General features: G+C 46.4%; 1 protein-coding gene across 1 annotated transcript; it reads right to left on the reverse strand.

Annotated features, from left to right (window-relative positions):
- Positions 1-6,109: 6,109 nt before the first annotated feature.
- On the reverse strand, positions 6,110-45,519 carry GMPR (guanosine monophosphate reductase). The gene is made up of 9 exons (XM_084280602.1): positions 45,341-45,519; positions 41,520-41,639; positions 40,816-40,899; positions 39,032-39,205; positions 28,670-28,751; positions 26,475-26,581; positions 20,904-20,946; positions 14,554-14,713; positions 6,110-6,477 (listed from the first exon to the last, which is right to left on the reverse strand). The coding sequence occupies exons 1-9, from the start codon at positions 45,425-45,427 to the stop codon at positions 6,297-6,299; spliced, it is 1,038 nt and encodes a 345-aa protein (XP_084136728.1). The 5' UTR covers positions 45,428-45,519; the 3' UTR covers positions 6,110-6,296.
- Between the last annotated feature and the right edge of the window lie 18,021 nt (positions 45,520-63,540).

Genomic DNA, 63,540 nt, shown 5'->3' on the forward strand with positions numbered 1-63,540 from the left:
TTTTTTGTTAGTTTCTATTTTGAGTAGTCAAAGCTCCTGTGCCCTTTCCCTCGGCCACGCAGTAGGTATGCATTGAAGTGTTTGCTGCGAGCGTTAGTCACTCGTTGAAGCTGTCGTGGCTGTACTACGGGATTGCTGATGAGCAGAAACCTCAGGGCCCAGATCCTTGGCTGGCACAGAGCTGGTGTGGGACCGCCGGTTCCCCCCCTGGCTCCCTGGGCTCTGCCCCTTCACACCAGCCAGCGAGAGGATCCTGCCCTGGCATTTGCTTTAAAAATGCAGGACCCACACACTCTCCCTTTGAAGACGCTCTGCAGAACTCCTGTCCAAGGCAGTCGGGTTTGGATCTGCGTAGCCGAGGGCAAAAACGGGCCAGGGGCAGCTGCGGCTGCCTCAGTCTGTGTCTTCTGCCCGGCCGCGGGGCTGGCCTCTTAGCGCAGTTACTAACCTGTTCAGGCATAGATACGACTCTTCATGACAGTCAGCTAATGTTGAAACTCACTAATGTATGTATTTGCTCTTTTTTTTTTTGTTTGTTGTTGGAATAATATATTAACTTGTTGGACACTGTTCTTTTCGCAGTGTTACAAGGGGGGAGGGGGGGGGGGCAGGGAGGGAGGGGAGGGGGATTTCCCAACCTTTTTCAGTTCGGGTGAGCTACTGAAAATCATTTTGTACTAGCTATGTCACCGCTCCCGGCAGCCGGCGGCAGCGTTTGGCGCGGGGCCGTGCTCGGGGAAGGTTTAGCCATTCTAAGGTCTTTTCTTTTTATTTTTTTGGTGTTTTTTTTTTTCTTTCTTTCTTTTGAGGTTTTTTTTTTTTTGTTTGTTTGTTCGGTTGTTTTTTTTTCTGTTTAAATCGTCTGGTTTTACTAATGAGGGTTGTTGCGAATCACACTTCCGGTGTAGTTCCTAGCGTAGGCCCAGTAAAAGGGATATCGCAGCTTTGTGTTGGGGAGAAATCGAGCTGACATGGCCAGTACAAAGGAGAAATAGGGAGGGAATAACGTTTTGCACCTTATTGAAAAGAGGAGAAGATTTTAAGTGCATACAGACATAGTTAAGAGCTTTTATTGTGACAGGAGAACTTTTTTCCATATGCGTGCATACTCTCTGTAATTCCAGTGTAAAATATTGTACTTGCACTAGCTTTTTTAAAACAAATATTAAAAAAAAATGGAAGAATTCATATTCTATTTTCTAATGGTGGTGTGTCTATTTGTAGGATACACTCGCGTCTGTTTATTGAATTTTATGGTCCCTTTCTTTGATGGTGCTTGCAGGTTTTCTAGGTAGAAATTATTTCATTATTATAATAAAACAATGTTTGATTCAAAATTTGAACAAAATTGTTTTAAAGAAATTGTCTGTATACCAGTACAAGTTTATTGTTTCAGTATACTCGTACTAATAAAATAACAGTGCCAATTGCAAACGCGTGTTTGGTCTTTGAGTGGGAGCAGGGCTTTCCCAGGGGAGTCACCACCCAACGGAACCCCTGCTCCTCCCAGCAGAGCTGCGGAGAAAGGCGCCTGTACCCGTCTGTGGCCATGAACCCGAGCCGGGCCACGGGGCTGAAGCTCTTCATCCCATAACCCAACCTCTCCCTTTACACCTTCTGAACACTGGAAAAGCAGGTGCCCCGTGCGCCGGAGGCGTCGCGCACACGCGATGGCTGCGGGTGAGGGGACACGGTGCACCCCATCCCCATCCCCATCGGGCTGAGCAGGGCTGGGAAGCAGCAAACGCTCATCAGCTCTTCTTGGCCAGCTCTGCAGAGGCATCTCACAGGTAGCTCAGGCGACACCCAGGAGTTTCAGACTCTGGTTTATTTATTTATTTACACATGAAAACTTCAAGCAGTAAACACTGTGTCAGGTGAATTCTGGGGGGGTGGGGTGCTCCCCGAAACAGCTGAACGACCACGAGCAAAGCGAAGGCTGCAGGGAGGCGGTGGGGGGGGAGGGGGTGGTCCGTGCTGTGCTGAGGGGCGTGGAGCTGTGCCAGCAGCTAACCCAGGCATGCTCCAACCCCTCTGCCCCGGGGTAGCTCCGAGCCCACAGGGAAGGGCCCTGCCCTCGCCCACTGGTCAAGCTGCTGCCCAAGGCAAACCTTGGGCCTTGGCTGGTTCTTCCTTTTTCTCGTCTGCACAAGTAAGGCCAGAGCTGGCTCCGGCTGCAGAAGCCCCCTGGCTCCAACAAAGGGCTTTTGGTACAAAACCAGTAACTAAAAAAAAACCAGCCCCATGAAGTTTGCTGGGTGGGAGTGAATGGGCAGACTATGTACACTGGCAGAATGCAGTAGCAGCAAGTCTGCTGACGATGCTGGAGCTGTGGATATAAGCTGAGGGCTGCTTGGTTCAGAAAAGGCTTTACAGTCTCATGGTGTGTGTGTGACCGGCAAACACCAGCCTCTGTCCCACCACGGTGGGGTTTGGCTGATGGCTGCGGTGGTTCTTGCTCACCCTATCCTTTCGCCTCCCACTATGCCCAGCTGAAGGGAAGATATAGGCACATTTCTGAGGGAAAGGCCCCTACAAACAGCAGCAGAGGCTCCTGCCCCTGCTGGCAGCTGCCCCTGCTGGCAGCTCTTCGTATTTACTGGGTGGCCCCGTCTACCTTCCCCCCCCTCCCCCATGCTCCTAGGTTAGAAGCGAGCTGCACAGAAGGGCACAGCCCAAGCCCCTGCCCCACAGGGAAAGGCTGACCCGTCTGTGCCAATGGGGGGGGGGTGGGGGGGGGCGCAGGCAGGGGAAGGCACGCTCCCCCGGGCACCTGCACTTGTTTCTGTGAAGAAAGGAGTCTTGCCAGGCTTGTTTGGCATCTGGCAGGATGCTGGCTCATGGCCCATCCTACCAGGCTGGCCTCATGCCTCTGAGGTCATCTACACGTGCCCTCCCTGCAGCCACCACACAGTCATTTGGGCATGAGCAAGACTGCTGCTGCACCAAGACCTTCCTCCCCACGGCAGAGCTCAGGTAAGCCGGGCTGGGTGGGCATGTGGGGGCTGGGCAGCACAGTGCAGCAGGGCGCCTCCACAATACGCTTTGGAGTGGTGGGGCCAGTTAGGTGTCCTCGTGTTTTGAGAAGCCCGAGATGGAGGCGCTCAGCAGGGGCTGCTTTAATGATGTAACACCGCCCTTTTCAGCATCCCTGTCTTTGTTATGTCACACTAAATCACTGCGGAGCGAGCGGGCCAGGCCTCAGCATTGCTCTGGGTGCTCCACAGCTACCTGGCTGGAGGAAACTGGCGTGAACGTGACCTACAGGTTACCAGGCTCACAGTGTTCCGCCAGACAGGATGGGATTGGGCTGGTGGGGCTAAGGAGGACCCCGTTGTGCAGAATCAGTTAACACTGAGCACTGACAAACTTCATTGCTCACAGAAGGACACCAAGTAACAGAGAACCCGGTTAAATGTGCAGGTGAGGTAGATGCACCAGCTCCCCCGGCGCCTCCATGTGAGTGGCCCTGGACATGAGCAGGGCACAGGACCCAGGGCCAGGTGAAGATGAGGGCAGCCACGGCAGCACAAGCCGGGCTGTTAAAGGAGGGCTCCAGCTCATCTCTTCTTTCAATTTTCCAGCCCGTAACGAGAGCTGAGCATGCACAGTGTCGCTGGTGAGCGCTGGCACTGTTGAGGGTTATCCCTGAACAAAACCTGTATCTAACTTAGGGTGAGAAGCAGACATGCCACCAGTTCAGCCTTTCTGCAGCCAATGTCTCTCTCCTGCTCACTTTGGAGAGAGGAGGAGAAAACGAAATAGAAAGGAAACCCACTGCTTATCGAAATGATGGTCAGAGCTGCTGTTTAGAAAACCAAATACCCCAAGTGAAAGCTTTATCGGTAACTGTTCTTAGTGTCAATGTCATTCCCAGCCTGGAGAATTCAGGGGACAACTTCAGATTAGCTGATCCCCATCACTTCGTATTAGTCACAGGTCAGTCAGAGGCATGTTGAGAAGGGAAGGAAAGTGGGTGTAAGCGTGACCCAGGCCAGCTGTGAGTGCACAACCTGCCTGGGCATGAGGCTCCACGCTTTCTGCACCTGTGGGGGGGGCAGGCAGCCCTCCCTTGCCCTCAGCTCCTGCCCTTTGGAAGAGAAACTGTTCTGTAGACACATTCCAAAGCTGCTCTGTTCCATGTGCATATGAGCTTTTAAAAAATGTTTACAAATATATATATATTTATATGCATATGTATTTCTGAAATTCCACTTAGAAATGTAGCTAAAAGAAGTAGAAAAGCGCTAGTGAGCGTAGGCGTGAGACCAGCGGCCTGCTGCGCTGCCCACGTATGAAGGCACGAGTGTGGGGACACCTGCGGTCAGGCCTGGCCATGAGGGCCCGACCCCACTCCGGTCCATCTGCCTCTGTGCACCTCACACCGCGCCAGCCAACGTGGGGCCGGTGCCCCCCTGCAGCCGTACCCATGCAGAGCAGCAGCGCTGCCCACGCTCACTGCAGGCAAGAGCAGACCGTGGCCCGTGGCTGGCTGAGTGTAAAGAAGCCTGGCATCTTCTGAGTGTCACACCTCAGGCTGGAGGGCACAGCCCCATATCCCCAGGGCCTGCTCCTCTTCTATGGTGTGTGCACAAGGCAGATGCTCCTTAAAGCCAGCACAAGCGTCACCTGTGCTCACATTAAGGCCCTTGGTCACCTCCGGCACAGGGGAAGGGGCCACACCTTTTGTACCACAGTTAAGTCCTGCATGCTAAATGGAAGACATTTAAAATGCCAGGCTTTTTGGATGACATTCCATGCACCTCACAATCACCAGGGATGAGCTCGTGACTTAAGACTCGCTCCTCAGTGTGGTCAGTTGTAGCAGTCCTTGTGCAGCCTTTTGCGCAGCCCAGCGAACGGGCGCGACCCTTGAGTTTCTCTTTCCTATTCCTCTTCCGACAGATCATGCTCCTGCTTTTCCCAGGAAGCCTGCCTGTTGCCACAGGCACCCACAGGAGGGGAAAGAAAGGCTCTGAAGTCCTGCATTACCGTCTCAGCAGCACTTTAAAGTAAGTGGCCAGGCATTATTAATTCATTGGTGCTCACTTTTACATCGTTTATCATAACGAGCTGCTGTGGGATTCATGGGGATGCAATGTGTATTTCCAAAGAAATTTCATTGTGATTTACCAATTAATTAGCGGGCCATTACACTGTATTAAAGTGTTACCCAGAGCCTTAAACATTCATTATTGCCTTGTGAGCAAAGGCTTTAACTGCACCCCTGCCTGCCCGTGTCTGCAGCACAGTTGTCCTGCCCAAAGCTCCCGTGTGCTCTTCGTGGTGTCAGGGACTGCGAAGGACTGGTGCCAAGTAACCAAAACTGAGCTCCCTCCCTCCGGCCTCATCCACCTGGCCACAGCCAATGCACAGCACGGCACGTGTGCGTCTTTGCTAAAGGATAGGAACAGGCCAGGGCACAGGGAGGGCTGCAGAGAACCCCCCACCACCACCCTTGGTGGGGTTTCTGTTGCCGAGTTTCAAGGCCTTAAAGATCTGTTCAGAGCGAGGAGGTAAAAGCAGGAACTTGGGAATTCAGTAACTGCATGCACGGAAGAGCAGGCAAGCTCTGAGGGTCTTCTGATAGACCTCCACAGACGGGGCGGGCGGGGGGCTACATTCAGTGCCCGCTCCCCTGAGGGGGCAAGTCCATTGAACAGGGGGAGGTGTAAGTAGGGAGAGCACCAGCCCTGTGAACTGAGAGTGAGAGATCCGGCACTTTCCCGTCACAGTGAGGAATGAGCCAGACCCCATCCACCACCCGCCTCTGGCGTTCTGCTGGCTGGCGGCCGTGCCACGAGCACCCCATCTTTTCCCAGAACAAAGGTCAGGAGAATTTGATTTTTGTTTTCTCTGCCAAATTCCTTGGATCTTTTTCTCTCCCAGCCTGCAACTTCTGGAGGAAGCAATGCCAGAGGTGGTGGCAGCTGACAGGTCAGTCTCAGAAAAGGGAATGTGTGCATGTGTGCAGGCGCTAGGAGCCATGTCTGTACAAGCCAGTTCCCTGTCAATCAAGGTTTCAGCAGCTATTTATCAGAGCAGGGGGAAACAGGTGAAGAAATGTTGATTAAAAAATGAAATAGGCACAACAATAAAAGATGAGGCCATTGCATTTTGAACCAAGGGCACTGTGTCAATAGCATGACACAGCCATAGCCCCACCGATGGCTACGACACCGCCGTGCTCAGAGAGAGTTTGCCACAAACACAACATGGAGGAGAAAGCAAAACTAAACTGCAGCCCTTCCTGCTCCTCTCCCCCACCCCTCTCTCTCCAGCCCCCCAGTGCCGGGCTAAGAGAAGACCTGGCTGTGCTGCTGGGTGACCCGGATAAACGTCGCTCTCCTGCTCAGTTCCTTGAGTTTGGCAGCTCCCACGTAGGTGCAGGTGGAGCGCAGCCCCCCGAGGATGTCCAGGATGGTGAGTTCCACGTCCCCTCTGTATGGTACCTCCACAGTTCTGCCCTCCGAAGCCCTGGAGAAGAAATTGGTCACTGTGTTTATGTCTACAGGCAAAACACCACAGTGTGTGTCCTAGAGCAATGTGGAGCTTAATCCTCGGCATGCCCCAATTCAGAAAGGTTTCCCCAGCTTTACTGCTTGCTTCCCTGATGCTGATTAGTGCTCTCAAGCACCGAAATGCCTCAACTCCAGCCACCAGCCATACTGGGAACTAGAAGCAAATGAATTTTGTAGATGCCGCAATATCCCATGAGTGTATTGCCTGATCTGCCCCTTCCTCCCCTCCACCATCTGCCTACAGGCAGGTAAAGCTTCCAGCCTCACTGAAAGGTAAATCTGACCGCCTGAGCTGCTAGCTTTGAAGTATAAAGAACAGCCAGGCCCAGGCAACTTACAGAAAGGCTGGTGCTGGTTGTTAGCAGGCAGCACCCAGCACAGCTCTACAGAGGCCTCACAGCCCCTGGCTCTGTCCCCTATCCCTGACCAACGCAGCTCCAGCTTCCTCCTACCAGCCTAATCTTCCAGAGCCCGCAGAGATGGAGTGGGAAACGTGCTACAGAAACCCACTGCAGAGCTGTCCCCTGAAGCCGAAAGGCGAGCTAGCACAGGCCTGAGCCGGGCAGAAAGGCCACGAAAAGCTAGAGGTGCTGTGAATACTGCCAGGCACGGGCACAGGCTAGCACAGGCTGCACGGCTCTCACAAGCACATCTGAAGAACTACAGGATGGAAGAATCCTGGCGAGTATTTTTCACTCCTTCCCCTCCAGCTTTCTCCAGCCTCACGCTCAGCAATTCCCCCGCAGTGGAGCTCCCAGATCACCAGGTGATCTCACTGCAGGACACGCTAGCTCCCTTGGAGAGGCAGACCTGGGTGGTCTAAGAGAAATGTGGAGGGGGAGATGGGGTTTCTCTCCCCATCCCCTACAAAATGGAAGCAAAAATCACTGTGGGGATCTGTCATTGCTGTAAAAGTGGCTTTATTTATTTCTCCCTTAATCAAGCTGTCTAGGGGATAATGCAAGAAAGAAAGGCCGTGCCTGTTTGGAGGCTCCATTTGCAAATCATTAACTGCAACAGCAGCTACAAGGAGGTACTTCAGTCTGAGCCTGGCTATATTTCATTCTGTTAGTTTAAATGTGAGGTCAAAGCCTTAGGGAGACAATAAAAGAGAAGTGTTAATATGCCATGTGAATAAGGAACCATGATTAATCTCCCTACATCTGATGAGTAATTGACTCTTTCTTGAAACTCTTCAACAAACTCTGTGATGAGCAGTGATGGAAAATGCATGTGGTGCTGCCACCCAGCACACCACGTGGGGCTCAGCCGTGTGTTGCAGGGCCGGCCCTGGGGGGACTTCACTGGCTGTTCCTTTCAGCTCGGGTGCCGGCAGGGTGAGGCAGCGCAGGCCACGACACGAGACAGAAGTCCCGCTGCCAGTGTGTAGTTTGGGTGTCAGCCATGCCCACCTCCTCCAGTCAAAGCCCCTCGTGAGATCGTGAGCGACAGCGTGTGTCTGGCTCGGGGGAACCAGGGCACAGTTTACCTACCAGACCCTGCGGTGTGAGGCGCTCCGGGAGCTGCACTGCGCGAGGCACGCGGGGTTCGCTGCCTCCGCGCACGCCTCTCGGCTCACACGTGGGGAGCCCCACTAAGCTACGCACGAATGCCCCTCCGGGCCAAAGCTGAGCGCCCTGTTCACTCATGCTGAGGCTGATCCCATGGGGCACGCACTGCAGGGTTTGGATAGCAGGCAGCCCACGGCCAACAGAGGCAGCCCCGCTCAGAGCAGTTCAACAGACCTGCAGAGGTGGGAACACCGCTCCAAGAGCGTGACCACTTGGTGGTGGTTTTATTCCAGAGCAAAATGACAGAAATGGGGGACATGTACAGCCACTGCCCCAGGAGATGCCTCTGCAGTGGCTGTGGTGGGGTTAGGAAGCTCATGGGATGACACTTCTGGCCTACAAAACCCTACAAAAACAGTGAACACCTAACGCCACCGCCCCAAAGCTCTGACAGTTGGCAGTTGTCACTGCTTCTCTACTATCAGCTGGTGGGATGCCAAGCAGTAACCTACAGATACCGTACTGGGGGAAGCATGCTGGAAGATTAGCTCCACAGAAAATGTCTGAAGTCTAGTTTTATGTTCATCTTTGGACAGAAGTGTCAAAAAAGGGCCAACAATTCTCCATGCTTCTCATCCCTGCATGCTGGGACTAAGGGATGTTCCACAGAGAAAAGGAGGAATACAGGATGGAAGCAGGACAGAACTCTAGAGCTGTGAGAGAAGCAACTGCAGCACAGCGAAAAGGTCAGAGCTCAGTTAATGTCATCACAGCTGTGAAGCAAGCCCCAAGAGAGCGAAGCTGTTTGGTGCTGTCATCTTACTCCCCAAATGGGGAAATACCTGCACTGCTGCATGTGAACACTGTCCCCCCCAAAACCCCCTTTCTGGATGTAAATGAAGACCTACAGCTACTGAACTCATGACCCTACGGGGGTCATTAACAGCAGCGTTCATTTTCTCTTGTACGATCTTCATCATGTGCTTTCCTGCTAAAGCACAGCGAGCAACCTGAGCTGCTGTTACGTTCCTGGTGGGTTGTTTTGAAGTGACAAGTCCTAAAAATCTGTAGCAACTATTCAGATGACAATGATGTCAATGCTGATAGGGATCCACAGGGGTGAGGGCTGGAGTTTGCAATGGGGAGGGGGTGCGTGTCACATATATATTTAAACTGCTGGGGCTTTCTTGGCTATGTGTTTTGCAGAAACAAGGTGTGAAGCTTGCAATAAGCATGTACTCAGCTTGTTGCAGTATTAACCTCTGCATTCTTGTCCACGGGGGATGAGTGGGTGAAGCCTGTGGTGAGCATAAATTCAGGCTGTGTTAATGTTAACCCCAGTCCCCAGGGGAGAGGGGCAAAGTTTGTACCAGATAATGTTGCCCAGACTCTGCTAATGAATCCTGTCATCTGGTTCCCAGGGTGGGGAGAGGGTGGAATTTTAGCAAGCATATGCATGACTACAGTTAACCACTGTAGTCTTGTCCAGGGGTGGGCCCTGTGATGGGTATATAATCCCACTCTAAAGCAGTGCTCAGGATGGAGGAGGGACAGTTCAGTAAGTGTACTGCTCCAGTATCAATCCCTGCTGTCTGGTCCAGAGGGAGGAAGAGTGGAGTTTGTAGCTGATGTACATTTTGACGATGCTGAACGAGTTCATAATGGATTAACATTCCAAGGGTTCTTTGATACGTGCCTTGCGGAGGTGAGGAGTGCCATGTAGGCTACAAACTGCTGGGCTTGCCATGTTCTTGTGTGACTGTCAAACTAGCTCATGCATGAGCACTGAGTAAAATTAATGCATGAGTGCCCCATTAATTTATGCATGAATGCCCAATTTATTTTTGCATAAGGATCCAATTAGTTTGTGCATGTGTGCCCAAATAATTTATGCCCACGCACTGGTAGTGTGAGCATGAGCACCCAGTTCATTCACACAAGCACCCAGCTGCTGCATACCCATGCATGGGTGATGTGTTGGGCACACAGGGTACACTCTGGGTAGCAAGGGCTGCTGGTGTGACCTGTGTGGGAGAAAGCCATGATCTGCTTCATGCCAGGCACAGAAACAGTACCACCTGGCTCTGAAAATGGTGTGACCCACCGAAACTTCAGCCAGTCACAGGAGCACATGACAGTTCTGCCCACGTGAATTTAAGAGACAGCAGCAACCACTGGGAAAGGAGACACACCTGGACACGCCTGAGGAGATGTGCAGCTGGAGATGTGCCCTCAAAAGGTGGTAGTCTGTGCCAAACGTGCACTCCCAAAGGGACTGCAGTCCCTGGGTGACCCATGCCACAGCAAGGACAGACACAAACGGACTGCGTGGGCAACCCACGACGGAGCAGGCACAGTAAGACAGTGACAGACAGAAACCATTACCACACCGTCCTATGCCACACCTTTCCCTGCCGAAGGAGTTGGGGCAGAGTGTGACCTGTGGCAAAATTAAGGGGAGCTGAGACCTGGTGGGGTGAAGAGAGGTGTCTGAAAAAGGGGGAGAGGAAAGGTGTTTACTTACATATTTGCTTAATTAGCCAACAGTGATTTGAAGTTTGTGCTGGCAATAAATGAAACCAAGTAAAAAGTCCCCAGGCTGAGGCTGTGGCCAGCGGTGAATGCCGGCGCACAGGCTGTGCTCAGATCACAAGGGGCATCATAAAGGCTGGCACAAGTGGCACCACTGGCAGAGGGGCACAAGCAAGTCTGCAACAACTGCTGAGGGGTCTGCTGCTCTCACATCTCTCCTGGAGTTATGACCCAACCTGAACCCTTCCTCAGGAACGAAAGGTGCAGACAGAGCAGTTGGGACTCCCGGCAGCTGGGAGAGGGGTGCTCAGCTGCCCTCAGCAGACACTCCAAGCCTCTCGCTGGCCACCGCGCCTGAACAGAAAGGGACAACTACTTGCTTTAGTCTTCTGGCTACAGTAAGTAGCAGCCAGCTGCTGGTGCTGTTCTGTCTCTGTGGCCCCAATTCCACCCTACAGGTAGCATGAAGAGTCAAAACCCAGCTTAGTAGCAGCTGTGAATTGCTGAGTGACCACAGCAGAACTGCAGTGTTCACACAAACCCAGTGCAATCCCAGAAGGGTTAATGAAAGCAATTGGCTCTAACTGAACAGTACTGTGTGCAGTCTCTGTTCCTGCTTGCCTTATTCCTTTTCTCCTGTAAAAGGAACTTAATAATTGCCTTTCAGAAATTCCCAGCTCTGATCCATGTTCCTTGTGGAAGGAGATAAAAATGTAAAAGTAAACCAATATATAAATGACATAAAAGTTATGAAAGCAGGTACACAGATTTCATACAAAATTAAATGGGATCAACTTGACATACTCATTACAAAACCAATTACTCTCACAACTCTCTTCCTTGCTACAGCCGTCTCACCATACCTGTCAATTTTAATTTAACTGTTTGCTGGAGGCTCAGGTTCTCCAGCTAAAATGTGTAACTTCGAGAAGATGAAGTGACAAGTAGTCTGGTTCTGCGGGTGGCTGAGCACACTCTGCTCTCCCCACTGCTTGAATAAAACACTGTGAGTGCTCAGGCTCTTTTAGAGGCACAATGGCTTATTGGGGGTCACTGATAGAGGCTTACAGCTGGGCTTTTAAAATGCATATAAAGAAGCCCCACTGACTTGACCTGTTTGGGGTATCCAGCATCTAAAATGCTGGCTTAGAACCCTTTTGGTTCATACACTAAACTAGTAAGTGACTGAATGAGCTACCTGTAATGTTTACAGTGCCGGGTAACCAGGAGCTGCTGGTTCTAAACCCCGGTGACCCTCATGCTGTGACGGGCCAAGCAAGACCCAGACTGAGGCAGGTATGGGTGCTCTGCTCTGCCTCATGTCAACTGGATGAGAATCATCTCCCTCACAGTTAGCAGCCACGGCTGACAGACTGTATCTCTGCAGCTGTGGTAGCCAGCAGTAGACTGGGGAACTCCTCCCATCGTACCTACCAGTGGCACAAAAAGGCAGTATCTCAACAGAGACCACAAATTTCAGATCATGCTGCCACTCCCTTCTTGCTGAGGTTTCAGAACTTGATCCCCAGGGACTCTAAAATCAGGATGTAAATCAAAATACAGCTAAGGATCCAGCAGAATTTGTCTAGTGGTGGCCAGACCCTGAATGACTACACTGCACAGAAGTCCACGCTGCACGCTGGGGCTGCTCTGTGACCTCTAAGGGCGCTGCCATTAACTACACGCCTGACCAGCATCAGGCCTTTCCCACACTCCAGCTGACACAAGCACAGGGTAGCAAAGGATGGTAAGTACAGATAAATGGTTGCCAGCACCTCTGTGTAACTGGCAGATGTCACTTTTAAATTATGAGGTGATTACCAGTGCTGTCCACTCAGCTCACTTGTTGAGAGGCTTTGAGGACCAACGGATTGGCTGGGAGACAAAAAAAAAGCTCCAAAACTGTACATTGCTTCTGGGAACTGGCAATGAAGTCTTGAGTGAATCAAAGCTCAGGGGTATGCAGCACATCTTTCTGGTACATCATTTCAGCTTGTCTCAGATGCAGATGGACTCTTGTGCTGCTATTTCTTCTACAAATTCACAGTTACACATGAAAGCAAAATCTCTCTGAACCTGCAGTGCCAAAACAGCCCTGCAGGTCAGCCAGGTGGAGAGCACGGATCCCCCAAGCAATCCACTGGTTGTCCTCAGTGGAGCCTGGTGTCCTGCAGAGAGTCACGCTTTTAACTGGTACACATGCAGCCCCATATGAGATTTTAAAAAACACACAAAATAAACTAAAACTAGCCCACCCCTGCACGCTCTTCACTAGCTTCTGACCTGAGCCCCAGAAAGAGGTACACAGGCTCAGGTAAAGTAGGAAGGGTACACTCCCCTCACATCCTCCTGAGGCAGAAGGCAAACATCTCCTCCTATTAAGTGCAGAAAAATCCTGGCTTTAAGAAGCTGCCAGGATATACATGGTCTCCTCAAACTACAGTATTCACTGTATTGTTTTTGCTTGTTTTAAGAAATGTCTTTTTTTTTCCTACAAAAACTTGCCAAAACTCCTCACAAGCTTTTCTGGCCTTGAAAAACTCTTTACATCTCTCATAGAATCACAGAATCATAGAATGGCATGGGTTGGAAGGGACCCCAAGGATCATAGAGCTCCAACCCCCCTGCCACAAGCAGGGCCACCAACCTCCAGGCCTGGATCTGCACAAGGTTGCCCAGGGCCCCATCCAACCTGGCCTTGAACACTTCCAGGGACGGGGCATCCACTACTTCTCTGGGCAGCCTGTTCCAGCACCTCACTACTCTTTCTGTAAAAAACTTCCCCCTAATATCTAATCTAAACCTTCCTTCTTTTAGCTTTAATCCATTCTCCCTTGTCCTGCCATTGTCTATCCTTCTAAAAAGTTGAATCCCTTCCTGTTTATATGCTCCCTTCGGTACTGGAAGGCTGCAATGAGGTCCCCCCGCAGCCTTCTCTTCTCCAGGCTGAACAAGCCCAGCTCCCTCAGCCTCTCTTCGTAGGGCAGGTGCTCCAGCCCTTCAATCATCTTCTTGGCCCTCCTCTGAACCCTCTCTCCAACAGTTCCACATCTTTCTTGTCCCCATGTCCAACTGATTTCCTTCTCAGAAGTCTTCCTCTGAAAGTAGAAGCAAGCCAGACTGTGTCCAGTAGGCACAGGTAAGTGCAGTGTCCACAAGCTCTGTTTCCTCTCTGCTTCCCCATTTTCACATAGGCTTCACTTTTAATGAGCCTGGGTATTCTGCCAGACCAGGACAGCTGTGATGACTTCATTTGCCTCCAGGTTTCTCATGCACAGTGTTTACCTCTAGCCTTCCCTTGTCTCCATTAGTCTAGGAGCTCAAAATAGTTCACTATCTCCACCAGTGAGACAGCAGATCTGAGTGCACCCTCAGCAAGGTGCACTCAACACCAAGCCACGCGGTGCGGCTGACACACCCAAGGGAAGGGATGCCATCCAGAGGGCCGTGAGAAGCCACGTGATCATCATGAGGTTCAACAAAGCCAAGTGCAAGGTCCTGCACGTGAGTCAGAGCAACCACCAGTATCAATACAGGCTGGGGGATACAGGGATGGAGGGCAGCCCTAAGGAGAAGGACGTGGGGGTGCTGGTGAACAAGAAGGAAACCCAACCTGGACAAGAAGAGGGCCACAAACTGCAGCCTGGTATGCCATGTTACAGCATTTAATTCATACACATCCCAAGAGACTTGTAAGCCACAGCTAATGACTCCTCAGGCCATGCAACTAGTGCTGCAGTGACAGAACACTGCACAGGCTGCAACTGAGTGAGCGTGGCTGCCCTCAGCTAGGCACCCCCAGCTCCTTCTCCCTCTCTCCCCCCTGATGTCACCCCTCCCTCAGATCTGCTGCCCTAAGTGTTGGTAACAGCTTCTTAATCAGGAATAGAGGCACAGGCCTGTTTCCAGCAGATGCCTTTTGTGCCATTTCTCTCCAGAAGTGACTGGATGGATGACTGACTGCAATTGCTCCTGTGTGGAATTCATACCTGTATTCAGCAACCCCTCCTGCGTGCTTCTTCATGGCCGTATCAGAGCTCATTCCATAGAAGAGCTTCACCTTCTTGCCATTCTTCTCCATGATCTCTCCAGCGCACTGGTCGTGGCCTGCAAACATCCCTCCAAGCATGACAAAATCAGCACCGGCTCCTGTGATCAGCAAAGTGACGTGTGAGAAAGCAGGGAGAGGAGAAGAGGGTGAAAAACAGAGCAGGAACACAGTGCCCTCCAAAAACAATAGCCAGACCTAAATAGTTTGGTACAGAGCCCCCTCCATAATAGATGCAGCAGACATGGAAGAAATGCTTTACTGAAGAGCTGACACATGCTGAATTGTCCTTCTCTGGTATTTAAAATGGTAAGAATGCTTTTCTGTTGTGATGACAAAGATATAGATTATTCTACTCCACCCACACTCTTTATTTTCAAATTCAGTTTTAACCCTTAATAATCTGAGCACAGTTCCTTATTAATTAATAACGTGAATGCAGTACTTGGAAACTGTAATCACAGGGCTGGGACCAGTTGAGCTTAGTGCTGTACAGAAGACAGTACAGCTCCTCTTTCAAGACCTTTCAAGGCTACAAGCTGTGAGTGGAAATGTACCCTGAAAGAAGGCACACTCATGAATGTAATATATTCCTCTCAACACTGACATAAACCAAGCAGATTTTCTAATGAAATGATGGATTTTTCAAGTCCATCAGCCACTTGTGTTCAGTGTAGGCCTGGGAAATCCCTTGTCAAAGATGGGTCTGCATGTTGTTCCTGTTATTTAATGACTCTGGCCCAAGGACTCCTGGGTTCTGTGGTTCTCAGCATGTACCACAAAGGAGGTCTAAGAAATAACTACTACTCCTAAATATGTTACAGATACCGAATAACAACACTGAACACTCAGTCGTGCCTGTTCAGTCTGTCCATCTCCCCTGGCTTTGCAAATAAGAAATCAATTGTGCTGTGAGTAAGATCAGGAAGGTTTTTGAAATCACTCTTGATCTCACACTGTGATTTCCAGTATTTCCAGCTGGGCTGGAACTATTCCAGTAGCAGCTCCTCCTGTGATATTTTGGCATATCTGTTCTTGCTTGCAGAAATTTGGCTTTTACTCATTCATGAGCCTATGGTGACCCATCCCCAAAACAAAGCCTTTTCCTGTTCAGACTCTCTGCTTCTTCAACATACGTGTGTCACAACAGGCCTCTCCTCTGCCCAGCTTCTTCCCAGGACTGGCACAAGAACAGGGCTCTAAGCTGCACTTTGTAGAAAGCAGATGAGCCTGAACTTAGCCCATGCCCATAGGAACAACTCAGAACTCTGGGAAGAGCCCAGGCTAAGTAAGTCTGGCACTAGGATTTGTTCTGATCTCTGTCACTATTCAAACAAAAGCACTGGACTGAAATCTGAAGAGCAAGTGAAATCATTAGCAGATCCACTCATCTGCTGCCATCTCTTTGAAAGTTCTGTAGACAAACCTGTATATTGGAGTATTTTCATCTTAGAATACAAGACAACTGTGGAGCGTGCAGAGAGTTATAAAAGCCAGTTCCCTCCCTCCACCCCTCTGCCAAAGAGCAGAGGCAGTAGCAGCGCCTGGGAGCAGAGCACCCAGCTGCTCCCCTGACCTCACCTCCCTCTGCCTGGTTGTTGTTTGAAAGGAACAGTACGTCCGTGGTAAAGGGATGTTAAAAATGAGGCTTGTGCAAAACTGCTGAGCACATCACAAGCAATATTTATAGCTGGGCACCCATTCAGGTGTCCTATCATGCCAGCTACCTGGCAGATTTTTCCTGAGCTCTCTCGTTTCAGGTGGCTGAGTTTTAAAGCCTCAGTTTGACTCATGTCTGATGCTACTATTAACCTGCCAAAAACGTAGGGAATGCTCATCCTTTAAGACATTCTCAATTACTGGTGGGGAGCTCCTGTTGTTACCTGGCACAACCTTGCTCCTCCTTTGCAAAAAAAGTCTAGTTGATGTCATCTTTGTGGGTAGAAGAAAAAATGAGGAAGGAGGGACCGATGGAGGGTCAAGGTTTCAAAGAGGGCATTTGAACAAGTCAAAGGTCTGCCGAAGGACACTCTGGACTCTTTGCCTTGTCAATACCATCTCCTGATCTCCAGTTCTAGTCCTGTCTCTGTTTGTGGGTCTCACAACCTCCAAATTATTAATGCAAAACAGTCACGTGAAATCTGTCCTTCAGAATCACAGAATTTTGGTTCCTGTGAACTTAAGTATCTATTTATTTTCTTTTGACTGCATATTTTGGGAGGAAAGCAAATAACTTTGAATTACAGGGTTGAAACTCATCCAACTTGAGTAACTTTCGCAAACCAACATCATTCATCAAGCTCTTCCAGAGGAGGAGCTACATCACAGCAGACACAGAACATCTAAACACTGGAATAACACAATGCTTACTGCCCCACAGCTCCAGGAATGACTAGCCTGTATTAAACATACTTTTGCAGTGCTCTCCAGAACTTTCCACCCTGTTTCAGTGTTGCAAAGATGTCTGAAAGTTTCAAGTCTGTTCCACTACTTTTCCACCAGCTAACCTCCAACCAGGACGCCCTAGTTTTTGGCACGGTCTTTCTTTACTTATGCATGTTTCTTTGCATGACCAGAAGTATTGGTGATGCCTGCAACACCCAGCTGCAGTCTCTCATTTTCAAGTACAGACAGACAGCACACCATTATTTTAGGTTGTGGGGGACTGGGAACACCTGGCAACAACCCTCTAGATAATAATACACGATGTGATGAGGTATGTTGCATACAAGCATCCCAGTAGCTCGCACAGAGTTTGACAGACTCACCCTGTTTCTACACAAGGCCACTCTGATGTGCTGACTTCCCCTTGAGGTCTGCACTGTGTCTGGGCTGATGTTGCTCATTCACCTTTCACAGTGCCTTCTGTTTCAAGCCACTGCAGAAGGTGTGCACTGACACCAACCCAACCTTGCACTTACACAGTTCTGCTGGATCTGGATGGAGTCCCTCAGAGGTCTTTTGTATGCCTGATAATACAAGTTACTGATAACCAGATTGGCTCTGCACAAATTCAGCTGGAGTCAGCCTGGATTTGTAGCCTGGGCAGACCTCCAGGCAGATGCAGAGTAAGTCTGCCTGGACCACGGCTGGCTCTGGAATCTACATTCACCTGATCTCCAGCTGAGCCAGCAAGCCTTTGCAACAGTAGTACACACACAGCTATTGAAAACAGGAAAAAATAACCTAGTACGATCTGTCAGGTGTATTTTAGAACCCGTATATGTCCTCAGTTGACTTTTCCACATAGTTTTTCCTTCCTTTTCCTTCCCTGCTCCTATATCTCTTCTCACCACTGCTGTAAGGAACAGCAGTATTGTGTTAAAGATGCTGGCGTAGGATTCAAAAGGCACATTCTGTTCCTGGCTGTGTCACAAAAATATATGTGACCTCAGGCAATGGAACTTAGTATTTCTGTGCTTTGACTTCTCATCTTTAAAAAGGAGATAGTAGTGCTTCCCTGGGGCATTCTGAGAAATGTGTTCATGTTATCAGCCTTTCCAAGGGTGTAGTTATGTGAACCATCTGAGAGCCCAATGCAAAGTGCTTTCATGCTCTCATTCCTGCATCAAAAGTCCTCTTTTCTTCCTGATCAACCTGCATCTTTTCTATTATCATCTCTAATACCTACATGGCAGCAATAGCTTACTAGGTTCCCATCCAGCAGTTCCAGAATTCCATCAGTCTCTTCCAAAGTTTCTCTTGCTCTCAGCATTTTTGCCCCCCACCTTTAGTGCTTCTCTGCTCCTTGCCTTTTTGGCTTCTACTTTGTTTCCCTTCTGCCAAAAATGCCCAGTCTGCCTCTGACTCCTGACACTAGTCAATGCTGTCACTTTCCACTTGTAAAGCTTCTCGACATCTTCATTACAGTTCTTCCCAGTTCTTCACATGCCCTCAATCAACTCTACTCTTCTGTTTCCATGAGCTTGCCTCCTCCACTCCCATCTTTAGCCATTTGTCAATGCTAGTCTTCATGTCTAGGACTCAATGACACATTTTATGAGTCAAATGGCTTTTGATTCATCACTATTTTATAATTAACACCTCAGCATCCCTTTCATGAGAACTTTACGTTGATCCACCACACAGAGATGGTATAACCACTTTAACCAAAAGTTCTCATGTCTACGCTTTGTCCGGGCCTCCATCCCCAGACATTGTGCACCTGAGTCCTCCACTGCCTGGTCTCAGGTGTTTATGTAACTCCTGCACACCCAGAGGCTCACAGCAAGCAGGGAGGTCTGTGCTAGACAAGCCACTGCCGGTATCAAAGCTTTGCCTTGTAAATTAGAAAACAGCCTCCATGCCCAGCAACCACCTCAACAGTGTTCAATAAACACTGATAGCAATAACGCTATCTAGAAGCTTATATTGCCATCCACCTTTGACAAATGCACACCTGTCTCCTGCTAGTCAGGTGTCCACAGTGTGTCTACCTCAATGATACATAACCAGATATGGTAAGTTTATTGTCTCAGGGTAATCTCTTATCAGTTCCAGCCCTGTACCTGTGACACATGGGTCAGACTGATCTGTCTGGCCTGCCGTCACAGTAGAACTACTACTTGTGTGATCTCAGTTTCCTGCTGCTCCTCCACCCCAAGACAAGCTGTGGTAGCCTGCAAACACATACCACTGTGAGTCCTTGCACCTCCTGACAATCAGCAAGGCCATAATCTGTCCTTTCACAGGTTTCAAGCAAGTTCTGTTCAGTTAGCGCAAAGGGACTACAAGGACCTTTCAGACTTACTACAAACAACAAAGGAAAACATTTTAAACACTTTGAAGTCGTTTCCTGTTGTTCTAACTTCTGGAAATGCTCTTGTTGAAGAAAGACCTTTTCCACGAGCCAGGTTTCTGCTCAGGCAGCTGGGAATGCAGTGAGGTTGCAATCTCAGTTCACAAGCTCCCAAGGACAACAACGCCAGCAAGAACCAGGCAAGCTGTGGAGCCAGATAAAGTCAGGCAGAACACAGGCCTCACTGCACGCAGTGTGATGTCAGGGTGGGTTGGGCTGAGGAGAGGTTGGGTGTTTTTTTAATACAATCTTGTTGTCAAAGAGGGTGGATGCTGCTGTTCAGCTATGTCAGAATCAACCAACTGGAAGTATCTATTCCCCATGTCACATCACCCACTGGGTAACACAAGGGAGATGTGAAATCCTGTGACTGAGCAGATTCCTTGCTGGTAGCAATCACTCCACGGCTGTGCTTAAAATGCTCTAATTAAGCCTTCCTTGTCATCTGACCTGTCTAAAAACAGGAGCTGTCTGCAAACTTAGAAGACAGATTTTGATTTCAACCTTTCCTGGAGGCCCAGAGTTTTTCTTGGCAGGTCTGTAATCTGAGTTTAGGCCTGCCCATGCTTTCCATACTTGCAAAGCTTCCTGCCAAGCAGACATGCTGTATCATAATGTGCTATCTCTTGTATCCTACTACACTGAGATCCCAGTGAGACACTGTGTTATCCCACTGTATTCCATGTACTACCCCACTGTGACTTCTCTGAAGGGTCTGGCATTTGGGGGTGGAAGGGGTGGGAGCAAGGGTACTGTCTATAAATATCCTCTCAGCCTAGGACGCATTTAGCACCTGGTTCACATACACTGCTGTAACAAGATTATGGCTAAGTGACAATCCTGACCTTGACACACACACCCCAAATGTAACTTTCATGCCCAACAGAACTCTCAGATTAAATTATCTTTTCTATCAGCAAGAGTTGGTGCAATTCACTGAAGCTATTGGCATGAAAGCAAAATCTGTTAATTATTAACTTAGATGTTTTAGACATCTGCTTGGCTCTAGGGGATACAGTATAAATAAAATCTCATCTCTTCAAGTGGACAGCTGATCCCAAGAACATCTTCAGGGATCTGGCCTGCCTTTTTGCTTTGTTCTTTTGTCCAACACGCATTCCACTATCTTTTCATCCATTCAAGGCCCAGGTCAGCTGGCTCTGGCAATGTTACAGGCATCTTTGAACCCTACTCAGAAGAAACCCTTATCAGTTTTCTTTGTATTACTGTCCCAGTGGCTGTATCCCATGCACACCTGGCAGATAGTTTCTAAATAGGACTTTGACTACTGAACGTTTTGCGCTGCAGAATTTGAACTGTCTGGTCCAAAGAGCAAATTCATGTCTGGTGTATTAATTTCACAGGAGTCACCCGCAGGGACAAATGCAACCTATTGCTGATTACACATTCCGGGTCAAATTGACTTCTACATCAGTGCTGACGGTGCTGGAGATACGCGGGGTGTAACGGGCGGCACGAGACGCTGTCCTTACCAAACGCTTTGGCGACATCTCCTGGGCAGCTGCAGCCTCCGTCCTGCGCAAAGAAAAGTCAACAGTGAGTGCCAGGGAGCTCAGGCAGGGACCCTTCCGAGTCTTCTGCTGCGACCTGCAGCAGAATGGCCCCTGCTCGGGAGCAGCGTGTCAAAAGAGCTGACTATGCATCACCGGTGTGCATCATCTGAGCTGAGTTCTTAGGGAATGCATATTATCCTTGCTATTGCTTTCCTTCTTTAGGCTCATTTACTCTACCACATAATCTACCAGTGATACCACTGGTAACAGCAGCAATGCAAATTCCTGACAGCAATTTCTTATATCCCAGAAGCTGGAAAACAAAACCTCCTCTTGATGTTCTCAATTATTCTCTGCCATTTTAAACTTAAGGCTGTGCAATGCAGAGGTACCACAAAACCCTACCTTAAACCACCAAAGACATTTAAACTAACTTTCTCAGCAGTTTACAATGCATTAAAAGGTCACTGTGGGAGGGGTGAGGAAATGTTGGATTTTGATCTGATAATCTCTAAGCAAATGGGGTAATCTAATCTTCGGTAAGTGAAAATGAATCTCTCATACTCCTCACTGTTTGCTATGGGTTTGGTGAAGAAACAACAGCACTTTGAGATCTTTAGCATTTTAGACCCATGCATTTCAGTTTCAGTGCAGAGCGAGTAAGTGGCTGATGATGGGGTTTTGGTTGAGGGGAGGGAAGTTGCCTATGTGTGACTGGGCTGTAAAAAAGGAATGGCACATAGCAGAGCTCATCTTGTGCTGTGAATCTTTAGGTTTTGCAAAGGTCTGAGCATCAGATGAAAGATCCTCCTACGCAGCGTGCAAAGAGGGCTCCCCATTCCTTTGATGATCAGGGTCCCTTGCAGACGGCCAACAGCTTTCCCCTTTTGAAACTGCTCCCCAGACTGTCTGGTTACTTCGTTGTGTTTCACCTCCCTTCTGGCAGAAGCACATGTCTGTGTGCGACCTGCGGCAGAGCACAGCCGGACACCCCCCACCATCAGCCATTTTAGGGCCAGCTTTGGCGAGCAGCTGGCCGTGGGGCTGGGTGTTAGAACCTCTCCATGTGCAGAGAAGGATTTAGACACAAACTGAGCAGGTGGATCTGAAAGTCAGTGACTTTTCAAACAGCAAACAGCACCTGGTAGAACTTTAAAGGCTTTTATTCCATTTGCTGATAACCTCTAGCACATTATGCCTTTTGTTGAGCTAGACTCTCTTGCTGTCAGCTCCAGAAAGGAGTGCTGGGCTGACAGCTGAATCTCTCTCTCCTCTTAAGGGCTCTGCTTGTGCAATTTTTTCCCTCTGACAAGTCTGTCAGAACCTGGAGGAGGGTGTGAGCGTGTGTGCATGTGTCAGGCGAGGGAAAGAAGAGGTAGAAAGAGTGGTCTAATGATCTTCAAAGAGTAGTGTCAGGAATTTGCCTGATTCTTACTGTCTGTGACAGGCTGGTTATGAATGCTCTTGGGTAGATGGGTTTCAGTCTGTTCTTGTTGGGTGGCTCAGCATCTGACCTTTATAATTGACCCAGTAGTGGCAGTGATGGAGGCTTTATGCTTTCAGAAGTACTATGGGGACGGGGGCCTTAGTGTGTAATCATTAATCATCGGCTTCAAAAAGCATCACTTTGAATGTCACCAAATTACAAAACACTGAGCAGATAAGAGACTTTCCCAAAAGCTCATGAGTTACGATTTAAGATAAAAGAACCCGATGATGATGATTCACAGCACTTCTTTATCTGTAGATGTCTCCACATAAGCAGGTAAATGTAATGATTCACAGAAAGGGAAACAAAAAGGGGACATACTAACCAGTTATGCCAGAAGATGCTCTATAATAAAGCTATACACATTGAACCACTTAATTCCACATGAAAAATCAAGTGCTCTGTTTAGAACATAAAGATTATGCTTCTGCAGCATTGTCTGTGAAGCTCCCCCCCTTGCAGTTCAGCTGTCCCAACAGGAGCCTCACTCTGCACTCAAAATAACTTGTAGAACTCCTGTGCTTCAGTTGCAGAAGACCTTGCAGGCTCAGGATCTACCTCAGAGCCCTGGGGAAATGTATCTGCACAAATCCCAGTGTGAACTCAGGAGAACCGGCTTTCTTCTGGCGTAAGCCTATGGGAAAAGGTGGCCATGGGGCCCGTAGAGGGCTTGATTCTGAGACAACTGGGTGCTAAGCCAAAGGAGAAGGGAAAACAGCTTTCCAGTCAATAGAATTATTTTAACATGGTTAAAAATAACCATTACTCTCCCCAGTCTTGTTCTCAGAAGAGAGAAACCATTTTACAATAACAAAATGTAGACTGAGGAAAAGAAATTCAATATGGAAAACCAGTATTAATTGGTTGACTATTAAATATTACATGCAACTTATAATAACAAATTTATAACTAATATTTGTATGTTTCAAGCAACCTTTCTGTACAACCAGCCCTTCCTACAGTATCAGCAAACACACAGCTATTTATTATGCATAAGACATATAAAGTATGTGGCATATACAGCACTAGAAACAATACATATGGCGATTTATTCTGAACTACATATGCTGGGCACATTTCTGTGTGGAACGTGTTCTGTACAGAGGAAGAGGTGGTATGGTAGTAGCTGGATGAAGAACCCTTAGTCACCCTTTCCACTGAATGCTGGTGGCCCATCACCCGGACAGAGTGAAGGAGACACAGGGATCTCTCTCAAATGATAGCCAAATGTGAGAGGGCACACTCCAGGCTGCTTTCCATTCCCTGCATTGCTGGCTTACTAGAATATGCGACTGCCTCTCTATCCAGCAGAGTAGTTCTCTGACCTACAAGAAACAGAAACTTTATCTCAAGCAGGCCGCTTCTGAAGGCGCTCTCCTGCTCAATGCCCCCTCTGCTGTAACTCACCACTGCACTTTCTCAAGGCCAATGGATTAGCAAGGACGAAAATTGAGACTACTGGCGGCCAGACAAATAGCACGGGACAGAAACGGTGCCTCTGTCTTAGACAGGGTTTCCTCTCTTCTTTCAGTGAGTCATGAAAGATTCATTTCTGAGGTGAGCTTTGAGTCTTAAAGATAATTTAGCATGAGGAAAGTAACTGGTGCAATTTCACCTCCCCTTTTTCTGTATAAGTGACTCTAGAGAGACACCAGGCGTTCACTTGGACTACCATGTTTGCCTAAAAATTGTCACCTTCTTTGTCACTGTATCAGCTCCAAACATCACACAGGATTGCTCCAGTAATACAAAAATTTAAAATCTCAGTCTGTGCTGCCCTCCTAGCAGAGCTACTGAAGAATGGGCTTCAAGTATGCTGCGTTCCTTGCAGTGCCTGCACTGTCAGCACCCTCACTTTCTTGTTCTGTAAGTGGGACTTCTTTCCCTTCACACACTGGCTGAGCCAATGTAACCAGAAAGGAGCAGTTCCCTGAAGGTACTGCACTACATCCGCAAGACGGAAGTGAATGCAAGAAAGCATCCCAAAGGACTGACCCATACCACACCATAGCTATTATACACATGAAGATAGCTGATAGGCTTCGAATGTTTTCACATCCTTCCTGACACTTCAATGTAACAAAAAATCTGCTGGACATATTTTCTCCTGCCAAACTGATGTAGATAGCTGTGGTAATACTCTGCTTGTAGAGGACTCCTTTGGCTCAGGTAGGCTATGCCCCTTCCTGAATCTACAGTTACAGTAATGAGACATTGCAGGGGATGCCATGTATGCTTGCTGCCACTAGACCCAATTATATACTTAGGCTTGCTCCCATAAGGTGTTTTTTCCTCAGAAGGATACCCCTCTTTTGTGATACTCCTGCCAGAGCTCTGGAAATGACCATGCAGTCCAGCCTTCTCTCTCCCCAATAAACACACCAGTACCTAACTGAATGCTGCAGAATTCAAACATAATATCCTCTCCCTTGCTTTAGTCTCTTTAGCTTGAGTGACAAGAGTTGCAGTGGTTATAGCTTCAGCTATATATCTTGGCCCAGCTGTTGTAGCAGACGTATTAAATTGCCCTCTTATACTCCCCCTGTAATGGCAAGGGGTTGATAGGTGTGGGCACATGAACGCCAACCTGACTTAAGCAGGTCAGGAATTGATTCATCCCCAAAGCAGGAAAGGAGAGGAGCAATACTGTAAAACAATCTCATGTTTCAACACTCTAAATACATGCTCCCTGTGTTATTGTAAAATCAGGGTAATAATGTTCTTCTGAGGGCTGCTAGCAGAAAATGATTACTGCAAAACTAGGATGGGTCTCTGAGCACCACTGCTAGGATGACACCTATAGTTATCCAGCCTTCATAGTAAGGAGTCAGTCTTTCATGCTCTATTACACACATGTTCTGCTGTCTACTAGTATAGAGATAAACATTTGTAATACTGCCCAAGTCATAAAAATCACACTCTGCTTTGCTATTTTTTTTTCTGTAAAATCCATATATATATAGGAGCCATGGAGGGGAGGGATGCATATGCATTAACAATAAATAGCAAGAGAGATCTGACTCTAACACATAGTTGTTTTCCTGCTCCATTATACACACAGTTCCAAGAAATACAGTTAAACCCTTTGCTCCTCCACAGTCAGTCCATTCTCCTCTTCCCTCCTTAACACCACAACATACCCACTTCCTCACATGGATTCTAGTCACAACTGGGTCAAACAAATCAGGGACTTCCAGTGATTTCACTTGTCTGTAAATCTAAAATTCTGCATGTGGCCTCTGCCTGTGAGGGCAGCGGGCTGGCTTGTCCCTATACCTTCCTGATCACCAGCAACCTCACAGGCAGCCTGCAGAGGCTCTACAAGCCCGACAGCCAGGGGCACACTAACTGCCATGCAGAAGCACACAGGACTTTTGGGTGCTGTAGGCTGCAGTGTAACTCAGGCTGTGCTTACTCTTTTCTATGTGAGGAGCATCTGGTCTTGCTGGTAGGCCGGAAGCAACCATTAGCAGGCAATACAGATACATGCTCTTTTTTCCTCACTGGAGCATTATTTCCCCAGAGCATTGTAAGAATGTAAGTGGCTCATGTGCTGCCCATGCTCAGAGACAGCTCAGGAACACTCCTGCCCCTGCACAGAGAAACTCTGAGAATGCTGTCTGAATCAATCCAGCTACCAGGGCACCAATGGGCTCACGTTGCTTTACTCTGTACTCCCCTCTACCGCCTGCATGGCCCAGTCCCACTCTCTGGGAAAAGCCATGTTCATGTTTACTCTTTTTTCAGAAATATTTTATAGGAATTACTGTTTACTTCAATGTGAAAACAGTATCAAGCTTCCTATTCTGTTCACAGAGGTGCTTACTGCATTCAGGGAGCAAGAAGCAGCTTTCCAAAGGTGCAAACAAGAGTGATATGCCCAGCTCTTTTTCAACATTACAGGGAGTTTATTTCTTTATATTTAAATCTCCACCTAGTATAGGGGTCACCTGGAGATGACAGAAGATAGCCTTTAACATGCAGGGTACTGGACTGTTTGATTCTCCTATTCCACCACCTTTTGCACAGTGGGAGTCTTAGAGTAGATGACATTTACTTACAGAGATGATATGTCCTTTCAAGCCATGTGCGGAGTCTGCACACTCAATAACAGCACTTAGCTGTGGATAGCCCACACCAGTCTTGATCCGAGTGGTACACACAGAACCTAGACAAGAGAATGAGAGGAAAAATCATAGACCATTTGGCTGACAGAAAACATACAGCTTGGTTTCTTTTTCTTGTGGAAAAATGTGTTTCTATCTGTATTACTTTTTGCCTTAGGAAGTCTCTATTGCCAATATTGTCTTCTCAGGGATAAAAGGAACACACTGGCACTTCAGTTTTGAAATGCTATCACACCACTTCATGGGAGGTGCAACTGAGGTGACTGATATTCCCCCTTTCTCCTCCAGGGTAAAAATTTCCAGTTTGAGCCTTTGTTGGTAATGCTTCCCGGTGAGGGAATTACTGCATCACGAGAAAGCAAATCTGCACTGAGGTGCCTGAAGGTAAAGGGGGGACAAAAGGACCAGAGTCACAACCCCTGAGACTCAGCTGAGCATTTAGTAACTTGAGTATTTCTTCCAGTAAACATGCGTATCTCTTTTCTACATATGTTTTTTAAAATAATCCTTAGAGGAAATCTGTGGTTTGTTTTCCCTTTTTGTGGTGATTTTCCACAAGGGAGAAAACCCCATCTTTTGCCTAATTCTTAAAGCAGAAATACTTGGTTGATAGCAACAGTTAGGAATATAAGAAAAGCAGCACACAGCATTTAGAAATCAGTAATCATCATAAAGCTGTACAGTGTAATATTACAGGAATTAAGCCATTTTAAACACATACGTAGTGCATGTATATATGTATATCTAAAAATAAAGGTATATGCATACATATAAAAACCCCTCTTCAATTAGAGTTCAACACAGTAACATGAATATAGAACTTCTGGAATGCCTTCTCTATTTTTCTCCTCAAGTTAAGAGTCAAAATGAGGACTGCTTTCTGCCAGTCCAGGTCTTACCACATAGAATACAGACCATAAAGGTCTGCATGGTAACAAGAATTTCAAATAGATTCTAAACCAAAGGCAGTGAAATCTGTATCCCTTCACCCAGGTGATATTCAGGTATACTTGAGCTACCAGTAAAGGAAAAATTTCCAGACTTTTCAAGGAACAAGGTGAAAAGGTACTTCTGCAAAATAGGAAGAAAAGTAGTTTTAAAATAATCCCTACCAGATTTACATATATATAATAAATATAAATTGCATGTAAAATACAATAAATCACTACAATTTTCCACAGGATGGACTGTTGGCTGGAAAAGAGCCTCCAAGTTCTCATCTTCTGTGAGGAACATTGGCTACTTGTGGTTTTGGGTGGTCAACTTGCACAGATTTGTTAGGAAGATCTATAGGACTCATTATACAATAAATAATCTGCCTGCACTGCACTGGCTGATGATCATGGCTATGCCATCAGTTTAAAATCTAACCCACATATGGTGACCCCAGCTGCAGCTTAAGAAGAAAATCAGGAGAGGAAGGAACACATGAAGAAACACACATGGGAGAGAGAGAAAAAAGGGAAGACATTACGGCAGGATATGCCAGACAACACTATTAGGGAAGGGAAGGCAAGAAAAACACTGCAAGAAGTTCAGGGTCCTCCCATTTATCCATGGGAATGTTACAGGGCAGGTAATATCTAAGTGCATTAATGTAAGTTTTACCTTACAGGCAACAGTAACAGGCAATGGTGTCCATACTTCACACTTAATGACATTTCATCTTTGAAGACACTGACAAGATGGGCAACCTCAGCTTAACAGAACACAAATCATGAAACTATTTAGAAACCCATCTTTCCTCGATAGAAGTGGGTACCAGAACACAGTATTGTCTGAGCTTGAGCTGGGATGACTCAGCCTCTTTTCAACAGGCTAGAAAAAGTGTTCCTGAACGCAACACCTTATCAGTGATAATGACAGCAACTCTGGCAATTCAGTGCTTCCAGTAACAGGCATCTTCACTGCCAGAAGATGCAATATGTAACACTCTGCAGTGTGAAACACTAGCTCCTGCCCATGTGTTTCTTAAATATGCTATGTGCAAGGGCACTGTAACTTTATTGACCCGAGCCAGTCTAGGCATCCTAACAGGCAGGCAAACAGCACTGTACACTGGTTCCAGCTGGACAGCTCCCCCACCACAGTTACCCTAAGTCACCCTCATTTGACTGGATTTGACTTACCTGGTCCAATACCCACTTTAATAATATCTGCTCCGGAAAGAATCAGTTCCTCTACCATCTCTCCTGTCACCACGTTGCCTGCCTAGACAGAAGGAACAGTATCACATATGTGAGAGATTTCAAGACTACTGCAGTAAAGACTAGTGATGATAATGCAGAGCTTTATCCAGAGCTTCTACAACTATACAGAGTCAGGAAGAGTATCATGCCCCATATTTTTCATTGTGCATGTCACAGAGATTAAACAAATCATACAAGTACCTTCTCAGGTCAAACGACTTCCATGACTGGTCCAGTAAACCTGATCTAGAAGATCCTAACAGGGTATCTGCTTTGTCTTCCATGCCCCTAATCCTCATCCAGAGGGTTTCAAACACATCATTCCTAACCATAAGGGCTATAGAGACAAACTTCTCCCTTACACGCACTGCAACTTATCCACCTCTCCTGCCCTAGCTATCCCTCCTGAAGAGCTTATAGTCCTCCATGCTATTTGCCTACCTCACTTTATGGAAAGATATCAGATCTTATTTATAAACCTAGAAAATCTCTTTTTCCTTTAGGATTTAATATTTTGAGCACTGAAAATGTAAGGAAGGTACTATTCTTGTCATGAAATCCAGAATATGATGTGGGCAGGGAAACGTACGTTTCTAGAGTGATGGTTTTCTACAATCTAAATTCAAAAGACCTGACCAATGAACATCACTGTTTCATACATTTGATGACATCAAAGCATGAACCTGAGAGATGTGTTAACGAGGCTTTCAACCACCAATAGCCTGCTGGAGTCCAGCTCTACAAAGTCATGACCAGCAGATCAAACCCTCCACCAGCGAGGTGAGCAATGGACAGGGAGCGTAGGTGGACTCTGAGCATGAAGCAGGTGATGTCAGTCCAGTCCCTTTCAAAATGTATGTCTCCTCCTAGGAAAGGAAATAACCAAAGCTGGCATTAACTGAGCTTCCATTTTGAAAGTTTCCTTGGAGAAAGTACCAAAATCAGCCCAGACACTGAAAAAGCTACAAGAGGTGAAACACTGGTGGGCCAGTCCCATGCAGTTTGTGGCACTGCTGCCTGCGGGGATAAGCTTTATTCTCCAGGCATGTGAATACAGGTCACTGAGGTTTTTAATTAATTCTGCAGGCATTTAGTGAAGAGGAAGGTTGCTGCTGATAATGCTGACATGGATAAGGAGTTGGTTGGCCAGGTGTCATTCTGACACTACAAAGCAATGGCCTCTCTTTAAGAGTCCCTAAGCATCTGTACGAGAGCTGCAAAGGAGGACTGAAGATTTTGCTTTCTATACACCCACCTGAAACCACCTGAGAATGTCACTGTGAAAAAATTACTGATGACGTTATTCAGATACAAAGGAACTTCTTTTTACTTTAATTAATAAAAGAAACTACTGAAAACCAATCTTCTAGCACATGCATAGTAATTAGTTTGCAAAACTGGTGCAATGAGTGCAGAAAACTGCCAGAATGTTAAAGAATCTCAACGTTTTGTTGCAAGCTCAGTGTGAAGAGACAACAGGCATGCATCCAAATACTGATCTGATGGATCAGCAGGCAGAGTGAGGCTAGAGATGAATTCCCTTGCAGGGACTGTCCCCTGTCCAGAGGGCTTTTAGGAAAAAGAAGGTCTTTAAAGAGCAAGGATTCCAAATGACATGGGATTTATGAGGCAAAACGTATATTTTGAGCTACGCTTGAAAACAGTAGCCAGTACATGTTAAGCCCATGCTTTCCTCTCTGCAAGGGGCTAGGTGAGGCAAATGAATGCTGACAGAGCACATCCTGAACAATCCACTGCCGCTGTACTACTGGCATTCCTGCCCTGTGGGGGAACACAGTAGGGGAAAGCCAACCCAGAAATTGTGCCCCTCCATTTACGGAGGATGAGAAGGTCCTTGAATACATCCAGAGGAGGAAGCTAGTGACAGGGCTTAAAGGCACAGCCTCTGAGGAGCAGCTGAGGACACTGGGTTCATCCAGCTTGGAGAAAAGGAGGCTGAGGAGTGACCTCACTGCTTTTAACAGCTTCTTGAGAATGGGAAGTGCAGAGGGAGATGCTGGTCTCTTCTCCCTGGGATCCAGTAACAGCAACACTCGATGAAGCCCGCGGTCAGAGGCAGAACTAAATGGTTGCAAAACTTTTTCAGGTGACTGATACCTCTTCATTTCCATGTGGATTTTTTTTTTTTTTTTAATCCTTGGACTCCTTTTAAGAAATGCCTGAGCTGTTGCCTTGGGAAAACATGCTAAAACAAAGGAGCCAGAGAACTACACTACCCCACCAGAGCAAAGGTCCATCTGGCTCAGTGCTCTGTCTACCAAGTGGACAGTCATCAATGTCTATGGAAGACCATACGAGCAGTGCAGGTCTGGTGACTGGCAACTCCCTCAGCATGTGAGCAAGACCAGCCTCCTCGTCTCACATCTCCCAGGAGATGCCCATGCCCTGTTTTCCATCAAGCTGGAGCCATCTCAGGGGTCTTTCCAGAACAGCCATATGCTCCCAGCCTGGTCAACCTTGGGGGCAAGAATCCTTCCTGTGCCTGCCAGGACACCCCTGCTTACTCCAAAACACTAGCACCCCTGACAACATCTCTGCATCCCACTTCTCACAGCTGCTGCCTCTGGATCCCCACACGGGATGAGGATGGTGGGCTCTGCAGTGCTCCTCAAGAAGGGATTCCCTTGTTCTGGCCACTGCTGTCCAGCTGAAAAGTCCTGATAGCCTCAGGCACCTCCAGGTTTGCTGGCTCTTCTCATCTCCAGTAGCCTGGTCCAGCTTCAGTCCATCCAACGAATTCCAACGGCTCCTCAAAGACTTCCTCTCACATGTCTGCGAGCTGCCCCCAGGCCTGCTGTGTCCCTGCACCACTGCTCGGAGGATGCCCCCTTTATCCTCACCGGGACACTGTGCCTGCTGTATTGCCAGGTGGTGGCACTGTGACAGGGGGGTGCCGGGCCTCACACACCACCCCTCCCGGAGGGAGGGCAGGGAGGGAGGAAAGGAGGGAGGAAGAAATGAGGCCACAGCTGCTGGGTGTCCCTGATACTTCTCTGTCAGTCAGCTTCCAAAGATAAACCTAGTGCTATTACTCTTCTCTCAGGCCATGACAGAAACCAACTCTGTAGCTCAGAGACTACCTTTATTAGCCATTGCTTCTGCACCAGAATTAAAGGCCATGAGGCCACACAGCAAGAAGGACCAGGAACTTGATATGGATGGATACAAACCCTTTTCTGGGTGGATGGGTAGGTATGATTTCAGTAGACACAGCATGGAGAAAAGCCAAAGTGTAACCAGAGCCATAGGCTGAGATGGATGGTGCTAACAGATTGCCATGGAAATAACACAGGCTTTGAAAAACAAGTGAACAGAGGGTACACTGGTGTGGTGAAAAGGTTGGTCATTTCCAGACCTATAGCATTTGGATCCATACCCAAAACACAGCAAGGGAAATGACTAACTCAAGCTGTAAAATGGCCCATTGCTGCTGTCATCATCACATCCCCTTTTGCCACTGAAACCAAGTTGCACAGCTCCTCCATTAAACAAGTGGCTGTGTTCATATGGCGTATAAACTGCATCTCACCCACAGGGTAAAACTTCGCAGCTCGTTTGTGACTTCAACCTTTTTGTGAGGGGAGGAAAAGGGAGGAGACCCCAGACCCCTTCTACAGGGCTGCTCTCCAGCTACTCCTCTCCCACTTTACGCTTGTGTCTGGAATGACTCTGCCCCAGGTACAGACTCTGGCATTTATTCTAGTTCAGCATCATGCCACTGATGGTTGCCCAGTGCTCCAATATATTAAGATCCCTCTGTCAGGCTTCTTGTCCCCCAAGAGAGTCAACAGCAGCTCCCGATTTGGTATCATCAGCAAACTTGCTAATGGTGCCTTCAAGTCCTGCCTCCAGATCACTGATAAAAACTCAACAGGACTAGCCCTAAAACTGAGCCCTGAGGAACACAGCTGGTGACTGGTTGCCATCCAGACGTAGCCCTGTTCCCTAGAACCCACTGAGCTCTGCCCTTTGGCCAGTTCTTCACACAGCCCACTGTCTACCTGCTCATCCCATAGTTGGACAACTTCTCCACAAGGATGATGTGAAGAACAGTATCAAAAGCCTTACTAAAATTCAGACAAACTACACGCCCCACCTTCCTCTCACCTCATTGGAGAGGGGGTCCAGGACTTCGCCCTTATGAACCTATGTTGAACAGTACCCAGTATGATTTTCCAGCTACTGAGGCTAGACTAACAGTTCTGTAGTTTCCTCGGTCTTCCCTCAGACTCTTGTACATTGGAATAACATTGGAATAACATTGGCTAGCATTTTGTCAGCAAGGACCTCCCCTGACTCCCAAGACCTTTGGTAGATGATGGAGAGGGGTCCTGCTGTAACATCTGCTACTTCCTTCAGTACTCTGGGATAAATCCCATCAGGCCCATCATCGCATCAGATATTTGAAAACGAAGTACAGTTGGGATTTCAGTTCTGTGGCTTGTGTCATGTCTACAGCATGTTCCCAACTAGAAAAACTGCAGGAAATAAACCTGCATGAAACACAAGTCCAGTTGCCCACATAACCCATTCTGTGCTTGTCCTGAGATGGGCTATTAATTTGTGGAGATCTGTATTTAGGACCTAGAACCGTTCAGCAAACTTCTTGCACAATGTCATTCCTGGATTTAGCGAGCGTTTGCAGCAGTACTTACACAGGCAGAGCAGGAGGCAAACCCTAAAATCCTCACCTAATATTTTCTTAGTTTTTATTGAAACAAAACTCCTGCTGAAGTCCATAGGAAATCCCTAGGGAATGTTGGACAAGGCCTATTCTTCACTTACTGATTTTGAGCTCCTATTTACTATTTATTTATTTTTAATGAACTTTACTTCCCCCTTTATTAGGCTGAAACAGCTGACAAGCCACAACCTGAGGCACTTACAGAAACAGTGATACTGTAAGGCAGCAATTTGTGGTCTATGACACAGGACCACTTAACTTCGCTCAAAACTGCGTGGTATTGATTAAAAATAAAATAAAATAGAACAGTGGGGAAATAAAGAGCATATAAAAGGCAGAGTGTTTCCAGCTAAGTGCTGCTTCCTTTCTGCTCAGCGGTGATTTGTTATCCTAAGTGTTGTACACTCCAAGGTGGGGAGATGGAGACCACGCTGCTTCCAACAATAAGGAAGCAGTTTATATCTGGAAAGCCATGTGACCACCTGGACAGTATGACATGCAGCACATTACCATTTGGTGAAATACTGGAGTACATGCAACAGATTCACGAATAGGTCAGTGGTTCCATGAGATTTGGGATCAAATATGTATTTAATTTAAACAGCAGTGTCTTCTTATTAGCAGACCATAGCGGGTTGTCAAGCTGTCTCTTCAGAAATGCTAACCAGACGTTTAATGTTAAGTTACTGCTAGAGAATGTTGGAACTGCATATGTTGATTCAAAATGCTCATCCTAGCAAGGAAAAGCACTTATGTCCCCAGCATACATTTGTTCCTGGAATGCATGTACACACATCAGTGGTTTCTGCCTTTCTGAATCTGCAGATCCTGAACAAATTTTCAGAGAAGACATGGAACTCTACATAGCAGACTTCAACCTGCCAGTGACAGGCTTGCTTCTTTTGCAGACCTCAGAGAGCACAAAAAAGATGCTAGGATAGAGGCACTGCTATCTGTAGGGAGAGGCACAGCTATCTGTATGTGAAGAGACCCTAGTATCACAGCTAAAGAGCAAGCAAAGCTGTTTTCTCACATCCAGTTGAACTCTACTTCCACTGAAAGCAATGCTTGCTTTACCACTGACATCAGTGTAACAGCTGAGTAGCAGCAAAAGGGCTTGTGAAAGCCCCACCTGTAAGGTAGAGCCAGAATACTTCAACTAAAAAAATCTGAAATGGTGAATACAGAAAAATCAGCTACGATTAAGCTTGTAAAGTAATGAGACTTGTACAAAGAAGCCACTACAGACAATGCATTTTGTAGTGTATTTGGGCAAGTAGTCAGGAAAAATACTAATTGGTGGAAGTAGGGTATTACTGAAAACCATGCTCTTAACAATAAGCCCACGTACCAACGCATTTCTAATCTGCTGCAGAACTGGCTTTCTCAAGAGATACTGCCCAGTGATTAGCTTACTGCTAATCTAACTTTGTTACTCCTGGCAGTCAAGTAACAGCATCAGTAACAACTTAAAGTCAGATAACCTACCATGCTTTCAGTGCTGTCTCTTACTAGGGGCCACAAGAAAGCACGTTGTCCGTGGGCCCAGCCTTACACGCTCAGGGCAACGTGCAGCTGTGCCATCCCTCAGTGCAAGGTTTCAGTGAGCATCATCCTGGCTCATTCCAGTACTGTCCAGGATGACTGAGCTGTGGGTCAGCCCCAAGGGAAACCCTGGCCTCAGAAAAGTCAAAGGGAGTTTCACTACTGACTTTAATGGGATCAAGATTTCACCTAACAGGATTATAAAGGCTACAGCTTCTTTGACAGAGATACAAAATTAGTGAACACAGCAGGGCAATGCCTCTGAATTTCAGTCAGGCATTTGATACTGTGCCTCATAAAAGCCTGCTATAAATATCGACTCACACTGACTAAGACAGGAACACTGCTGCACTGATTGAAAGCTGCTGGCAAATGGCAATGGATCAAGCTGGGGAGAAGTGTCTGTGACAACAGTTCTCAAACTTTCTTCCTGTATCCTAGAGGAAAGCACAGTCTGTGCCTCCACACTATCAGGAACGCTGCCAAAGGACACTTCCCACCCACCAAAGCAAGGGGTGCTTTACGGTAAAACGGAGAGATGATGCCCTCTGAGAGGCTGAACTACACCAGGAAGGTGTTTGCACAGAGAACTGTGACTGACCCAAGACAGCCTCAGCAACATCACTGTCACCTACCCTGGGATCCTAGCTGGCCTCTGCTCCGAAACCCCCACCCTCATGGACATGTCATGACTGGACTGATTCCGCTGATTGTTCCAGAGATAAACTGGGAGCAGTCTGCATGGTTTCTCAGACTGAACTCTGCCTCCACTAAGGCCCTCAGAAGTTCTGCTACTGACTTTAAGAAGAGCAAGTGTTTCTCTGACCCCTGCTGTTTCCCTCTGCTACTGCTTTGCAATTCTTCTCCCCTCCTTCTCTGGCCCACATCTTGTGGGTGCTACTGCATCTGCAAGTGTGCTCTTGCCCCAACCTCTTCCTTCCTGCCATAGTCCTTGCTCCCCTCCCTAGAATTCCTTCTGTTTAATAAGCAGAGAACACTACAAAAAGGAAAATCCAGGATAAAAACTTGGCAAAGCTTTCTGGCAAAGATATCTTAGCTTGCTACACAGACTTTCAGTGAAATGCAAGAACCCTAACGTCTATATTTACACTAATAAGGAGTACATTTACTGTAACATAAAAGCTCTGACCCTCCATCATGAATGTCAACTGAAGTTTTGCTTCAGACTTCAGTGAGTAGGCATAACCCAAGCACACGATGCTGTACTACAGCAAAATACCCCACTGGACCATTACTCTTGATTTTGGAGAGCAGTGCTGCATTTATGAGACACTCAGGAGACTTGAATACTGCTACTTCTGTCATCCTCAATCTAGTAAGTGATTTAAGGCAAGCCATGTTGTACCTTTGTGACCCTGTTTGTCTTCCCTATCCTTTTTGTTCCATGGAGAAACTGATCTTCTTGGTAAATGAATATGAAAGAGAGTGAAAAGAGCTTGTGTCAGAGCCAGGCAGAAGAAAATAAGGTAATGAGATAATAAAAGCAAGTATTTAAAAGGGCAAAAACATGCACTTGAAAGGTTGTTACACAAGAGACATTCTCCATCTGCACTGGAGAACGGGCCACAGAGAATACTACGTTAACCACAGTTGCTCTGCACATCACCTTTCAGGCTCAGAGCCAAAGCCATTGCACGGCCCCTGGGAACACGCATTCCCTGAGACCCGGGCTTGGGTTACTGTTACGTGCTGCAGTGCAGCTGACTGTGGAATGAATGGTCACGCTGAGGAGAGCAAACACGACAGCTTGCAAGGTCCTGGAGATCACTTTCAGCTATGAGAAAGCTTCTTTATTTTTGTACCGTCTATTTAACTGCTAACCCTTTTGTTTGAAAGCTGCAACAGCTGAGACCCTACTGCAGGCATAACACAGAGACATCAAAGCAGACAGAACAGGTAGCAGCAGGACATGTCTTCCAGAGTATCAGAAAAAGGAGCCCAGACGAGCTCCTGCATTTCAGCCAGGAATAGCTTCAAAAGGCTGTTATGGCAAAGAGTGCAAAGTAAACTCATTTGGAAGTAGAGGTGTGGGTCCCTAGCTGAATCAGAGACTTTGGGGGACTGCACAGACTCTGGAGGCTTTGGAAAACAGAAGGGTTTTGAACACCCCAAGTTTGTTAGCATGATTTTAGGAATGGAAATTGTCCTGGCGCAGGAGATGAAAAACATGAGCCATCCTGAACCATGTTCAGAGGAAAGAGCTATGATCAGAGAAGGCAACTGAACAGGCCAAGGCTGTACATGTGGTCAAGCAGATCATGCTGTCAGGACAATAAGACTTGAAGTAACAATGACCTCAGTCACAGAAGCAGAGAAACTAAGCAGAGAGCTTAACAGACATGGGATGTTGATGAGACTGGCTTAAGGACCTTGGGCTAAAATCTGGGCTTGATACCTAACTTTGACTTTGACCTCCCGTGCCTTCTGGGCGATTCATCATGGTTGAGTTCCCTCCCCAGTCAGCAAAGTCAGCAGTCTATGAGGAGGGAATGACACACAATTTTCCTTAGGCTCCTGATATGGAAGATTCTTTTTTAATGTATGTGGTTAGAGCTCCCTCCACAACTCTCCAAGCCAAAGACGCTGGAGCAATCACATCACTAGGGACAATGCTTCAGATCCAAAGCAAGGAAACAGCTCCTTCCCTCACTGCAGAGTACATGGAGCAGGAAGCTCAGAAAGCTCACATTTATCAGTTCATACTTCCAAAAGCCCTCTCCAAAGCCACAGGAAATATGGCCATACCTAAAAGGCTCCCACATCTGTTGGCAGCTGTTGAAGGATGCCTATTCATTAGCCTATGGTAAGCCAGAACCCCACAGGCATTCAAGCCCACTTCCATTTTAAAATGCCATCATTCAGAGGCAAGAACACTGCCTCCCTCTGACACAGGAGGAAGGGATGTAGTCACTCCTGAGTTGCCTGCATGTGCAGTTCCTTAGTGAACAAAGCCAGAGTGTGCATTTTTGACCATTTTTACTTCACATTTACCTTTTTATGTGTGAAGATTTGTGTCTGGCATGAAAAAGTGAGAAAGTGTTGCCTAAAGAAATGATTTTTCACTGCACTGGCTTAAAGAAAGGCTGATAGCCTCATTGAGAATCTGCTGCTGGTTTGAGAAATTCTGCTGTTCTCAGGGAAACAAATTCAGATCCATTTCTTCAGAGGCCCTGGGAAACAAGCAGGAGCATTAGGGCTCTGCTGCAAGGAGTGTTCATGCAAACACCCTACTCATAGTGCATAAGAGCTGGAGGAAGCACGGCATTAGAGCTCTGACATGGGATAGTAACATCACAGAAGGCACATAAAAAGCCCCAGCACTGACTATTTTACTTCCTGATGACCCCATTCACAATTGCACAACACCCCTATGATTCTTATCACAGGCAAGGATTAGTCTACACTCAGCTATCTGCATAGTGATCTAATAGACGAAAACAACCATTGGCCTCAGTTGGCCAGAAACACTGGTGCATTCCCACAGCAAACCTCGGCTTGGAACCACCAAAATAAACCTACACACTTTATGATTAGAGGTCGTATCTGCTGTGGGAAGGAGGATATGAGTAGGAAAAAAAACTGGATCCACCCAGCCTGCCATGCCAACATGAAACTGCTGTATCAGATCACACACTGAACGTTCCCACAGAAATTATCAGCAGTGGAAGACTGACAATACCAACATGTTATTAAACAGTTTTCATTTGGCTTAGAGTCAACATCTTGCTGAATTGAAAGGGTAGATGAATAGAGCTGCCCTTTATATTCTGAGAAGGGTATCTGTCTACATGTATTTGTGTGGAAGACCAGACATTTAAGTCAAACTTATTTCTTTCTCTCTTTCTGTCTCCTTCCTTCCTTCCTGCCTGCTTCCCTTCCCTCTTTCTTTCTCCCTTCCTTTCTTCATTTTTTTTTAAAGGACTCAAAAATGGATGAAGCTACCACAGAGCTTCTCATGCTTACCAACTAAACTCTGGGCCCTACTCCTGGAGAGAATTCTCACACCCCCTCCACCCATTCTACACACTTACCATAATGGTGTGATGTGGGAACAGGGCACGGACAGACTTCACAAACTCCACAAAGTGCTCTGAATAGCCGTTTGCCACATCCAGGCAGATGTACTTGATAGGTGGAATGGCCTCTAGAATACTTGTTAACTTGTCCAAATCAGCTTTTCCACTACCTGAGCTCGCTGCTACATGCTAGAGAGACAAAAAGAACAAAATGGATTGGTACCTTATAAAAACACACAATTCATGCATCTTTTTCTGCACGGTCTTGGGAGGACTTGTGCTGGCAACTAGTGAAAATCACACTGTATCATATGAAATAAATACCTTCCTGGGAACACCAATGTGTTATTTCAGCTTTGTTTAAAGGCTCTCAATAAAGCAAAATTAGCATTTTATCAGCTCTTCATTCACAAGTGGATTCTCACAGGCAAATATAATCACCTGAGACGGATGATGACACACAAGCACAGAAGAAGCCCTAACCTGGTATATTTCCAGGAAGGCAGAGTGGCAAAATTTGGGGCACTGTCAGAGAGTGGAATCTGGGTCTTTAAGTTCACCAAACACTCCCTTGATGCACAGAATCACAGAATAGTTGAGTTTGGAAGGGACCTCTAGAGATTATGTAGCCCAGCCCCCTTGCTCAAGCAGGGTCAGCTACCATTGAAAAAAAGCAGACTGCTTCCTTCTTTGTCTTCCTATGAGTTCTTTCCAATAGGAAAATAGTTTCCACAGCTGTTGGCCCACAAAACCTCTGCAGAGATCCAAGGTCACAGAGCAAGTCAGTACTTAATCATTAGGAGATTCTACTCCAGTGATTATGAACCACAAATGAACTAAGTGCCAAAGTGTTCAGACACCGGATATTCCTGGGACTCCTCTCTACCCTATAGTGGCATATAAGCAACCTTGATGAATCTAAGTGACAGGCTGGCTTTCAGACAATCCTGTAATCAATAACCTTTATAATACAATACTAAAATGTGTCACAGGTAATACACAATGCAATTGTATGGTATTCTTTTCTACACAGAGTGTTTCAAAACTGTACTGAATTCCAAGGAGAGAAGACAGCTGGGCATGCTCTTATATTGCCTCTCCTGGTACAGGGGCTTGCCAGTAGAACACACAAGAAATCTGGATAGGAAAAAATTGGAACTTAAGTCAACGTTTAAATTTACTAAACGGTGCTTCTCTGGAACGGCTCAGGCTAGGAGCCTGTGAAAAAGTGGGGCAGCACAACTAGTAGTAGCACAGTGTGAACTCTAGTACAGTGAGGTAAATGGAGGACATGTACACTCTGACAGCTTCCAATGCTCATCCCTGATTGGGCTCAGCAGCAGCCCACAGACTCCAGGTCTGTCTGCACACCTGATAGCAAGGACCCTGCCTAGCACAAGAGCATGCAGGGCCAGCTTGTGGTTGGGTTACTCAAGGTTATTCACATTTGTGGTCTTGGACTTCTCCCTCACCAGCACTACCACAGCTCCCAACAGAAACAGAGCAGTTAGACCTATTCCCAAGTATTTCTTTCTTCTTTGTTCAGGATACTATTCTGTCTCCATTTCAGACATATAGAAACTTTGCTTTTTTGCATCTTAATATAAGCACTTTCATAATGGACTCACATAGCTGTTCTTTTTAAACCCGGACAAGTCACTTCCCTTGATGCAGTTAAGAGCAGTAAATATCTTCATTCCCCAAAACCTCACTTGACAACAGTATTCCCATGAGACCCCTGTGTATGTGAGTTCAGAACAAAGCAATAAACCATAATCATTTACAGTACGAAAATGTACCTCAAGGCATTCTGGGTGATTGGCAGCAAACAGTTTCCATTCTTCCAGAGAATAATGCTTGTGAATTGCAGTGAACATTGCATGCTAGCAAAAAGAAGAAAACTGGTATTAATGTCCAAGTTAGTCATCTTTGCCTGAGCTGCAGAATAACAAGGTATTAGAAATTCCCTTTTTAAATATAGGCTCATCCCACTTGAAAGAAATATTAACAGTGACTAACAGATCAGGCAGCTTCAAAAGGGTCTTCAAAGGTAACTTAGTATATTCAGCTGACATTTCTGATGGCTTTCATGATGTTATGGTCAGTATTTTCAATGTGCTTAAGCACCGCAAGAAATTAAAGGTGAGCCTTGAGGTCAGAGGCTAACCAACTAGTGACTCCTGACTGCTGCAGCTTTAACCAGCAACCTACACTTTCAAAACTGGTTTCATGTAATAATTATTTTTTTTTAAGGAACACTATAAAGACCTCAAAAACAAAGCTCTAGAAACTCCACTTAAAGCTAAGCTGCACCCAAGACAGAAGCTTCCCAATAAGCATCTCCACTGGAAGAGCACAGCTACTTTGCAGTGACACCACACCTGGTTCTGGATTCTTTAACTTGTGACCCCCTGTTCTCCAAGCATAGCTAAAAATTAACAAAGGCTGCTCACTGTCACCCAGCGACTTCCCAAATATCGCAGGAACGAGAATCAAGACTTACTTTTGTCATAACCACAGCCATTTCAAACGTCCCCACAGTGTCCATGTTTGCCACTATAATGGGAATCCCTGTGTACGTCTGCTTGGAGTTGCGGAAGGTGAAGGTGCGCGTGAGGTCAACCTGCAAGGAACAGACACATATTACGTGAAGTAACTGACTGCAATCTAACAGGAGCTTTGCCACTGACTTCAGATACAGCAGGTTGGACACTGCTCCTTAATTTTCTTCACATGTCCTATTTTGCCACCTTTTATTCCACTATTACCTCCCTTAATATTATTTTAATGACTGCTTCCCAATAAGTAAGAAAATATAAAAGCAAAATAATGTTTTATCTGTTAAAGGGAGTTCTTGCTGAAGAAAATATTTTTAAAAAAAACCCTATTTAAAAAAAAAACAAAACAAAACCAGTCAGAAGGGTTTGAAAATAGTACCAGAACCACTGCCTTACAGTTTTAATCAAAAACCATCTCTTTCAGATGAACTTAAGTAGAGAAGAAGACTATGTTTAAGAAAAGACTGAGACAAGATACAAAACTATGCAAGCAACACAAGGCCATTAGTCTTTGGGTAATTCTCACCTCCACATACATTAACTTCTCATATATGACTTTCTTTAGTGAGCCAGCCAGCCAGATCTCTGGCAATTATCCACACATCTGATAATACTGTAATGGCAGGCATTTATGAGGGATAATTGCAGGGCTTCCCCTATCAAGGCTTTTGTTCTCTAAGAACAGGAGAAATGCCACACTAGGTTGGAAATCTTTATGTGGTGCCCAAGTTCTCCGAACTGCCAGCACAAGATGCCTGGGAAGGGAACCTAAGAATGAGGCAAGTTTTGAAAGACTCCTTTCCTAACCTACCTTCCCAGGTCCCATAAAGCTGGTGTCTCCTCCAACGCACTGTGCTAAATAGCCACTCATGGACAAAGATCTTGCCTTTTAATTTTTTTTAATCCTTCACACCTTAAGCCCCTCATATATACCACAGCAATAAATGCAAAAAATTCATTAGATAATGCATAAAAACTAACGCATTTGCCTGACAATTGCATTCAGTGTTTCCTACTACTTTTTTTGGAGAATCAATCAATGTTTCACCTTTCCCATTCTACCCCTCGCTTCATAGACTTCCCAGCATAACCTCCATAGCTGCTGCTTCTGCATACTAAATAGCCCTAGTATGTTTGCCTTTTTTCCTCATGTGGAAACCAGTCAATACTGCTGATCAATCACCCTGGCTGCCATTCTCTGTACCAATTTTAGTAAATTATGCTGGTTTTGTGAAGGGATCACCAGAACTCTGTACTCAAGATGAACATATCAAGGACCATCACAACGCCAACTGGTTTTCCTTAGTTCCGGTAGTAGCACTTCTGTCCATCTCTGTGTCTCCTTCCTGAGTGGTCATAACTATGCACTATAAGAAATAAGAATTCTATGCATTATAAGAAAAAAACTTCTGACTCTAGGATTGCTCACCGTCACTCAACAACAGTAAAAAGTTTCTTTAGAAAAAAAATCCTTGGATGTATTTTATAACTCCTACCTAGACCTTCAACATATGAAAGTAAAAGGACATTGACTGTTTTGTTAAAGCTCCCTACACTTATTTGAATTTATAAATTTAAATTGATGACTAGACTTCCTTCAGGACACTTGTTTGCTGAACTTAAAATGGACAACCTGCAGAGGCAAGTCCAGCAAAGGCAAGAACAGCAGGCTATGTGAGTACCAAGACCCCACAGACAGATAATGCGGCTCCCACTCCACTCACTGCTTTAACCAATTTTGACACCTGAATTCAAGCTTCAAATTTCCTGGTATCTTTTCAAAGAGAGAAAGCAATCATGGAAAATTAAGACAGCGCAGGGAATCAAAAACAAGTAGCAACATAACAGACCTAAGAGAAGAGCTGCTAACACCCCAAAATGCCTCTGAGAAGCTGACTTAATCCTAGCTACTGCATAAAAAGCTATCCTTGCACAAAATGAAGCATTCACACCAGAGAAGCAGACGCTTACTGATACAAGCTTCAAAGCAGCAGCTTGCTGGGTAACAGGCACTGTAGTATGCTGCCTCTGTTCCTCTGCCAGAACTATTTATTTATATTCTTGTTTTGAAGCAGACTGGGGCTGTCCATTTCAGATCTGGCTCTCACAGGCACTGTTTATTCCTGTTGCTACAGCCTCAGTGATGGTGTCCAATTTCTTCACCTTCATCGGTTTTCACTGACCCCCCTCATGACATGCACTTTTTCTCATGTGAAATGTTTTTAACAGTTCATCATAGCCACCCGCTACAACCCTGTCGTATCAGCTCATGTTCCTCCTATCGTTTTCCCTTCCCAGCAGCCCTTCTTTCCAGAGCCTGCATGCAGCTAAGTACACAAAACAGTGCACTTGAAGGAGCCATGTGTCACTCGGTGGAGCACAGCTCCACCTGTTTGCCATTCCAGCACAGTGAATTTTAAAGAGAGACCACAGGTCCCCAAGCAAATAGCCAGAAACAGCCTACAGGCCTTATGAGAAGTAATTCCAAGTGATGGCCAGTTATTCAGCCAGAAGGCTGCTTTTTGTAAATAAAGTAATGACTAGCCTGAGATTACCTTTCTACTGAGAGAGCCTCTCCATTCTTACACCTTAATAATGGCAAACAACTTTTCCTTAGTTGTTGCACTCAGAATCCCTGGCCATAGGCCAGTAATAAACATGGCCACTACACTTTCCAGTCTTGCCCTTCTATCTCAGCCTCTCCCTTACAACTCTGCTTCCCCTGGAGAAAAGCTTAATCCTCTTTCCACCCTCCAACACAACATAATTCCTTCATTAGTTAAACTAAATCCTTTGTTAACCTTGGGGTTACGTGAGGTAAATGAGAAGGCACCTTCAATCCTGAGGCAGCCATCTTTTTTTGTAGAGGCAATCCCCATGGGATTTCCTGGGGTCTTTCCTGATCCCTGCTGAGAAATAACTACAATATCCCAGGTAAGAGTAGCCCTGGGCCAGCAGGCACACAGAGCCCCAGGCAGCCTCGGTGGCTGGGGACAGGTGGGCTCTGCCCGCACAGGTCACCCAGCAGTAAGAGGCAGGTCACAAGGGTTATTGTAAGTGAGGGTGAAACACACCCCACTGCCCCAGCTTTCCACCTGATGGGATCCCAACCCCAGGGCACACTCTGCTGTGGGAAGCACTCTCCAGCATCCCCCCTGCTCGATTTTTATTACTACTATTTTTGTAAATAGATTATGTGTGTTATTCGGTAACAGCACTGCCTACAACCCCAGAGGCCGAGGGTGAAAACGCCTGCCGGCCCGCAGCCCCCGGCTTCTCCCAGACCAAGCTGCGGGTCGCGTAACCGGACGCTCCCTTGCACTGGAGAGGGGCTGGCAACGCTGTCAGTTCAGCGCTGCCCCTACGGCAGGCAGCCCCCACGGAAACCGGAGGTCACCCCGCCGCTCGGTGCGGCACAAATCCGCAGAGGCACCTGTTAGGAGCAAGCAAAACTCCCCCCGCCGCCACCCTTTTTATTTGTGCTGAGGAACGGGGGAGGACAGTGCGGCACCGGCTTGCGGCGCCTGCCGCCTCCTCACCCGCCGGGGCTCGCCTCACCAAGGAGCGGGGGGACACACCGTAGCCCCGGCTCCGTCCTCCCCTCCTCCCAGGAGCTTAGCGGCATCCCCCCGCCACCTAAAGGGCGTTTCGATTGGGGCACAGCTACGTTAGACTAGGGCATAAAAACAAAGCAGGGAGGAAGGAGGGTTAAGGAAGTTAGGCGCTGAGAACGGAGAAAAAGCATGCTGGGTTTGATTGCCCCCACCTCTGATCTGCTTTTGAGGCTGCTTCTTTTAGGTCTGAGCAGGACATCTTTAAAGTCCAGTTTGAGGTCTGCGTCTACCCGGGGCATCTTGCTGGGGTGGCGGGGTGCGGGGGCCCGGGCTCTCCTGGCGGCGGCGGTGGCGGCGGCAGTGGCGGCCCCGCTGTGCTCGCTCCGCTCCGCTGCACCGCGCCGCCTGCAGAGCCGCGCCGGCCAAAGCCCGCGGGCCGCGCACGGAGCGTATTTATAGGGCGCGGGGAGTGCGGCGCCGCGGTCCGGGGCCGATCTCTTTATTAGGAAAGGGTTGTTTTTAGTTGAGTAGCCGGCCGGCCCCTGCCCCTTCTCCCGCTGTAACCCACCGCTCCCCCCGCCCCAGTTTTCCGCCGGGCTGGGCGCTCTGTGTTTGCCGATGGGCAGACGGGGACGCAGCGCCCGCCCGCCGCCGCCCGTGCTGGGCGAGGCGCGGGCACCGCTGGCGGCACTGCGGCCTTAAGGGCAAAGCAAGGGCAGAGGAAATGGCGCCTCCATGTGACCGAGCGGGCGGCCGCCGCGCCTGCTGCCGGGTGTGGGAGCCCGCCGAGGCCGGGCTGGGGAGCTGAGTTGACTGACTTCTTCCCGCCACCACCACCACCACCCCCCCCCCCGCTTCCACCGCCCCCGGGCGACGGTTGCTGACCAACGGTTGCAGACCAACCGCCACTCGGCAGCGGGGATGGCCCTGAGGCAGCCACGCCGACCGCGGCTGGCGACTCTCCAGCGTTTTGCGGGTGGCTGCGGCACAGCCGAAAACTGTGCCCCCAGCCTCATAAAAGGCCGGCCTTGGTCTTCCCGGGCTCTGGTGGAAATCCGACTTTGCGGGGCGCTCTGCTCTGACCCCAAACCTGGCCCCTGCCCTGCACATCATCCTCTGATAAAACTGAGCCTTGCCCGGCTCCTGGGACCCTCAGAGCTGGCTCCCCATCTGACTGCAGAGTGAAGGGCTGGTGGGTGTTTTTGACGTTAGAAACGAAAAGTGCAGCTGGTTGGTCATAGGAGAGTGGTTGCGGCACCAGCCACCTGGTGCTGCTCTGCACAATAATTTCCTATTTTAGTGTGTGTAGAGAAGCAACAGGCAGCTTCTTTTTTTTGCCCTACATAGCACAGAGGAGCCCAGTTTGTGACTTTGTATGGTCCATCTTCAATGGCTATCCACATGCAGTTGCAAAACCCCCATAAGCAACAAAATTACGCAATCTGGGACCATCTACATTTATTTGCACATCTACATTTATAGTTACCAGATACCATATGAGATTACTTTCATAGGAGCTTTGAGCTTTAAAAGTCTTTTTAAAAATGAAGTCTATATAATGTGAGATCTGGACTTCTTTGGAAGCCGAAGCATGAGATGATCATGGCTGGCTTCCCTTCCTCAGGCACATTGCAGGATGAGGTAGTGCTCACTTCTTTATCTGCAAGTTGCATACATCTGGTCAACTCCCTGTCTCCAACAGAGCTCTTTCACACCCCTTTGTCTAAGTGTTTCAGATAATTCAGTATGGCCAGGCATGAGAGACAGGCTCTACACAGTAGGCAGAGCATTTGAGCACTTGCTGTTTTGAATGTCCAGGTTGACAGGTCTTGAATCTTGTTTACCAGGAAGCCTTGAGGCTTCAGAAGTCCAGGTGATGTTCCAGGGTGAAATGCCACTGTGGGCATTTCCCAGTGAAAGATTCAGGAAAACAGGACTCTACAATTTGCCTCATCTGCTTGATAGAGGCCATTTACTTGATGGATTCAACAATATAACAGGACTGCTCAAATTTATCCTTCAGACAGGTAGCCACATCCCCCACCACTTCCAGTTCAATAATAAATTAACACTTTGTTCAGAAGCAGAGAATGGATTCTGTGAAAGTAGCAGAGAGTAGCTCTGTAGCAGAGGATTGAGAATGGAGGACAAACAAATGCCTTCTGTCTGTGCCTGGCACCATGTCTTCTCATTGCCTTCATGGCAGGCATGTGATGCTGAGAAGAAAGAAGTTACTGCACTGCACTGTGAATGCAAGAGGTCAGCACTGTCATGGGGACCAGGAGATGGAGGCTAGCAGGGATACTTGTAAGCAAGCCCCATAAAATCATGCCTGATACTGTTTCTCATTTCCCATATTTTAATATTCGTTTCCACTCCCAGAACTCACTGTGCTATTTTTCTGTAGATTACAGTGACTGCTAATATCCTATATTTTCCCCATGTACACATACCAACAGACTAGTCAGGTCTCTCAGCTCTGGTCATCTTGAAAATTTACAGAATCCTCCCATTTCTTACATCAAGATATAATTTCTGTAATTAAAATGATGGCTTCTTGCTGAACCACCTCTGCATTTTTCAGTGTCCTTTCTGAAGTATGGACACCAGAAAGGACATGATCAGTAATCCCAGCCATATAGCCAGAAATGAAGATCACCTCATTTTGTATTTTCCTCTTTACACCTGCAGTGATCCCATATTATCTCTTTGTGCTGTGGAAGAAAGAGCTGTTCAGCCAGGCTGTATGCACCTTTGGTATTTATCCTGTAAGTGCAAATGAGTTATTACTGATTTTAGGAATTAGCATATGAAAATTATTCCAGCTACTTTCCTTCAGATCTGTTCTTTTCTCTACTTCATTGTTTTATATTTATACTTAAAAGAAGATTGAACAATGCACTCAGAGAACTTATCAGCCACCGCAGCTGAGTGTAGCTGCATAAGTCTTCTGACACTTTCCCGAACTTGGTGTTTCCAGGGAGAGAGAGAAGTAGTAATAATAACGCAAAGAATTATTAGCATGTCTCAAGAAGAAGTACCTGTCTGACTTCAGCCTATGACTATCCAAGAGTTACTGCTGTCCTTGTGATTTTCATCCTGTTAATGCAATTATAAATGTATTTCATAATAGAAAGGAGTTCACAAATGGAATCTGGTGACAAAGGACATGGAAGAAGCAGAGGTACTCATTGACATCTTCACCTTGGTCTTTCTGGTAATATTTGTCTTAGGAATCCCAGGCCTCTGAGACCCATGGTAAAGAGAAGACTAACCCTCAGAAGAGCAGGATCAGCTTGGAAAGGAACAGGAGGGCTTCCTAAAAACTAGAAAAAGCATATGTCCATCCTGTCTCTGAGCAGAGCAGCAAGGAGGAAGATCTGGCTAGTCAGCCTCACTTTGATGCCTAGGAAATTGACGGAGCAAATAATCCTGGAAACCATTACCAAATGCATGAAGAACAAAAAGGAAGTAGTTGGCATGAATTTGTAAAGACAAAATCATGCTCAGCTAACCTGATTACCTTTTCTGATGAAACGTTCAGTTTGATGGATGAGGGGAGAGCAGTGAATGTTGTTTGACTTTGGCAAGGCTTCTGACTGACTCCCATAACATCTTCATAGGCAAACTCGAGTGCGGACTGAAAACTGACTGAACTTCTGGGCTTGAAGGGTTGTGACCAGTCACAAGAAGTCCAGTTGGAGGTCAGCCATTTGTGGTGTACCAGGTTAATTGTAAATGGCATTAAAACACCACTTGTTATCCATGCTGTTTCTTCCACTTTAAATAAGAACACTTTCCCCACCAACTCCTTGGTGCTGAAAAAGGCATTCAGTGATAACCTTAAAGTATGAGCACTTATGAGCACCAAAAACAGCTCTAGGGTGAATCTTTAATGAGGTTGTCATTATTTATCAACAGAAACTCTGGTCACAGCAGATGCATAGCTGACACAACTGAAGGCACATGCCAACTTCTTCTCTGTGGTTCCTAGGAAAATACTATAGCCTCATATAGCTCCATGCAGACAGCCTGTCACATAAATAGCATGCGTGTTTAAGGAATGTGGTAAGCAGTAGTGAAAGCATTGCTCAGCTGGCAAGTGCTTCCACAAACTGTGTGTCACAACTTCCTAGGAAAATCCCGTGTCTGGAAAGAACATGCTGCAGGACATGTGTGATGAAGAACTTTCACTATTAAGGAGAAGCAGTACGTTTGGGAAAATACCCTTGTTTTTCTTAGGAGAAATTGAAATAACTTTTATTATTATGTTTCAGTTTGGGCCTTGTCTACTCTGAATACTGTTTCTCAGTGGATGGATCAAGAGACCTAGCTCAGCAAAGCCTGCAAGTTCAAGCAGATTTCTTTTGGTTGTGGAGATAAGGGGGGTTCTCTGAACTATCAGTATTATTACAGCATCTTCACTAGGGCTTTTGCTGACCTTGATAACCACCAGAAATGGGAGGAGTGGGGCTGACACCACTGAATTACACAGCTGTGTCAAGCAGTGTTCAGCTACATGCATGCAGATCACTTGTTATGAAGTGAAGGGAGTCGTATGCCATAAGTATTTTCATTAAATTCAATAGTCATAAGCAGAATCCCAGGCCCCTTCAGACAACCTCTCATTCAGGGTACAGTTTACTGAGGAGTAAGTGACAGTATCCATTCCCATTTGGGTTCAGCAGGTTTCAAATGCTAATTATAAGTAACCACTACAATTAATAATTAATGAAACACTGACCTTTCTTGGCTTATGAAATGTATTTAGAGTCTGTCTGTGTTGATAAATTAAATGGACTAAGCCCAGTCTCTGTCCCTGCAAGGCAAGGGACAGAGCACTGCTCACAGGTAGCATCTATTTAGATGCCATATGTGAACTTCAAGGGGTTTCTCACATACTGCGTATTGGCAATAGCCTGATGCTGTTCCTTGAACTGTCCTCATACTAACTGGCAGAGGGCTGGCTGGCCAGGTTATCCAAGGCAGTGTGATACTAATTAAAGAGCATGGACCGTTGCATGGTTGAAGTTGTGGCCATGCACTAGTCTAGTTTGGATCACTATGGAGCTTTATTGTTATGAAAAGGGTCTGTAGATTTTATTTAAATAGGAAAAAAACTTGTTGTACAATACCCATTGTGACCTGTTATTTCTGTAAATTATATCCAAGGCCCACATACTGTAGAAGAAAATGAGATTATCTCCATGGAAATTTTAAGCCATCTCACAGGATGGAACAGGTATTCTGTTGCTGCTACCAGAGCTTTGTGTACAGAGCAAGCCTCTCAGTGGTGCCCACTGGCAGAATGAGAAGCAACAGGCACAAACTGAACCACATGAAATTACACTTGAACATAAGAAAATGCTTTTTTTCCTGTGAGGGTGGTGGAACACTGGCACAGGTTACCCAGAGAGGGTGTGGAAGCTCTGTCCTTGGGGCATTCAAAACCCAACTGCACATGGTCCTGGGCAACCTACCTTGGCTGACCCCGCTTGAGATCCCTACCAACCTCAGCCACTCTGTGATTCAATGGTTCTTTACATTAGTTTGTCATTTCAGAGTATCTTCAGGGGGCTTTAAATTTTTTGACAGCTATAAATATGTAAAGGGTGAGTGTCAGGAGGACAGAGCCAGGCTCTTCTCAGTGATGTTGAATGGTAGGACAGGGGGAAGTGGGTGCAAACTGGAGTGTAGGAGGTTCCATGTGAACATAAGTAAAACCTTTTTCACTTTGAGGGTGACAGAGCACTGAACAGGCTGCCTAGAATGGTCATGGAGTCTCCTTCTCTGGAGACAATCAAAACCCACCTGGACACATTCTTGTGTGACCTAATCTAGGTGATCCTGCTCTGGCAGGGGGGTTGGACTACATGATCTCCAGAGTTCTCTTCCAACCCCTAACATTTTGTGATTCTGTGATAGTTAAATACTTTATTGGCTGGTCATAAGCATTGTTAAAGCTTGTTTACATAAGAGAAAGCCATGAAAAGATGCAAAATCCTATCCATTACACATCAGAATTCTGATTAAGATCTCACCTGCCTTTATCACAGTAAAACTACTGACTTCAGTGGTGTTGTCTCTACTTAATACCACTACAGTGAGAAATAGTCTGTGGAGTAAACTCATCAGAGACAAGTGGCAAAGTGCCATAGTCTACATTAACTTGGCATTTATAGCAAGTTGACTTCAGACAGCAAATAGAATGGACTCACTCCTAGCATTAGCATCACTAGGATTTGTTACCACCAAAACATGGTGAAAGTTGGCCTTGAGTTGTAAACCCTTACAGCTGAGGTCATACAGAAGGCCAATTTTAGGGTTGATATTGAAACCAAAAAGGAGTTCTTGACTCTTACCTAAGGGTATGTTCAGCCTGGCAGAGCTCCATGTCATGCTGTATGTTCAAGCTCCTCCTCTGCTGTCACGAGGTTTTGCCTGTGTGTTCTATACACGTTGCCTGCAGGCGCACAGTCACTTCTTCATCGGCCTCTTCCTAGCTGCACCCAGTGTGGTTATCCATGCCACAGCAAAGCTCAGTAGGGAAGGGGCTCTTCTGACAATGGACCCTATCAACTCTTTCTCCTTACATCTCTGAAAAAGTTCCTTAATGTGGCATTCATGGCTCCTTGGATTTCTTTTGGGAGGGGTGGGCATTTCTAGGGCGTTTTCCTCCTTCTGAGTCTTGCTTTGGCCCTGTAACCTCATGCATGCCCATGTTTCTGTATCTGATGTCCTCTAAAATCATTAGACAGCCTGCCTGCTTGGCCTCCCCAGTACAGATTGAGGGGATGGAGGTCTTTTGTCTTGACTGGACATACACTGATTTACCAGGATTTTCCAAAAGATACTGGACCAAACAGCAATGGAAGTGAGCTAATGAAACTGCCACAGTAAAGGAATTATATTTCCAAATAAATAAACAAAAGCAATAGTGCACAGTTGCAGAGGGTTTTGGACTGCAAACTTCTCAGCAAAAATGAACTTCTGCTGCTGCCTGTATACCAGCTGATCATTTTTTGATCAGCGAATCACCTACTGTCATGACAGTACATGAGAATTTCATCATAGAATCACAGAATGTGTTAGGTTGGGCTACAAGCCAGGCTCTGCTGGGTCTGGCCATACCCACTCTTCACCTTCCGTGTTTGCATTCAAGCTTGGGTGCAAGTTTGCACCCAAAATTCACCATTTCTAGCCTAGAAACTCCCGGGAATCCATTGACAATCCAACCTACTCATGTAGAGATGATAATACGGGATTCAAGAAACAGTTTTGCACAAGTTGTTTTTCTCACCATCAGCTGATTTTACAGTATGAGAAGTCACAGCATTGCTGGGGCAGTGTAAATACTAATATTGCTGATTGCCTCTTAATTTTTACGCTTAATTTACCTGTATCAACATGCTGCTCCCTTCATGTTAACCTAGTTCTTGTGGTATTAGTAAGTTGTAGCTTTATCCTTGAGTTTGTGTTGCTCAGAGTCAAAGTGGTTAATACAGAAAAGAAAAAAATTAGTCCTCTTGCATTTAATACCACTGATTTGGTCAGTCCCTTGGGTGCAAAACAGACTGGTCCTGAAAGTCCATTTCCTGCCTCTGGAGAAGGGTTGGGGCATTGCCTCTTTAAACCCTGGTTAAGTGCTGTGGGTTTTTTGGTTTGGTGCCCAAAGCATGTTTGAATAAGCACACTGCCATTGCTGCATGAAAGAAATGAGAAGCACACCACTAATCTTAAAAAGTTACATAACCAACTGGCATTTTCTTTACTTCCTGGGCTTTCCTCGACATTTTTGTGTTGGGTGGAAATCTTGCTGCAAATTTTAAACTGGAAAAATGTTTCTAAAGTATGAACATCTGGTAATGACTAGCTTTCAAACCCAGTTTAATCTTTGTTTAAAGAAAACCTTAATAACTTTGCTGCCCAACTGCACCATCTACAGGCAAAAAAATCCCATGTTGTTGATGTTCGAACTGTATTAAGCACCTTTCTTTAATCATTGGAATTAATAAATAAAAGTGGAATTTTCCAGTTATAATCTCGAAAGTACGAGGGGTTTATGCCTTTTGTGCTTAAAATTACTTTTCCCACAACTTTAAATACGTTGTACACTTTGGTCGGGAAGTTTTGCTTCTGCAGAACCTGTGTTAATTTGCATCTTATCATAGGGAAAAAGAAAACAAGATTGGCTCGGACCTTTATTGCACTTTGAGAGTGTAATGGGATGTAGATAGAAGTTGCCGCTTTTATCAGCTGTCACACACTTTTTCATAAAGACACCTACATAGGGATTATGATTAACATCAACTCTGTTGTCACCACTATGGCTTTTTTACCCATGATTCCTCACTGCCTAAAGTTAAAGATATTCTTAAAATGACATAGAAAATGCTGCCTCTCTTTCCCACAGCAAATAAACCCTCGCTAAATATTCTCGTATATCATTATGATAAAATGAGAAGGGAAAATTTAATGCCTGAGCTTGTAAAATATGCATTAGTTTTGCGAGGTTGCTTCAAAAGTGAAGATTATTAGCATGTGAGGCCACAGTGGCAGCACATCTGTAGCTATTGGCTTATATCTAACATGCGGTTTGGGTGTCTATGAGACTTCAGTAATCAAATAGGACAAATAGAGCATGAAACTGATGGATCAAATCTCATTAATTGCCCTCCTCCGTTTTAGGAAGAAAGCAGATCCTCTTTAGCTGCTCTTTCTGCAAACACATGTGTTTAAACTATATCCAGGAGTAAACTGAAATGAAATACACTCCTTAAAAGTGGTAGCAAGATACATACATTCTATCAAGAGAGTTCATGGGAACTTACGTGATTTTGTTGTGATAGGAGAACAAGAGGCTAAATTCAAGATCACTTCTTTACTTGGATTTTAGTCTTGTGTATGGTGCCTTGTCTGGGAAGCTCTGTAGAGCAAGAACGTTACTTGTCACAGTGTGTATGCAGCACTCAGAGTCAGTAATGCGTGGATCCTGATTACAATCTTTTGGCATTAGTAAAATGAACATTTCCAAAAATACTGCTTATTTTTTTGTTCGTTATTCCACATCCTTGCCTAGCAAATTATTATTTTGCATCTTGATTTGTGCCTACGTGTCTCTTCCTTGTTGCTGAGCTGCTGTGCAGCAGTGCTAGTCTCTGATGTTAAAAGGCTTGGCATGTTTCACTCCCGTCGTCCGTATTTCAGCAAAGGAAGAAGTCACTTCCATACGTGGTCTGCAGAGTGCTATGGGATCCTTCCGGATGAAAGGTGTGATATAAATATAAGATACTATTCATTTCCTTTTTTCCACAGCGTGCACAGTGCTAATAGGTTTTGCTTTCATCTTGAGCTCCCCTTACTGAATTGTCAAACATCTCAGTAATACCACGAACCTCTGCTTCAGGCACAGTCATAAGGACTGTTCCGTTAGCTCCGTCCTTACAAAGGGATGGCTATTCTCCAGGCACACAATTGACTCTCCTACTACCAAATGCTTCTTTATTCTTACCGCCCTCAATAGCTCCTCTGGCATTTTCTCTTGAGGTTCCTTACTTTGGTCTAATCCTCTAGATCTCGTTCAGGTCTTATTTCCTATTTGCTGTGTCAGTTCACCTGCAGTACATTGTCAAGTCTGTGCTGATCCTGTATCCCGAGCAAAAAGGACTAATGTAAGGGTATTTCTTTGGATTTCTGAGTCCTGTGTCTGTCTTTATTCCTTCCGCTGTGTTTAGATGGCAAAGGCTCTATCTCTTGAGGCAGAGCACTCTAAGGAAAGCAATAATCAGCTTCTCCAGGCTACCTAAGCAGCACCTCATTCTCTTCACTGAAAGAAAGAGGGAAAACACAATTGCTTTTCTGAGCCCTTCTGCCCAGCTCTGTGGGAAAGGGAATAATTAGCTTCATTAAGCTACGGGGCCAGCAGCCCCTTGCCTTCCCTGCAGTCCCCTTACTTGACCCCACTGTATTGGAGCTGCTGCCAGTCCCCCAGCAAGCAGAGCTGAGCAGGCAGGCCGCTCCCAGCTGTGCCCACACTGCTGCTCCCTGCTCTTTCTCATGCGCTGCCGTGGCACCCACCCAAGGCTGCACAATTGGCTCTTAGAGAGCTCAGATGGTAAATGGAGAACATGGCGGGGCATTTCCTCACACTCCCCCCTTTTTCATGCCTCATTATTTTAGCTCAATTCTTTTTGCTCCCATGTTCCTGGTCCCTCTTGCATTCAACTGCAGGCTACTTCTTTTCACCCTGATGTACTGCTGTCAGGTGGTGATCTATCACTCACCTGAACAGGAGCTTGTCAAGAAAATCAATGAGCTGCAGTGTCCTTTTGGGGGCCAGGCAAACAAGTGTTGTGGAATTTATTAAATGAGATGTGTGGGGTTACACTCTCTTGTGGGGAACAAGATAGGAATAAATAAGTGGCTATGGATATTGGATTCCTGATCTTTGAAACTGATCCACTTAAATCACTGTGTCTGGTGACCAATTTGGCAAAAAGATGTTTTTCTTCTGATAATTTTCCTAAGCCTTATTTGGGCTACAGTGTGGCAGAATGATATATTCCCTGGAACAGAATCCTGCTTCCCTCACTTAGGTAAGTGTAAACTGGGACCACATCTATAGGAGCCAGTGATAGAGTCATCGTGTAAAACTTCAGTGCATACAGTCAGAAGGACTCCTTGTTTTTCTTTTCTCACAATTCAGAACAGAGCTTAGAAATGCAGAACCATTTTGATATTTACAAACCATTTTATATTTAATCAGAACAGAAATGTGGCATGAGAAGAACATGGGTATATATTTGAGCTGAGCTTTGGGAGACATTAATAATGAATTATGCTGATACAGAACAGCTGTATTCTTACATCAGAAACCATGGGGACAAATAATTAATTTCCCTTCATTAATTTCCCACTTCTTTCCTGGCAGAATGTCCAGAAATGCCTAGACTACAGATCTAATTGTCATGACAAGAGTGTATGCATTAAGAGATTGTATCAATTATTGGGCCATCAGATGTTATTATGAAAGCTGATTTCTGCTTCTGCTATGTTAAGACCTCCCTCTCCCCACCCTGTCACTTTTTTAGTTGGCTGCTAACAGGAAGTCTGGAGGAAAGAACATGATAAAATGTTGACAATAACTTTCTTATTTGATAAAGAGGAGTCTGAGCCTGTTTCTGAATCTCAGCTGAGCTGAGGTGGAAGGGGAAACAGGGTACAGCATTAATTCCCTCTTGAATGACAACAATATGGGGCCACAGCTTATTTGTCCTCCTGCTTACACTAGAATATGGGGGGAAAATGTAATCCCTAGATTTCAATTTGCTGGCTCAAGTATGGTTTAAAACCCAATAATGTCAGAAAATCAAACCAGCTGATCAGATGGACATGTGAGTTGAGTGCTAGAGAAGAGTAATGGAGGGATGGTGGGTTGTGTCTCAAATGTTTTTGAAAGGAGGATGCAGATTCCACTTAACATGTTAGACATGAGCACTGTGTCCCTGATACAATGGGGAGTGTAAGCCAGAGGACAGGGAAAATGCCATGACACACTCAGGGGTCAAACTACTCCTGGCTCCCAATGAGCCATCTCATGCAACAGTCCCTTCTAGGAGGGGGCCTGCCACTAACTTCTCTATAGCATTGCAGGATGTGATGTGATGTGATACATGGTGGTGGGCTTGTCTGAAGGGGAACTACATCCAAGACTTTGTCTACCTTGTCTGTGCTACAGATGGAGCCTTCTTCCTTATATGCACAGTGGGGGGTTAAATTTGTGTTTTAGAGAACAGTAGGGGCATAGACATACACAGAGTACATACACACAAAACATACACACAGAACTTACACAGCACAAACACTGCTACTGCAGCAAGCATGCAGACTGAGGAAATTATTAGGAACTAGTAGATATTCAAAGGACAGAATGGGACTCCAGTTCCTGGGAAATACAGGCTAAACCTCAGCTGGTATAGCTCTTCTGAAGGATGTATAGCTTATTTTACAATTGATCAAGTGTATTTGAATGAGTCCAACTTCATGTCAGTGGCAAGAAGATCAGAAATCTTGGCATTGTTTTTTGTCATGAAGCAATCTTGACAAGTATATATGGCTGCTACTTAAAAATTCCTACTGCGTCGTTGAAGCACTTCCAGGCATCACTTAATCAGCTGAAGGAGATCTTAGCTCACTCCTCATTCTCATTCAGGTTTGCCAATTATAGCTCACCTAGAATTTCATCTCCTCTTACTTGCAAATGTCTCTTCAACTCTTGCTAATTTCTGCAGCTAGACTGAGTGATCAGAACCAATGTTCTGGCCTGCATGCTATGTGCTATGTGCTCTCTCCCTGTGCACCATGCTGGCCACGTATAGTTATACATTCAGAGGTTATTTTAATGGGGGCTCTTTCTGCATAACCACTGATTGAGCTGGACTGCATTTTGGATATCTGCTGCTGCTTTTCTCCCATGCTGGATTGTAATCTTGGGTGCTAGAGGCACCAGACTGCCTTGACAGGAGCTCTCTGAGGTGCTTTCTTCCAGGCACCAAGCTGGCTCCTACCCCAGAACAGATTTATCAGAGAGTGTTTACTGAGCATGACAATCATCTGGTAGAAGTCCTTGTACTTAATAGAGCAGGCACTATTCTATTTTGGTCACCCAGTTTTACAGCCTCAGGCTGCAGGAGGCTGGTACTACAGCTGGCCCTACTGACTCTGATGACAAAGACTGGTGGAGTCTTGACAGAGAATATGCCACACTTGTAACACACTACACTAGAGCATGTTCCTGAAGAGGTGACCTTCAGGAGAAGCGGAAACTTGAGGGACACATCACTGCTTCTAGTGCCTAAGCAGCTGGAGGAGAACATCAAAGAGAAGTCTTAGATATTCAAAAGCCATCAGAACACGGTCCTGGGCAACCAACTCTAGGTGACGCTACTTGAGTAGGAGTGCTGGATGAGATGAGCTCCAGAGGTCTCTGCCAACCTCAACCATTCTCGTGTTCTGTGGTGTAAGCATGCAAATGAACTACATACCTTGATGTGCAAAGACCTGGAAGAAGATCTTTAAACATCATCAAGATCTGTGTACCTAAGATCACATGGGAATGAACATCTGATCTTCCACAACAATTTATTAAGCACACAGAAGAAAAAGCTTACCAAGAACTGACACAAGAGTCTCTTACATAATATAGAGGCATAAAACGGGCAACAGTTGACAGCAGCCATCTCCCCTTCTATGACAGCACAGCTTGTAATAAGTCTGTGATACCACAGAGGTGGCTTCAGGGGTTTTGACAGGTGGGTGTTGCTGCTGGTGACATTGAGCTTGTTTGTAAAGATTGGGCCAACATGCAGTGTGACTGTAACAGTTCTGTCCTTACTTGTCCACGCCTTTGTGGCAGCCTGTATGTCACAGGTTCAAGTTTCATGTGTGGCTACAGGATTGATCCAACTACATTAAGTAGCCCACAGCTTTTTTCCACCTCCCCTTCCACTTTCTCCATGCTTCCCTACACTCCTTTAATTGTAAAAGGCTTTCTGCCTGTGCCTCTGCACAGAAAGCTGCATGTGAAGTGCTGCTCTACTGAACAGACAGTCCAGCAAAATAAGTTTTTCTGTATTCCCTGACCTGCTTTCATGTGTGGTGACATGAATGGCTGGGCCTGAGCTTCAGTGAGAAGGACATGGGCACTGGAGCAAGTGGAGATGTAAGTGCATCAGAGGAATGCACGTAGCAGCATCGCTGGAAACTATGGGTGCACTGGAGGGATTGCAGAAAGGTTCAGAAGTGGTTTGCAAACATTAGATGAGTTAGGTGGCATTAGGCAAGTTGGGAGGTAGGGTGTCAGTGAGAGGGAAGGGATCAGTGACTACCAGAGGACTGTGCACTGTGTTCCCCTCAGCCAGGAAACTGCACATTACTCTTGGTCATGAGGAGCAGCTCAGTTCTTCTCTGAGGTGAGAGAGATTTAGCATCAGCTCTGCAGCCAGAAGAATCCAAACCACTGCCATTCTCAGGGTTATGCAAGCCAGAAGAGGGGAAGAACCACTCTCAGATCATTCAAGAAACGCCCTGTGTGTGTTGTGAGACACAAGGGGAAATAACCAGCCTCTTTTCAATGGTCTGTGGAGACAGGACCAATGGCTGCAAGTTGGAGCACAGGAAGTTCCGCACCAACATGCGGAAGAACCTTTTCATGGTGAGGGTGATGGAGCACTGGGACAGGCTGCCCAGGGGGGTTGTGGAGTCTCTTTCTCTGGAGATATTCAAGACTGGTCTGGACACCTACGTGTGCAACCTGTCCTAAGGAACCTGCTTTGGCAGGAGGGTTGGACCTGATGATCTCTCAGGTCCTTTCCAACCCCTATGATTCTGTGATTCTATATCACGCTCGTTTCTTCAGAGCCTTTCTTCAGGCTGGAACGGATGGAGGGATTCCCACTGGAAAACGGCAAAATCCGGATTCCGTTTTGGTGGCGGCTAAGGGGGCGTCTTTCCCCCCCTCCCCGGTTAAAATAACGTGTCAGCGACAGAGGAGGAATCCCCGAGTCCTGCACTAGGCCCTTCGGGCGCTGTGACGTGATTTACGGTGTCACCTGCAGAGGGCAGCTTTACCCTTGCGTGGTAGGCCCCGCCGCCGCTTTGTGCCGCCGGCGCGGCTCCGTCGGAGGGAGGGCTCCCCTCTTTCCCGCCAGAGAAAACAGCAATTTGCCTCCTGTAATTTTCCGGGTTCTCTTTCTGTAGCCTTTGCTTGTGACAGAGGAAGTCACCCGATCTGCTGTAATCTGTTTGGCTAAATAGCACACAGTTCATTTGCATGGCAAGTGATTACAAGGTTCTAGAGGACACTAATTAGGAAGAAAATCTGGGGAAAGAATAGGGATTAGAAAGTATCCGTCAGTCAGATGCCTGTCAGCCAGCAGAATGATAATAATTAATCATAATTAACAATACGGTGTGTGTCAGTAGTGCATCTTATCTGAGGACTCTACAAGCGTTTAGTATTTAATCTGTGCGGCTCCTTCTGAGGGGAATAGACATGATGAAATATTTAGAACTGAATTTGCAAATGGCATTTCTGAAATGAGACCCCTAAGGCGGTTGTACACAAGCACCAAAATAAAGTGCCGGATTTTCAGACGTGCTGAGCATCTGCAAACCCCAGAGTTTGTGTGCTAGTATTAACTTTGATGTCTTTTAACACAGGCAGCGTGGGTACTGCCTGTTTCTTGGCGAAGGCAACAACATTTCAAGTGATACACAGGCTGTGCTGGGAAACGCAAGCCTGACCCTGTGGTTGTGACTGGATTTACCTCTCACCTACACTATTTGCATGCAAAGGAAGAGGCAGATCACACACACAGGACCGAGTTCTTATGCATGAAGTGTGTGTGGGTTGGAGATGTGCAAGGCCAAGCATGTCACAGGTCAGTTCACCTGCAAATTTTACAGTTCCACGTGGTGTGAATGCTTTGAATACAGCTGGGGCACTGCCAGCAGCGGTGGAAAATGCACTGCTTTGCAGGACTGAGTGTACTGACTCTTGCGGAATCAGCTCTCAAATCATTGTACAAAGACCTAAGAAGAATTCTCATAAACAAGCTACTAAGTTGCCTCACAAGTCGAACTTCTGAGTCATAACCAAAACAACAGCGGTGAGAAAAAAATTCCAGCAGTTTTGTGAACTATCTTTTGGTTTATATCTGCACAATTTTTTCGGTGTTTTTTCTCCTCAGATAGGATCTCAAGATCTTTCATACTAGTTTTAGTAGCACCAGAAAAAGCAAAAAAATCCAGATTTTGAGCACGCTTGTACAACGCCTTGCTGCCACATTTCCCACACACAGATGATTTCTGTCATTTTCATACTCGGCAACACTGAAATCTGAAGCATTACACCCTTAAGGCTCAGTCCCCACCCCCACATCTCTCTGGACTCACTGGAGAGTTACATGCCATTTCAGGTGAAAAGTGTTTGTTCTGTCCAGGCAATAATGTGGTTAGTCATTTAATTGGATGCTAACCCACCTCCTGCAGACCTGGCAATTTTTTTGCTAACACAAGTTAACTGAATAAAGGCAAATAAACCTGTGCCACAAATTACTTTCCACAACCCCAGGGTATATAACCCTTCCTGGCCTGTGCTCAGCTTTGTTTGTCCTTTTTTTTTTATCACCATCTTAACAAAGAACTGGTATTCTCTGTAGGGAGGGAAGCCTACATTATGCCGTGTGATATCCTAGCTCTGTAGCACGATGGTAGAAATCCTCCAAGTTCTGTAACAAATGCAGATTAGTTAGAAAATCCCTCTTTAGAATTGATGTAAGTATGGAAAGAAAAAATACATCCAGTGTTGCAGCTTTAGCGCTACTTATTTGAGATCAAAAATTCTTCTCTCTTTTTAGCTCATTTCTCAGATTTTCTATTTCTGCTACGCTGCAGTGCTTTCGAACCAGAATAACACAGACCCCTAGAAACTGAAGGATGCAGGACAAAAGGTTAGGCGTTCTGGCAGTGGACCAAGTGACAGATTACAGATTCGTAATGTTCCTTTTGAGTCTTGGAGTTATCACCACCTTGTAAACAAATGGGCAAGCCTTGCAATCCTCCTTGCTTTTGTTTCACACACAGGCAGAGCATTCTCCACTATTGACAATCTAATAGGAAAGTCAGTAAAGTCACTACTGTGGGGTCCAACCCATTTCCTCTGTCTTTAGAGCTAAAAGTCTGTTCACAAGGCAACACATAAAATTCTTGTTTGCAGGTTTGGCGAGAGGTGGCTACAGAGGTTCCTGGGTGATGAGAGGCCATTGTGACTCTTCTCCAGTACTCAGCTGGAGAGATGTAGTATGAGCTCCTGCAGAAATCTTTCCTTTAATTTTACGCAGAAGGGTCTTTTTATTTCCACAGATGTCTTTTCCACCCTGTAGGCAGTCTCAACTGTGCTGTGACTAAATCCACTTAAACTACAGTTACCCTCATGCCTTCCGAGGGCATTATCACTTGGGGCAGGAAGCGAAAGTTCATCCCTTAGGAAAGAGCTCGCCACAGTTTTCCTAGGCACAGCAGTAACCTGGTAACCGACATATCCGTTTCTGTTACATTTTCTAGGTCAGCATGAATCATTCTTAAGGGAGCAAATTTAACAAGGCAAGTTGAGAGGACTGTAACTACCCTGCGCTCTCCCTTCCCCAGCTAGTACTGCCCGAGGAGAGCTTTGTGCATTCCTGGCACATGGTGGAGCCAGGGCGATGCAGTCCCCATCCCCAGTCCTCATCCCCTCTCTGTCCTCTTGGGTTGCCGCACATCCCTGCTTTGCTATTGACAGAGAGGCCTACAAGGATTCTGGTTCCGAGGATCCTGTCCCTGGGATCACACTGAGTAAATGCAGAATAAAATGAGAAAATCAAGCAATTTCAGCCTGAGCCAAGGGAAGGGGGTGTAATGTAAGGGCACAAGGAACCAGTGGGAAGACACTGCTCAAAATAAGAGCCATATCCCGAAAGTGCCAGGCAGAGAGCCATATCCCGAAAGTGCCAGGCAGTGCTGATGTATAGCCCAGTCAGGCACTACAGCAGGACATGAGAAGGAATCCATGAACTTGGAAATGCTAAGGGTTTGCCCATGACACAGATTCAAGTATAGTAACATCCATTTGAAATAATACTCTTCCTTTTCCATATGCTGGGAACAACAGTATCAGCACTTGACACTTCTTCCTTTTATCCAGTTGAGTGATACTTTCTTGCAAGACAACATTGAAGAGCATGTAAATTTGACCATGCTCCAATATTTCTTTGGTGTTATCATAGAATCATGGAATCACAGAATCATAGGGGTTGGAAGGGACCTCAAGAGATCATCGGGTCCAACCCCCCTGCCAGAGCAGCTCCCTAGCTCATATTGCACAGGTAGGCGTCCAGGCAGGTCTTGAATATCTCCAGAGATGGAGACTCCACCACTGTCATGATCCCCAACCAGATAGACTGTTTTGACAGAGGTTAAACCCCCTTGCATTCCAACCGACCTCAGATTGCTCTGGGTGGCTGGGGGCGGCTGGGCTTAACCCCTGAGTGATGTCCAATTAGGTGCTTTATCGTGAGGAGGTCTTCACAATTCTCGGGAACAGAATTAAAGTGTCAAAACATAGTCAAAGTTTAAGTCACTTCAGCCTGCAACAAGCATGCAGGAGAAGGGTGTGGGGGGGAAGAGAGAAGAGTAAGAGAGAGAGAGAGAGAGAGCAGTATCTACCACCACAGAGCTGAGGTGTCCCATCAGTCTGAATTGACTTCACGTCAGGTGGGGAGTTCCATTAGTTGCTGGTTGTCATAGTTCAGCGCTGGGTGCATGGGCGTTGCTCCACTGCGGATGTGCACACTAACGGGGCAGTTCTTCTTGG

The sequence above is a fragment of the Gallinula chloropus genome, assembly GCF_964237585.1.
Source record: "Gallinula chloropus genome assembly, chromosome: 2".
NCBI classification, from domain to species: Eukaryota; Metazoa; Chordata; class Aves; order Gruiformes; family Rallidae; genus Gallinula; species Gallinula chloropus.

What these genes read in the sequence shown, in the direction of transcription:
- GMPR (XM_084280602.1), bottom strand. Translation starts at nt 45,427, where the DNA reads ATGCCCCGGGTAGACGCAGACCTCAAACTGGACTTTAAAGATGTCCTG. An exon ending in TGAAAGGACATATCATCTCT is followed by an intron (nt 20,947 to 26,474) that starts GTAAGTAAATGT and finishes TTCTTTGCGCAG; the next exon opens with GACGGAGGCTGCAGCTGCCC. An exon ending in GGAGGGGTTGCTGAATACAG is followed by an intron (nt 6,478 to 14,553) that starts GTATGAATTCCA and finishes TTTCTTCTCCAG; the next exon opens with GGCTTCGGAGGGCAGAACTG.